The sequence below is a fragment of the Diplotaxodon limnothrissa genome, linkage group LG7 (assembly GCF_057381915.1).
Source record: "Diplotaxodon limnothrissa isolate DT_005_m linkage group LG7, D_limnothrissa_male_GT1.1, whole genome shotgun sequence".
Lineage (NCBI taxonomy): Eukaryota > Metazoa > Chordata > Actinopteri > Cichliformes > Cichlidae > Diplotaxodon > Diplotaxodon limnothrissa.
In genome coordinates this window covers 41,134,129-41,203,211 of record NC_140602.1, presented here as the reverse complement: position 1 = coordinate 41,203,211, position 69,083 = coordinate 41,134,129, and the positions used below count along the sequence as shown (strand labels likewise).

Here is a 69,083-nt window from a genome sequence, read left to right as displayed (position 1 = left end):
CAGAGGCATCAGCCAAGACTAAAATCTTAAGGATCATAACTTTGACTTTAAGGAGCTGTCTTCCTGCTTAACTTCCTGCTTAGTCACATTTGAAATCCTGAAAAAAAAAAGTCTCCACAAAGCAAAATGATGTATGAAGTAGTTTAATTATGTTTCCATACATAGATCATTTGGATTTGCCGTCTGAATTAAACTTGTCTGTGATCCTGTGCACTTCCCCAGTGTTTGTATGTACAGTATGCGAGTGTTTGTGAGTGTGTGTGTGTGTATGATGATGATGATAATGATCATGATGTTTGGTTCCAATTCTGGTTGGATCAGCGGGAAGAAGAGAGACCGCAATTTCCCAGGCATGTGATCTGAGAGGACGTGTAACCTACAGCAATGTATTTTAAAGAGTATTGTAAAATTTTAACTGTTGCAAAGAATAAAGATCACCTATACTCCTTTAGAATGGATACATGACAATGTAAACGCAATATCATATTACTCTATCCTAAGGAATGCAACTGCGCACATGCACAAAAAAAAGATGTTTTTATGAAAATATATGTATAAATATATGACAAAATATATTTAATTAGAATGCTATGCACCCTCATAGAGTTATTATGGATGTTCTTTAAGCATTATCTAGACTAGGCCGACGTCCACGTCATGGGGAATGTAGAGGCTTTGTAGCTATGACCACTTGTTTTCTTTTCTTTTGTATTGTCCCGGAGAGAGGATAAACCAACGTGAATATGTATACAAGCCTTTCAATCAGAGTCATTCTGACATGAAGATATGTATAGATCATCTTACCCTGTACACCAGCTCAAACCATTTACAAGAATTAATAAACAAAGATGTGACATAAATGTGGTGTGTTGTTTTCGCAGCAAGTGCATTTAAGTGCCGTCTTTTTACTCTGTGGATGTATCACTGAATTGGTACCGTCTCACACCTCAAGACACAGACGTGTGTCCTGGATGTCTGAGAAGTTACAAACATGCATCTTCTTAATGTTTTATTCGACAGATCCAATAATTTTATGCAATATTTATTCCCTTCTTATGCATCTGAAACCTTATTTTCGAGGAAAATGTCCCAAAGCTACGGAAGCGTAGAGCTGCCACCCAGGCAAAAGAAAAATACAAGTGTATCACGTTATAACGTGAAAGGTTTATTGTTCTAACAAGATACTTTTCCTGTTTGTACAATATACTATCATGTTTGTACAATATACTTTTCACGTTTGAACAACATAATATCACGTTATTACAATATACATAATTATCACGTTCGTACAATATAAATATTATATTGTACAAACAGGAAAAGTATCTTGTTAGAACAATAAACCTTTCACGTTATACCGTGCTACACTTGTATTTTTCTTTTGCCTGGGTGGCAGCTCTACGCTTCCGTACAAAGCAGTTGCACATACACAATACATACATACACGAGAACTTCAGATATCTCACGTCTAATTGTTCTTTTCCCCACAAAGTGGTGATTGAATAAACGGGATTGGCTTCAGCTTCTTTGAATCGTCAGTTTTTAGTGTTAAGCAGTTAAGAAAGAAGAAGGAAGAAGAAAGATCCTTTTGGTCTGCCAAATGTACAAATATGCACAGACTGCTAATTTATTGTACTGTCATGTATGGTTAAAAGGCTGAAGAAAGAAACTCAAAAAGAGCATGATTAATATTTTTAACTGTCACAGTGTTTTCTCTTCATAAATATGTTTTTACTGTAGTTGATCATATACTGATTTGTGGAATGTGCTTAAGAATGCCATTTACGCTATCATCCACTGTAAGTATACAAACTGAACTTCTTTGTCATTGAAATCACTACATTTCCATCCCGTTGTAGAAATTTGCATGATTGTAGCCTACCTCTGTGTTGGTTTTGAAAATCTTTTGTACATTTTGAACAGTTGTGCATTTTAATCGCACGACAAATGTCTTATAAAATGTGTTTGCTGTATATTTTTATTGTTGCTGTTGCTGTAAAGTGTTCTTGCAGAAATGTACCATTGCATGTATTTGATTGCTGCAGATTAGGAGGGAGGAAAAAACTACAACATCCACTGTCAACATCAAGTGACGCCCCCTAGTTTCAGCCAATCATAGCCCACCGCCCCACGTGTCGTTTTGTAGGAAGTTCCTGGGATGTTGTTTTGGGTTTTCTCAGAGCACGTGGAGGCATAGTGTAGCTTTCCATGCTCAGTCTGCGGGCGTACATGCAGCTCTCCTCATCTGTGGAGTGTCATTAGCGCATAGAGTTGAGAGATGTCAGCGGGAGGCCAGGCCACCAGGAACCGGGATATCCCCGCCGTGAGGCGGGTCGCTATCCACGACGCTGCGCATTTGCCAAACGACTACTCCACGACCCCGGGAGGAACTCTGTTCAGCACCACGCCTGGAGGTACTGATGTCCAGAATGAGGAAAGAGAGGGATTCAGAATAATCCGTATTTATTTTTACTCTTTATTTGCTTTTTTTTTTTTTTTAAATAGGCAGTACACGCCTATTACAGAAAGTCTTAAGAAACTATACAAACTGTACTTGCAAAACTCAGTAATGCATATGTGCATATGACCTGAATGACACAACAGTGGGTGACAGTCTGAGCGGCTGGTTGAGTAAACAGCTCTCTGTAGCACCTACCTGAAAGCAGCAGTTTGAACAGTTTGTACATGTCAGGGGTATGCAGAGGGTTAAGGAGTTTAGAAAGCAGCAGCACCAACTTTTGTTTTGGTCTCAAAAGCCAAAAGGTTTGCTCACATGTGAATTATTTTCCTCTTCAGATGCTAATCGGAAAAAAAATTATAAAGACAGTTTATTTGCTTTTATATATCTCAGAATTTTAAACAAAAGTTCCAACACTGCAGTTTACTTAGTATCCCAAAATCATGATTAGCTTATCCATATGACTTAGAGACAGAGAAATAGAATAGAAATATCCTTTATAGTCCCCCACTGCGGAAATCCACGTATTCCAGCAGTAACGTGGCAGGCAGACGGGGCATGGAGATTCACATAAAAGTAAAGAATATAAAATAAAAAACAAGAAATAAGATCTTTTACAACAAATTTACAACATTAAAAAAAATACTGTACAGCTATTAAAAATAGTATACTCAAATTTAATAAATGTGCAGCCGAGTGGGATAATTTTTTTTAAAAGATATCCAAAAAGTGCTGTATACTTGTGCCTGACAAAAACAAAAAGAGAGAGATATTTGGAGTTATGTTTGAAATCCAGCTCCAAAAACAGTTCGTGGTAATGGAGGTAACTGAGGTCCTGTCATGTTGTCTTGTTAATGTTTGACAGCGTTGGTGTGTCCCGAAGTATAACAACTAGCAGAAGCAGTACTTTATGGATCCACGTACTGCAGTTGTTTAACAAAACCAGAGATTATTTCAGTGTATTTTACATGGCTTTATTCCTCCGCCCTTAATTATTTTCCCATTTATGCTGATTGGAGACTTATAACTGCATGTGTCTGATGGCTCTGGTTACAAAATCTAGCATTTTGCCCCCTCTGCATGAGGTTTTTATGTGCATAAGCTTTAATCTAATGTGGAAGTCGTCACTTATGAATGGCAGCTTCAGTGTCATTATCCAAGAGTATGGGCAGTGTGCAGCCTATGTTTACTTGCATATACAGTTTACGACTGTAAGGTCAAATGTTGGCCTGTGCTCAGTCACATCCTATTTATAGTCCTGGTATTACAGCAGCCTGTTTTTGAGCTGCAATAGCAACATGTTTACTAAACATGGACACACTGGTTGTATTAATCATGAACAAGTGGGACTAATGATTGTGAGAGATCACAAAAAAAAAATCCAAAAGCTTACTCACCAACCAACATAAAATGCCAACTGCTAATGTGAACATTTCAGAAAACTTTAAAGCTGTAGCCAAAAGAAAATATTTTAATCTAAACTGAATTGGTCAAGCTACACACAACAGAGATCATCTGAGGCCGTACTCAGGACCTGGACCAGCAGTAAGCTCAGTTTTGACCTTTTTTTTTTTTTCTCATTTTGGGGGCTGCCATTGTTTTATTTTAAACATTGACAAGCTGGGGCCTTGGGAAGCTTCAACTGCAGAGATAAAAGTTAAAAAAGAAAATGTTTTCCCTCAGCGGTCGTGAGAAACCTGATTCAGAAGCACATGCCCACTACAACTGATACTGTGTCCTGTAACATTAGCAGGTGGGACACAGATAAAACACAAGTGAGTCACTGAATATGTACCAACATAGCTGATATGGGCTGCAAAATTGGGCTAAATGTCATGGGCGTGTATGGACCTGTGCATTGTTGGGTCACACTAGCAGAGAAAAGCAGGCAAGCTATTTGCGCACCAACATGTTTAAAGTTTAGATTAATAGTAGTAGTTTTAATCTTTATTTTATTTCATCATTGTTTACATTTGATTTATTCCATGTTATTTTTATTTTGAAATCTGTTTTAGTGTGTACAAGGATTATCTGCTGTACTGGAATTTTCCCAAATAGTCATCACTTTAAGAAAATGCTAACCCGCAGGTACCAGAATCATCTACGACAGGAAGTTCCTCCTGCAGTGTCGGACATCTCCCCTGACTCGCACGCCGCCCAACCTGCCTGACATCCCAGGCGTCACTCGGCCACTCAAGCCCGATGCCTCCAGCGACACAAACCAGACCGATCAGTCGCTCAGCAACAACACGGACCACAGCGTGCATGCAGAGAGCGCAGGTAAACGTGTGCATAATAAAGATGGGAAAATGCACATGAGCTTGTAAAGCTTTGCAGTGGAGACCAGTCTGTGACCATTTGGCAAAAATAAGGATTCCTTGACTGATTGAGTGGTTGTTGATGGCAGCAGGTGGGAAAACAATTTCTTAAGGGCCAATCATTTCAAAGTAAACTTTACACATTATGAAACTTTGCAGGCAAACATTCTTCATGTCCACTTTCTTTTGTTGACGACAAACATGGAAAACTGCAGGTAGCTGTGGTGATCTGCTAGCGACCAAATCAATCACTAGAAGGTTTTTGATGCAGCACCTTGCGTGCAACTAATTTTATTCAGCAACAGCCAACAGTGTCTAGGAACCACTGCCAACCAGTCGGGGATTACACGTTGTTTCATAGCAACCGATTGAATGTGATTGTATCACCTTCAATATGAGCAATGTGCACACGACGTTACATAGGAAACTTCATTAAACTCTTATTTCTATTAATTGTCCATTTTTTGTTGTTGTTGTTTTTTCTTTTATAGGTGAAGATGCCCAGTTTGAGATGGACATCTAAAGCGGGTCAGCTTTAAGGATTAAAGCAACATAGTTTATAGTTTTTGTTTACCGGTATTAAAAAAGCATATCTTTTAAAACGATGAGCCTTTTTTCTGTGTAATCTGTGTTCAGAATTGCTCTGAAAACGTTTTGTAATGCCTCTCCTGTTCAAGTGTGCATGAACAGTTTCTTTTCTTTGTATGATTTGTGAAATATTTGACAAATAAGTCAAGGTTTTGTTACAATTAAATAATTAAAATTTTATGTAATTTCATTCATTTCTCAACTTTGATGACTTGTCTTTAATTTGTTTTTACCAATAAAAAAAGAGAGAGACCGATCTGTTTATAGTGAAGTCTTATTTCACACCTTGCAGTAAGTGACTCTGACCATTTGGTGTCAGCAGACAAACTGTTAACTGAAGTTCAACTTTAGAAATCATTTGCGACCATATTTCTGGAAGTCTGATGAATGTATTTGTTATCTTTAAGTTTTGGTCTGATCATCAGCAACTACTGAGGGAAACTTTCTTTTTCGTGCTATTGTTGGCTAGAGAATAAGAAGGCTTTGTTTGTGGAAAAACCAAAGTGACCCAAAGCTCTAACGACAGAAGCTATAACACTAAAACTAAGCTAAAATATACCCACAGTGCATCCTGTAGTGTTGCGGGTAGCTGCAGCCTCAGCTTAGGTGGTTTGGTGAGTGACAATGACCCAAATAACTTTCTGGTGTAAAATCTAAAGAATATTTTGTGAAACTATTGTGAGGACAAGTTCATATTTATTTTAAATCTCCATTTTTTGGAAGGGTTACAATATAATGATAAACATATTTACATGCAGTAAGATGAGATGTTTTCTTCATTCACCTCTCCTGACCTTATCTGCATTTTTGGTCCCTTCATTTTATCTATCGGTAACTCCTCTCTTCAGATCTTAGTGCCTCCCATCAGAGGTGTGAGAAGAGGAAGCGATGAGGAGACGGAGGGGAAAGATGAAAACAGGCATTTAAACTTATTGGGCATCCTTACCTCGGGGTTGTTAATTTCAAGCAGTGTCAATGAAATATGATGTTTAACTGCATCATAAATAGTTGTCTAATAAAACTGGTAAATAGATGACTGCTGTATTTTATGACCTCAGATGTAAAGGTGCTTATGTTTTATATTTTAGGGCTACTTTTAATGAGACTCACAACATGCAGCAATGTGATAAAAGATATTGGATACGGTCAGATGTTTGCACACAGTTCTCATCAGCATGAATACCCTGGTAATTTGGGACTTTTAATTATTTTTTTGAACTGTTCTTTTTTCAAGGTGTAGTTTTTTTTATCTGCACAAGTTTGAAATTATTTGGGTGATTATTGATTAACTCCTGGTAGTTTCTCTTTTCGTTTGTTTAACAGTGCTCATTGGAAACAACGACACTCAGAACAACGGGGAAGTCCGAGGAACTCAATAAAGAGATCTACACAAGTTAGGAAGGTTTCTTGAAGCCATTTCTAGACAACTGCCAACTCCACAGCCATCTGACAATTATATGTAAATACAGGATGAGAGGAAATTGTTTAGGATGTTCAAGAAAAACTCAGGAACCACCAGAGTTCAAGCCTGCCACGAAGTGGAAACTGCTGAAATATTAGCGTCAGTGTCCAAAGTGACGTGAGCTTTATATCAACATTGACTGAGAGGGTGTCGACCAAGAAAGAAGCCCCTGCTCCAAAATCATCACCTTCGAGTTTGACTGCAATTTGCAGTTAGATAACACAAATATTGAGGTATTTGGTCACAATAACAAAAGCTATGTTAAGGAAGGGTAAAGGTGGCTTTCAAACCTATGAACACTGTCCCAACTGTTGGCATCATGCCCTTGGGCAGTTTTGCTGGTGGTACTGTTACATTGCACAAAGTGAATGGATTAATCTCATAATTATTCAACTTCACCTCAAATCAGCAGTTAGATGGTTGAAATTTGGACATAGTGTCAATAGTTGGCTGTTCCACAGGACATGATCTCTCATTTTGGAACAAAGCAGACATTAAGCTCCTGATGTGACCTTTTTGAAACCCCAACATCATCACAATTGAAAGTTTGCAGACTACGGTTAAAAGCCATGTACTTGCCAGGAAACCAAATGAACTCTACCAATTTTGCCAAGAGGAGTGGTCAGATATCCAGCCAGAATTATGCCAGGTGCTTGATATGGCTACCAAAAACAACTTGTTGGTTTTGAACTTACTAAGGAACATTCAACCAAATATTAGTGGGGGTGTATGTATAATTTTGGGTGTGAATTGGGTGTGAATTTATACTATTAGCCTTCTCTAATCCAAATGACACAGACCCAATAGACCTAAGTGCCTTCTAGTGTTTTGTTCAGCAGTATCTAGATCCTGGGTTGTTTGTTTGTTTGTTTGTTTGTTTGTTTGTTTGTTTGTTTGTTTGTTTGTTTGTTTGTTTGTTTGTTTGTTTGTTTGTTTGTTACCTTTGTACAGTCAGGGGCTGTTTGTGAGACATTTCCATCTACAGCCTTGGACACCAAAACCCAACAACTCCTGTGCTTTTAATTCTAGTGTGTGGTTTTTCTGTTAACAGGTAAGAATATTTCTTTACCACCAACATTTCAAAATGAAAACACAATTTGGTCAAGTTGCTTAAGAGAAAAAAAAACAATTTATTGCTCTATTATGGCCTATATAGCAAATATACAAATAGGTCAATGTGACCCAAACGTCTCAATAAAGAATATTAATAATAATGATAATGATAATAATTAAAGCGCTTACAGTAAACCATTCTGTAATTTCAATGGTATTAGAGGTTCAGTCTTGAAGCATAAAAACAACATAGTTTCTGTGACAATATAGTGCTTAAGTCTGTGATCATGTCGTGCCTTTTGAGACATGGCTATTAAAAGGCACAGCTTATAGTCCCACATAATTTCCTATAAACAGAAGCTGTTTCATAACTGTTTAGCTCTGTAATTTAGAGAGAATCGTCCAGGATATATACTAGAAGCTTCCTGCATCACATCAGCAGTCTCTGTCCTGGACAGCTCTGTGCCAGCAGACACGCACCCACTTTGCCGCTCTGAGATCCCAGTACTCTCGCTGTAGACCCCTTTGGTCCCGTGGTTCACAAGTTGAAGGGTTATATGATTTCCCTTCTGCAGGCGTTTCCCTCATTGGCAGCCACACTCCTCCACCACCATGTCGTCTTGATGCCTCATGACCATCTTTCCATCTTCGAAGTACAGCATGGAGATTGGTGCCAGGTGTGTGGGCACACAAGACAGACAGGGTGCCTTGTCTGGATGATGATAATTCAACAGGCTCTGGAGAGCGGAGAAGAAGAAAATAATTGATTAGAGAACATCTATTCATGCTGTTGGGGCATTATCAGTACTGTTGCATATGATGAGGTGTTTCCGTCTTACCTGTATGTATGCGTGGTTAGTAGGGGTGTAGGTCTCATCTACTGGTGTGGGACAGGTCCCTTTGCAGCGATAAGCGTTGTATCGTTTGGGATAGACAATCCACTCACTCCAGCCGAGTTTCTCAAAGTCCACCCACATGTCCACCTTCCTGCACAGATGATCCTTTTTCTCCTCTTGTGTTGCCTTGTCGCTGGGAGCATCTCTCCCACCCTCCTCTCTCTGCTGCTGGGTCTGCTGGTCCCTCTTTTCTCTGCTACTCCTCATCCTGGAGGGTACGTGCTCCCTGCCCAGACCAGCGTACTTGGAGTGCTTTGCTGTGCGGATGAGCATTGGTACTCGCTGGTCCTTTGCTTCATGCTTTAAGAAGACCACCATGATGACCCTGTCAGCTGTAAGGTGCTGAAATAATTCATGCTCCTGCTCTCTCTCCTCTGGCTTCTCTTCCCCCATCCTCTTTGCGAAATGCCCCCGATGCTGCAACCAGCGATGGACTATGTGCGTCATGTTGAACACTTTCCAGGAGGACGGCGACATCAGTGAACTGGGATGAACTCTAAGGTGGCCAAGAAGCAGCCTATTCTCGGGGCAGTGCATGCACCGCTCACTGTGGGAATGGTAGATGTCTATTGAAGCGCTGGAAGATTCTTTAAAAGCTGGCAGGCGGATGCGAAGCTCAGCCAGCTGGACAATGTCGCTTGCAGACATGGAGGACATGTCAAAAGTGAGGGACCATCTCCTGCCAATCTGCTGGCAGCCTGAAACAGATACGATAAAAGACATTTTTAGAATTATACCACAGGGTAAAGCTATGACTTGTTTAACAATAGACATGCAAACTATTAAAGGGGAATAGAGAAAAAAAAACACATTTTGTAGTAGTGTGTCAAACTAAAGTACATTTTGCTGCTAAATGTATTTATGAAGTTCTTCTGTTTGTAAATTATTCTTTTTCATCCATATTTTCTAAAAGAAAAGTTGGGCTACGTGGCTTTCAAATGGCTTTCAAAATACCTAAGCCCGTTTTCGTAATTTCCCTGATGTTAAATACTCACTCTTAGCGACCAGGCTGATCACAGAATCGGAGCTGTGAAGATTTTCTTCGTTCCAAGTGTGGGGCACGCTGTCAGCCTGAGTACTGATCTGGTCTTCGATCAGCATGACCCGGTAGAGATGGATCATGTAGTGCGGCAGACTGTTAAAGCGGTGCCTCTGTGCAGCGTGTCTGGCCCCACCGTCCCGAGCTTTCCTCCCACGGAGCAGTTTATCAGGGTGCATCTTAGGGATGGTGAGAGCCTGAACCAAATCCACTAGAAGAAGAAGCGCAAAAGCGAAATCCACAGCTCGTCTCTTCATGATTTGTCGTGTTGTCTCTTCGGTAGGCAGATCCAGAATGATCAGGTGTAGTCCCAGAACCGGATTTATAATCACGCGTGTCTCTCTGAAGTTCTTTGAAGACAGCTGTCAGGCCTCTAATGGCTGAAGGACGCCTGTGATCTAAGCGGTATAACAGGGACCTCCTATGGGCTATCGAAACAGAGTGCTCTTTGAAGTGGAGTCCCCCACTCTGATTGATGTTTTGTATACTGGCGATCCCTCAGATTAAAAGGCATGATAATATTTTTAGCTAAAGAGATTATGAGCTACACAATTGCGCCTTGATTAATTGGGAGAAACAAGAGAGTTAATCAAAAAAACTGCTTTTTTTTGTATGACATCATTAACAAACTGCGCAACCCCTTGTGTCCTATTTTTGTCCAGGACACAAGCGGAAAATATAACAGGTTATTTTAGACCAAAATAAATACGATTTTTGTTTGTTATTTTTTTAATTAATTAAATTAAATTTTAATGTATTGTTAATCTTAAAGGGATGTCAGTGCTCAGAAATGAATAAAACGAACTGAACATTTTCAATAAATATCAGGAAGCCTAATCAGCAAAATATTAATAAACAATATGAAAATATGCGGAAGCAAACCGGTGATCTCCTTAATTTACTGTTTTAAAAGAAACCTGCAATGCGTGTGTTCCGGCATATTATCAGAATAATATAATATAATATAATATAATATAATATAATATAATATCAATACATATAGAAAAACAATTAAAATCAAGGGAAAGTTCAAAGACAGTATAATTAATTTGGGCCACTGTTTTAGGAACTGTAAGTCATTCCTTGCGTAATATTGCGTTTCCAAAGGCACACGACTTTCATCGGACGCTAAAGCCATTAAAAGCTAACACACCCAGAGTGATAACTGCCCGCTAATCGTTTCCATTCATAAACTAAACAGCTTCGGGACCTCAGTTAAAAGAAGAAAGAGCCCATGTACAAAGCTGCCGTGCTTCTGATGAAAACATTTAACAAAAGGTGAAACTGTTCAAAGGTGTCGTTTTATTCCTTTAAGTCATTGTGACAACATCAAACAAATTTATTCAAACTAGCTAGTTTTATGTAAAACTTTAACTAATTCGTTTCAATTAGTTGGACGAATGAAAAGCAGTAGCCTACTGTCAAATTGTTTCATTAATTGACATAACGAAAGAATTTCATATTGGATATAATTAATGTTTTCATGTAACAGCGCGCACGTAACACAACCAGATGAAAACCTTAAAGTGCACTGCACACACAGTAACACGGTACCATGTTGAGCCTGAAATACTAACATCATTATCTAGAAAGACAGTGCAAAAATATCACTGCATGCACACACATCGTAACTGTTCTTCCGTGCGTAAAACCACAAAACCTTTCGCAATGGGCAATAATTCATCAGCCTGACTTGGTGGTAGAACTTCATCACCAGCTAATTAAAAAAAAGAAAGCTCTCCAAATGCAACTTTAAATTAACTTAATTCAAGGGTGCGGTTGCTATTATTAAAAATAATGTAAGTATGTTTTATTTGGCACTTTTTAAGAAAACGTCGAGTTTAAGTTTAAACACAGCGGAATAAATCAAATTTTATTTCTTGTTTTTAACTTGATCGGAAGTGACTCTATCCGCCGCAGCTACCGGATAAAAGCGTTTCCTCTCAGCTGCTGCTGTTTATCCAGATGAGCCGCGCAGGTCGACATGGATTGGCGCCTGTTGGTTTGTTTGATTTTTCTGGCGCATTTGAGAGTTTTGAGAGGTATTTTTTTTTCTTTGACTATCCAAGGGTAGACACTTTCAGTTTCACAAAAATAGGCAAACCTGTTTCTGCGGGGTGGATTTTAGGGTTCGCTATATGTCAGGGTTTTGCTTGTGTGCGGCAGAGGGATGTTCAGGGTTACGAGCTATATTTGAATTAATCTGTGCTTCATGGAGTTTGCCTAATCAGAATGATTGTAACAACGAGACAAGTTAGTATGAAACTAGCAACATTAGAGTTTCAGGACGTTTAAAATAAGCGAAAGTCGCCGTTCATTGGATCCTATTTAGCACTGAAGTACTTATTTAGATCAAATCATGCAAAGGTACGCCGAGAATCATGAGCTGATATGTACTTCATTTGATATTCATTTAACCGTATGAAAGTCGTCTTTCTAATTAGAAATTTTAAATAGAATATTAAACATCTATTTCTGACTGCTTTGCATCTTTTCCCACTCACATGTCATATGATTGTACAACTTTTTGTTAATACAATTACAACCAGTGAGGAAGTTATTGTTTTAATTTGTCTGACCACATTTATTTCTTGTTCATACTCTTCACATTTTGTAGGACAAATCTCGGAGTGCAGTCATGACCAGTGGCAGTGTGACGATGGCGGGTGTATTCCTGCTGTGTGGAGATGTGATGGAGATGGAGATTGTCTGGATGGATCAGATGAAGTGGACTGCACTGGTGGGCTCCCCCCCCCCCCCCCCCCCCCAAACCTGTGGGGGGGAAAAAAAACTCATAACTTTACACATTACAGTATTATCTATTTTTGTTTTCCTGTAGTTTGAGACTCTTTAAGTGATGTTGAACAAAACAACTTTTAAATGAAGCACAAAAGGCAAAGGACATTTTTTTTCTCCCCTGAGCTGCAAGTGTAGGTTGTTGGTTCAGGGGTAAATAAATGGAACCTTTTAATGTTTTTGTTTTCTTTCCTTCAGGACTCCGAGGCTCTGATTGTCCGCCAGGTCAGTTTGCTTGTGTGGACTCTGTTGGCTGTGTTAAAGCATCGGCCCGCTGCGATGGACAAAAGCAGTGTCCCACTGGCTCCGATGAGGAGAACTGTCCAGTCACAGAGGGCTGCCTGGACTCTGACTGGACATGTCAAAATCACATCTGCATCCCTAAAGAGCTGAGGTGCAATGGAATAGATGACTGCATGGACAACTCTGATGAAAAGGACTGTGGTGAGGAAAATGCCCTAACAAGAAACTAAATATCATTCTGTGTATTTGTGACACTTTCTAAACAAAACTACCAAAAGTCACATTTTTCCATTACAGATCCAGCTATGCTGTAACAATTCTTTAAATATTTTGGATTTTTATCATCCACTAAGACATATTTATAGACTCATTTGTTCTGAGATATATATATATATATATATATATATATATATATATATATATATATATATATATATATATATATATATATATATATATATATATATATATATATATATATATATATATATATATATATATATATATATATATATATATATATATATATATATATATATAAATAAATAAATCAAGGCTATCAGCAGAGGTAAATCCAGATGACCAGAGGTAAAATGGCATATTTTTGGATGGAATCAAAAACGTTTGAGTTAAAGTGTGAATACACCTTTTCATGCACTGATGCATCATGCAACTAAAAATGAACATTTAAATCTTTATCCTGATTCTTAAAAAGGTTAATGTATATATTTTTCTCCCAGATTTGTGCAGTGAGGGCAGCATACGGTGTCCTGAGGGGACATGTCTATCTGCTGACGAGCAGTGCGATGGCACGTTTCACTGTTCTGATGAAAGCGATGAGCCCATAACCTGCGGTACGCTTAAAGCAACTCATTATCACAAAAAACACTAATATACAATGGTTTTTGTCTATTAAGTCGTCTTCTGTGACGCTGATGCTTAAAATTCCGCCTCCTGCAGGGCGTGCCTGCGTTATGGACAATGGTGGATGTAGCCATGTGTGCACTGACGAACCCAGGGGAGTTCTGTGTTCTTGTCCTGCTGGATATAAGCTGTCTCCTAATGGAACAGACTGTGAAGGTGTGTGGGACAAGATGATGACAGTTTACCTTCAATACTAGGTTTTATAGCAGAAACCAAAATAATGCTAAATTAAAGAAAGAATAAAGGTTTTGAAGTACGAGGTGTCCGTGTCCTTCTAAAGGAGCAGATGATTCCTTAATCCCTGATCCTGTTTTCATGCAACTCCAGGAGTAATTGATATCTGCGACTTTGTAATTTTCCAGATACCTTTTTTAAAATGCATGCTGGCACATGTTTACTCTTAATTTCTTACAGATTTGGATGAATGTGCTCCACCTTTCGACCCCTGTGCTCATCACTGCAGTAACACCATCGGTTCTTACTATTGCTACTGCAGAGCGGGATTCAAACTAAATGAAAACTCAACATGTGTGGCTTCAGGTGAAGTGAAAGTGTTTTTCCTGTTTATAAAATTGACGCTACATTCTGTCAATATAATGTTCCACCAATTTGTTTGGTACCAACTTGAGTCAAGGACTTTGCTAGGGCAAAGCTAATGGGTGTAAGGCCTTTGTTATGCTGTCAGAATCCATTCTGGATTTGGTTTTGTCCTCTTAAACGATCAACACCAACATCAAAGTGCACTTATGATGTCTGATTAATGATATGCTAATAGGTGACTTTGATGTCGGTAAGGTGGTGACAAAAGCTATAAACTCTGTTTGATCAAGGACAAAGAGCAGTTAGGTAATCAAAGACTTTTCCTGTAAATGCAAATTTATCAAGTGAGGCCTTGATGATTAAATGAATCACATGAATTATTGGATAAGCGTCACTAACGGTGTCCTGTATGAATCTGCATTTACAGCTAATCCTGTCCGATTGCTGCTGGTTGGGGGGACAGCTTTAGGATTATTGAATGTGAAATCTCAACAGTTTGAAATTATTCAGAGTTCAACATTTGACTCTGTGGCCTTGGCGTTTGATGTTGCGCGGGGGTGGTACTACTGGGCTGACAGCCGTGGCAACATTTACAAAAGTGATGGACAGCAAAGCTGGACAGCCTATACTGGTTGGTTTACTCTTTAATTCAAGAACGTATCCTCACATTAAATTGTTTCTTGCATATTTTTATTTTTTTCGTAGTTATATTCTACTTGCCAACCATTAATTTATTTGTTTATTGTTCTTAAACAGGAGAGCCTGGTATCAAAGGCTTAGCTTGTGACTGGCTCAGTGGGAATCTGTTCTGGACCAACAAGAAGACTGAGTCAATCTACCTGCAGAGTTCTGATGGAAAAAGTTACACTGCTCTGCTCAGCAAAAACATCAGGCCCTCAGAGCTGGTCGTTATGCCTGTAGAAAGGTCTGTATGGCTACATGTGACTGAATTTTAAAGTGATCAAATTTGATATTTCATTCGGGCATAATGGTGGATAAAGGTCAACATTTTAGGGTATGTCAAATACAGGATATGCAGTTACTATTTTACACGTTGATGAAAATCGATGATGCACTGCTTAGTGCTGCTTATTCATATTCGCTGCTTTCTGCCTCCCAGCTTGATGTTCTGGATCAATACGGGTCCAGGTGACAGAGCAACAATAGAAAAGTCTTGGATGGATGCCTCAGAAAGAAGCTCTCTGGCAGTCATCACTGCTCAGTCTGCCCACAGCCTCACTGCTGATGTAGCTGCCAGACGGCTGTACTGGATCAGTGATTTTAAGAGGGTGAGATTTGGATCAAAAGCCCAAATGTTCTCCATCACAGTTCATCACACACGGGGCCTGTTGCATAGAAACCATTTTTATTTGCTGCTTTGTTCCTGATCAGAAGTGCTCAGATTTTTTTTTCTCATTATTAGAAATAATTAAAATAATTTAAAAAAGAAAAAGTTTACATATCTGGGACTAGTTCGGTCACTCCTGGGCATGTATTGATTTTATTTATTATAAATAAATGCAAATGCCACCCCTGTGGGATACACTTGAAATCAAAAAGCATTTACTTTACGCTCTTTAAAGTTAATAATCTAAAAAAGTTTGTCTGTGTGCCCTACTTTTTTTTTTTTTTTTCTCACCACATGCCACTGTTATTTTTACCCCAACAAAGTCTTTTTATCCTGAAGCTCTCAGATACGTTTTTCTCTGTATTACACATGTGAGATGGTAGGAGAATTTGAAAAGTGTTAACTTGGATTTCGTGAAGTAGTTCATAGTTTTTACAGGATTCAAAAGCAAGTGCAGCCCATGATTCAGTAGCTTTTAAACCTTGTCAGCAACACATTTGTTTGATTTTTAGTCTCTGGCTCACTCTTCTTTACAGCATTGCTTTAATTCATTAAGGTTGTTGATGCGCAGCTCTCTTAAGGCCCCAGCCCAGAATTTCAATCTAGTTGAGGTCTAGACTTTGACTGGACTGTTGCAGCCCTTTCAGCCGCCCTGTTGTAGATTTGCTGCTGTGTTTGGGATCATAGTCCTGTTACTTGTCCCATGCCTTAGCCATCCGACAGGTGGCCTCGCGTTTGACTCTAGAATATTTTGATATCCAAAGGTTTTATAGTTGACTCAACCACTGCAAGTCCCGTGGCTGCAAAACAAACCCAAACCACCTCTCCACTGCTGTGTTTGACAGTTGCTATGTGGTGTTTGTGGTGGTCCTAACCATAATGTTTAGCCATTGGAACAATGTCCTTCAGACAGATGAGACCACAGTGGAGAAATTTGGCTACAGAGGTCTTGTGGCTTGATTTGCATCTTTGCAAATCTGTCATGCTGAAATGACACCATGTTCTTTTTAGAAAGAAATGGCTTTCTGCTTAAAACTTTGCAAGCCATAAGAATATATTTAATGTTCCATAAGTCACTACAGAGTTGTGAGGAACAAATGCTCACGTGATTGTATTTCACTCAGCAGATATTTTACGTCTCCATCACAGATGTGTCATATTCTCACATTTTTCCTTTCTATACATCACAACAATCTCTTCTATGTAACCTGACGAGGGTGAGGGAGTCCTCATAGTTTGAGCTCTTTGCTGTTCTTAATAAAATAACGTTGGCTAAAATACTCACACTCGGTCATGATGACTTTTTTTTTTTGTCTCCCCGTTCAGTCCATAGAGACTGTGAAGGTGGATGGGAGTGGCCGTTACTCCTACACAGGACTGTTCAGCAGGAGAGCACCGCAGAGCCTTGCTGTGTTTGAAAGTTCGTTTTATTGGGTTGATAACAAAGGACTCTGGCAGGCTCCACAGACTCAACTGAGCCAGAGAAAATTTATATGGGAACCCACACTGCCAGTATTAGCGGTTTACCATGAGCTACAACAGCCTCAAGGTAAATCTTATGTTATTCTCAAACATGGTCGTTGATCAGTTTTCCTATCTGAAGATCTGTTTTTAAATTTATATGCAATTTAAGCTGTTTTAAATTGGATACAAAACAAGGTTGAAGTTGTTAAATGTATTTAAAAGTTGTTAATAGAGCTTTCTTGGTCTTCATAGTGGATTGTGTTGCACCTAATAGTCCTCTCATTGTCTTCATCAGGTTATTCTGCATGTGTAAAAACACCCTGTCACCTCTGCCAGCTAACTAAAAGCAACCCTCTTGGATTCACCTGCTCTTGTCCAAACCTCAAATTGCTGTTGCTGGATGAGACATGTGAAAGTAGGTTTCCTAAAACTTTCTTTTCACCTTTGTTAGTGTAAAAAAAGACATAACTTTTAATTCTGGTCCAAACTTATTAAATCAGTTGTGGTTAAATAAAAATGCATTTACACTTTACAAGAAAACACAAAAGATGATCTGTAATATTATTCACTGTCACAGATCCACGGTTTCTCTATGCTACAAATACGGAAATCATCTTGTTGGAGTTGGAAGATAAAGGGTTCATTGAAAGCCAGCTTTTCACCACCAATGAGGGGATCCTCTCTTTTGAGATTGACTGGGACAGAGACTGGCTTTACTGGGCAAACCAAACTGGCCACATTCAACGCATCAGTTTAACAGCGGCCACCGCTGAGCTGGTCCCAACACCTTTGCCAGGTTAGCACGGATTTGTTCACATATGTTGCTTATTACTGATGTGCAGTGACAAAAATCATATTAAGAGTGGTGGTTCAACAGTTTAAAAAAAAATGTTAAGACTTAATTAGTTTCTACCTTAAATGGCTGTCAACATACCTTCTTTCAACTTATTTCTATTTCTTTTTAGTTTGTCTGATAAATGTGGACCAGAGGAGCGGAAGCCTTTATTGGGTGTCATGTCATCGAAACACCATCGGAACAATCACAGCTGACAGCTACCACCCAAAGCAGCTTTACTACACGACAAAGGAGATTAAAAACTTGTATCTGGACTGGCTGCGGGGTACCATCATCTGGCTAGAAGAAGATCGAATTCTCAGCATGAGCATGTTGGGAGGTGACGCTAAAGAGCTGCTGCACATAGCTGGAGGAGTGAGTGGGGGCATCGCTTTTGACCTCAGGGCTAATAGCCTGCTGTGGAACTCAAAAATGGCAGGTTAGTTTTATCGTTGGATTGGTGTGTGGAAGCTTGTTATGATCCCTGGGGATAATAAATACATTTTTGGGGGGTTAGTTATATCAAAATTTCAGCTTATGAACTCAAACTTTGGAGAAAATGACTTAAAATTTCCAAACCACACTCATTCAGATTTGTTTTGCATACTTGCAAATCTCAGGATTTGCAAACCACATAAAAATGATGAACTTGTCACCTCACAGACTTTAATGTTGCCTTTAATTAAGACTTTTTTTTTTATGACAGGCTTAACAACATTAAGTTTGCTGCGAGAGAGAAGCCACCAAGCTGGAAGAAGATGGAAGATTTCGGGCTCAGTTGTAGCTGCCCTCGAGCCTTTTCTCTTGTCAGTTTCAGACAACGTAATGACTCTGTGGGATCAGCGTGATGGGAGCCCCATTCAAGATGCAGCTGTGACGGGTCATGTGATCAGAGTAATCACTGCTCCCATAGATATTCAGACAGTTCAGAGTAAGATCATCTGTCACAGCAGAAACAGATTTATATAGCACTTTGACATTTTTCTGGTATGCATGATCATCTCATTAATTCCATTGCATTGTCTTTACATTCTCAAGCCTGCAGGAAACCATCGTTTTTGTGCAGACACTCATCAGTCTGCCTCTCAGAAGCTCAGCTGTGTGACGGGAAAAAGGACTGCCTGGAAGGAGATGACGAGTTTTGTCCTGGGGCTTGTCTGTCTATAGGTAAATGCCCAAGCTGACATTCTTGTTATAACTGGCGATGCAGCTCAAAAACATATTGAGACTTACTGATAGGTTTTTCGATTTCAGAGGAGTTCGAATGCCAGGACCGGAGCAGTTGCCTTTCCAGACGTCTTGTGTGTGATGGTCGGTCTGATTGTACCGATGGCTCGGATGAGGCTGATTGTCCAACTGCAGCTCCTCGTACAAGTCGGTCAAATGTGATGAAATGTCGCATAGGCTCAAAGCCATGTGAAGATGGCAAAGACTGTGTTTTATATAGTCACGTGTGTGATGGAGAGGACGACTGTGCGGATGGATCAGATGAACTGGGCTGCGGTGAGTTTCCTAAAACAAAATCAACCGTTTTTTGATTAGCGATGTGATGTTTTGGTGTACGTTTAGTTTTTGGCTTTGTAATGCATTTTATTATTTCGTTAGTATTCTTGTCACTGTGTTTAACGTATGACACCTTATTTGTCTTTTAAAGATGCCCTGCAACAGAACATGACTACCACAAGAACTAATATGGACCAATCAAACAAAACTCCAGGTCCTACCACTCTTTCTCCTCGAGCTCTCCTGGCCTGCACCAGTCCCTCTGTCCTCTGTCCTTCTTCTGCTTACCTCTGCATATCTCCAGACCAGTTCTGCAATGGACATAGTGACTGCCCTGACGGCTTTGATGAAAAGAACTGCGTAAAAAGTTGCCCCTCAAAAAGTAAGCACCAAATCAGTATTTCATTTTCTCAGTTTAAAAATATTTAGCATTTTATGTCTTCAAAAGTTTGACACTGTATGTCCTGTTTAATAATTTTATTCCAGATGACTTTCTTTGCAAAGATCATCGCGGCTGCGTATCTAAAAGCCTGGTTTGTGACGGTGAATTTCATTGCTACGACGGCTCTGATGAGGTCGACTGTTCGAGTGCAGCCACGGCTGCTCCTGGGAGAAACATTCTGAAATGCCGTTTGGGGTTCACAGTCTGCAAAGATGGGAATCAGTGTGTCCTCAATATCAGCGTCTGTGATGGAGAGAAAGACTGTCAAGATGGATCAGATGAAGAACGATGCAGTTAGTATCTATGCCAAGTTTCTTTTCAAGTTTTATATATTGCCGTTAAAATAATTTTAAATTTCTGCTTCTTGGTGTCATTTTTCTAGATGTTGCAGAGAGAGATTCTACAATGCAAATAGAGAGACAGCCCTCAAATGATTCTCCTGTACTCCTCACACCGTCCATTAAACCTCACTACAGGCTACCTTGCAGCAGTCCTTCAATTCTGTGTCCAGATTCCTCTTTGTGCATTAAACCAGCACAGATATGTGATGGAAGAAAAGACTGCCATGATGGATCTGATGAGAACTGTGTGAAAGGGTGTCCTTTTGAGGACTTTCTCTGCAAGGACCGAAGGAGCTGTGTCTCCAAGAGTCTGGTCTGTGATGGACTGTTTCAGTGCCAGGATGGATCAGATGAACTGAACTGTCCGACTGTGACCGCTCCTGCAGCTCAAAATGTGCTGCAGTGCCACAGGAACGCAAAGATGTGTAGTGATGGCACAGAGTGTGTTTTACTCAGCCACGTATGTGATGGAGAGAAAGACTGCATGGATGGATCTGATGAAGAAGGATGTCCAGGAATTTGCAAAAAAGGTTGTTTCACTTTAAACTTTATATTTAATCTTTCCGTGATGTAATGAACTTAATATTATTGAAACTGATCAGAACTTTTATTCTTTAAACCTGTACATGTGAGGTTGCAGATGCAAATGGCTTCGTCCATGATTGTCTTCTTTCTACCCCAGGTGAGTTTCAGTGTGCCCATGGGAAAATGTGCATCCCTGAGGTTCAGGTGTGTGATGGGAGGTGGCAGTGTCAGGACCATTCAGATGAAGCTGACTGCCAGAAACCAATCAAGAGCTGTGAGCATCGTTGTGCTGACGGGAAGCGCTGCATCCCAAAGAAGTTCCTGTGTGATGGAGAAAAAGACTGTGTGGATGGCTCAGATGAAGTGGGCTGCAGTAAGTACTGAGAAGCTGCACGAAGGAAACCAGAAGATTCAAATGAACCAAACCTAGTTTTTATAAGTTTCACATTGCTGCTGCATGCTGAACCTAACACAGGTTTTTCTTTCCAGATCAGGCTGCTGCTCCATCATCAGAGTCTCCTGTCTTCACTGCATCACCTTGCGTTGCTCCTTCAGTTCTCTGCCCTGGATCATCACTGTGCATCTCTCAAAATCAGCTGTGTGATGGACAAAGAGACTGCCCTGATGGATCTGATGAAAATGACTGTGCGGTCCATTGTGTAAACCCAAGTAAGTGCTTGAATGTGCCATGGAAAAAAAGGCTTAGTCTACACATTTAGCCAAGAAATAAAGACATGAGTTTTGAAAAAGTTATATTTTTTTCTGATCTGTAAGGTAGATTGTTTTTTCCCTCCATAGCTGACTTTCTCTGCAAAGATCATATGGGCTGTGTCTCCAAGAGTCTGGTCTGTGATGGACGCCGTCATTGCCAGGATGGATCGGATGAACTGAACTGTCCGACTGAGACCGCTCCTGCAGCTAAAGATGTGCTGCAGTGCCGCAGGAACGCAAAGATGTGTAGTGATGGCACAGAGTGTGTTTTACTCAGCCACGTATGTGACGGAGAGAAAGACTGCATGGATGGATCTGATGAAGAAGGATGTCCAGGAATTTGCAAAAAAGGTTTGGGTTTTTTTCCCCCACTTTAAATGTCATTTATTTAACTGTTTATTGTTTAAACTTTTATTTTATTGCTTAAAAGAAATTGTATTTAAAGTCACATCAACACGTGTACTTTCAAGTGGAGTTGTGAGATCAGCTGATTGTCATTACTTTCTTTCCATCCCAGGTGAGTTTCAGTGTGCCCATGGGAAAATGTGCATCCCTGAGGTTCAGGTGTGTGATGGGAGGTTCCAGTGTCAGGACCATTCAGATGAATCTGACTGCCAGAAACCAATCAAGAGCTGTGAGCATCGTTGTGCTGACGGGAAGCGCTGCATCCCAAAGAAGTTCCTGTGTGATGGAGAAAAAGACTGTGTGGATGGCTCAGATGAAGTGGGCTGCAGTAAGTACTGAAAACTAAAACTGGAATAGCAAAGCAGAGTAACTGAATGTTTCAATAAGGTTTATTTGATGTTGTCCCAGGTTACAAAATGAAACACCAGTTTAATAGTTTCCTTTCTTTGCAGACTACAACACTGCAACAACCAAGGCTCCTGCTTTTCCTTTTGCTTCACCGTGCACTCCTCCTTCAGTTCTCTGCCCTCGATCGTCACTGTGCATTGCTAAACATCAGCTGTGTGATGGACAAAGAGACTGCCCTGATGGATCTGATGAAAATGACTGTGCGGTCCATTGTGTAAACCCAAGTAAGTGCTTGAATGTGCCATGAAGAAAAGGCTTAGTCTACACATTTAGCCAAGAAATAAAGACATGAGTTTTGAAAAAGTTATATTTTTTTCTGATCTGTAAGGTAGATTGTTATGCTTGTTTTTTTTCTCCATAGCTGACTTTCTCTGTAAGGACCATATGGGCTGTGTCTCCAAGAGTCTGGTCTGTGATGGACGCCGTCATTGCCAGGATGGATCAGATGAGCTGAACTGTCCTAGTGTGACCGCTCCTGCAGCTCAAGATGTGCTGCAGTGCCGCAGGAACGCAAAGATGTGTAGTGATGGCACAGAGTGTGTTTTACTCAGCCACATATGTGATGGAGAGAAAGACTGCATGGATGGATCTGATGAGAATGACTGTGCGGTCCAGTGTGTAAACCCAAGTAAGTGCTTGAATTGCTATGAAAAAAGGCTTGGTCTACAGAATCTAGCTAATTATTTAAGATGTGATTTTAATTGTCAGACAGTTTTAAAAATAATAATCATTTTGAATATTTATTCAGTCTCATAGCTGTTCTGTATAAGCATAAGTAGTTTGGAGGCAGTTTTTTATTTTTTTTATTTTTTATTTTTTATATATATCTTCAGCTTGGTATCTTTGTTTTGTTTTTTGATTTTTGTTTTTTCCCCTCTCCATAGCTGACTTCCTCTGCAAGGACCATATGGGCTGTGTCTCCAAGAGTCTGGTCTGTGATGGACTCTCTCATTGTCAAGATAGATCGGATGAACTGAACTGTCAGAGTGTGGCCGCTCCTGCAGCTAAAGATGATGTGCTGCAGTGCCATAGAAATGCAAAGATGTGTAGTGATGGCACAGAGTGTGTTTTACTCAGCCACGTATGTGACGGAGAGAAAGACTGCATGGATGGATCTGATGAAGAAGGATGTCCAGGAATTTGCAAAAAAGGTTGTTTCACTTTACATGTAATCTTTCTGTGTCTGAAAATAGCTTTTTGACCCTGACAGAGTGAACTTAATGTTATTGAAAATGATAACATCTGTTTTACTTTAAAACTTGTACATGTGAGGGTGCAAATGCAAGCGACTTCATCCTTGATTGTCTTCTTTCTACCCCAGGTGAGTTTCAGTGTGCCCATGGGAAAATGTGCATCCCCGAGGTTCAGGTGTGTGATGGGAGGTTCCAGTGTCAGGACCATTCAGATGAAGCTGACTGCCAGAAACCAATCAAGAGCTGTGAGCATCGTTGTGCTGACGGGAAGCGCTGCATCCCAAAGAAGTTCCTGTGTGATGGAGAAAAAGACTGTGTGGATGGCTCAGATGAAGTGGGCTGCAGTAAGTACTGAGAAGCTGCAATAGCAAATGAATCTAACAAAGCAAATTTACTATAAAATTTTTTTTGATTTTTCTATTGTCTTAACTCTTGCTAATAGATTAATAGACATTACATGCTAAAGCTAACAGTTTGTTCTTTCCAGATCAGGCTGCTGCTCCATCAAAGTCTCCTGTCTTTACTGCATCACCTTGCGTTGCTCCTTCAGTTCTCTGCCCTGGATCATCACTGTGTATCTCTCAAAATCAGCTCTGTGATGGACAAAGAGACTGCCCTGATGGTTTTGACGAAAACGGCTGTGCTGTCCAGTGTGAAAACCCAAGTAAGTGGTTAAATTACCATAAAGAAAGGTAGCATCATTCATGCAGCCACATCCAAACTTGGATGTGCACTTGCTGTTTGAAAGATTCAAAGAGAAGGTGAAGTTCTTTATTTTGAATCATGTTTGTATTTTCATCAAGCATCATAGGCGCTCTGATATCTTGTAGAAGCAGCTTACATTAAATCCTTCAAGTGTTGTCTCCAGTGTTATATAGCCACCTCTGTGCTTCTCAAACTTGCACCTTTTTGTTCCTGCACATCAGATGACTTCTTGTGCAGCAACCAGAAAAAATGTGTCCCTGGAATGCAAGTGTGCGACGGCCGAGCCCAGTGTCCCGATGGCTCTGACGAGAAGCTCTGTCAATCACCAAATCCTACTGCCACCTGTAAGATGCAGTTAATCAAAGAAAATGTGTGACTTGATCGTTTGCTTGCCCAAACAGTCTGCCCTTTAACGCATAATGTTCTCTCTGTCAAGCCTCCATGAGTGGCTTCGGCACCAGACAAACTCCTCTCAGATGCCGCATTGGTTTCAAACGATGTAAAAATGGCCATGAGTGCGTTATGTACAGCCATGTGTGTGATGGGGAGAAGGATTGCAGTGACGGCTCAGATGAAGAGGGATGTGTGGCTGGTAATTTCTAAGTGTATAATTTTCATATTATTTGTATCATTTCTTGTATTCATCTGTTGAATTATTTTAAAGACTGATTGTAGTGAGCTAGTAATAGATGGAACACTATAAAGTACTTCCATGTGCCCTTTAGTTAAAGCAACTATATTAATTTATAATGCAGAAATGGTATCTTGAAGTCTACAGCACTGCTGATTCATTTCATTTAATATTTTTGTAGACGGTGCCAGTATGGCTACTGACACAGGAACACTCGGCTCAACTGTATCTCCTTCCGTCAACTTTCGCACAGAGCAGCCTTGCATCAGTCCTTCAATTCTGTGTCCAGATTCCACTTTGTGCATAGAACCAGCACAGATATGTGATGGAAAACAAGACTGCCCCGATGGCTCCGATGAGAAGTGCGTGAAGAAGTGTCCTGATGACAGAGACTTTCTCTGCAAGGACCGAAGGGGCTGTGTCTCCAAGAGTCTGGTCTGTGATGGACTCTCTCATTGTCAAGATAGATCGGATGAACTGAACTGTCCTAGTGCAGCCGCTCCTGCAGCTCAAGATGATGTGCTGCAGTGCCATAGGAACGCAAAGATGTGTAGTGATGGCACAGAGTGTGTTTTACTCAGCCACGTATGTGATGGAGAGAAAGACTGCATGGATGGATCTGATGAAGAAGGATGTCAAAATACTTGCAAAAGAGGTTTGGTTTTTTGGTTTATTTCTTTATTTTTCCAATTTAAACTTCATTTAGTTCATCTTTTAAATGTCTGAGCTTTGTTTTTTGATGATGATGATATGAGCTTAATGTTGCCTTGTTTAAACCTGTACATGTGAGGTTGCAGATGCAAATGGCTTCGTCCATGATTGTCTTCTTTCTACCCCAGGTGAGTTTCAGTGTGCCCATGGGAAAATGTGCATTCCCGAGGCTCAGGTGTGTGATGGGAGGTGGCAGTGTCAGGACCATTCAGATGAATCTGACTGCCAGAAACCAATCAAGAGCTGTGAGCATCGTTGTGCTGACGGGAAGCGCTGCATCCCAAAGAAGTTCCTGTGTGATGGAGAAAAAGACTGTGTGGATGGCTCAGATGAAGTGGGCTGCAGTAAGTACTGAAAACTAAAACTGGAATAGCAAAGCAGAGTAACTGAATGTTTCAATAAGGTTTATTTGATGTTGTCCCAGGTTACAAAATGAAACACCAGTTTAATAGTTTCCTTTCTTTGCAGACTACAACACTGCAACAACCAAGGCTCCTGCTTTTCCTTTTGCTTCACCGTGCACTCCTCCTTCAGTTCTCTGCCCTCGATCGTCACTGTGCATTGCTAAACATCAGCTGTGTGATGGACAAAGAGACTGCCCTGATGGATCTGATGAAAACGGCTGTATGGTTCATTGCGAAAACTCAAGTAAGAGTAGAAGTTACTATGGAGAAAGCTACCAGAATTCACTCTAGGGGAGTTTTTTTAAAAATGAAGTGCTTGGTTGTGAGCTTTGAAATCCTAAATAACCTTTTTTGTTCCTGCATATCAGATGACTTCTTGTGCAGTGACCACAAACAGTGTATCCCTGAAATGCAAGTGTGCGACGGCCAAGCCCAGTGTCCCGACGGCTCTGACGAGAAGCACTGTCAGTCACCAAATCCCACTGCCACCTGTAAGTCGAGACAGAAAGCAGACCAGCACATGCAACTGGGAAATTACAGGAATAGTATATTGATCCTTCTCCCTCCACTTGTAGTTCTAGCTAAACAAAAACCCCAACTCACAGCTGATGCACTTTCTACACCCAATAGCAACCATAGTTTGAAACATCATACTAACTAAAACATACACTGCTAAACCAACAACTGAAAACAAAACTAGAAAATCTCCTAATTTGCTGTTACTTTGCTCACCTTTCAATCTAAGCTAGTTTCTTTTGATTTGTTATTTTTCTCTTTGCCAAGCCTCTGACGAGCTCAGCACCAGATCGACTCCTCTGAAGTGCCGCAATGGTTTTAAGCTGTGCGACGACGGCCTGGAGTGCGTCATGTACAGCCACTTATGTGATGGAGAAAAGGACTGCAAGGACGGGTCAGATGAAGAGGGATGTGCTATTCAGTGTAAAGCAGGTGCCTTATATATATATATTTTTTTCTTTTTTTTTTTTCCCTTTTGAGTTGGAAAAATACTGATCTAAGGTTTTAATGGCAGGAAACATGTCTGATTATCTTGAAGGAAAATGGTCTTTCTCTTTCCCAGGTGAGTTCCAGTGTTCCCATGGGAAAAAATGCCTCCCACAAGAGCGAGTGTGTGACGGGCAAAATGACTGTCTGGACCGATCTGATGAAACTGACTGCTCAGTTATGATTGAGGGCTGCCATCAGCGCTGTGATAATAATACTCGCTGCATACCAAAGAGCTTCCTGTGTGATGGAGAGAGAGATTGTGCTGATGGGTCAGATGAGGAAAACTGTGGTGGGTGCCTTTCAGAAATTTCAGAAAAGCAAAGCATGCAAACGTGAAATTACATCCACGTTTATTTTCCTCTTTCCAGGTTTGGTGTCCTGTGCGGATCATCAGTATCGATGCGTTAGCGGTCAGTGCGTGTCTGAGGCACTGAGATGTGACGGATATGCCGACTGCAGTGACGGCTCTGATGAGCTGCACTGCTCGAGGCCCCCACGCTGCCTCACACAACTCCGATGCCCACACACTCATGAGTGTTTGCAGAAAGAGTGGCTCTGCGATGGCGAGGACGACTGCCAGGATGGTTCAGACGAGAAGGTGGGGAATGAAAGTCAAGTACATCTTGATTTGTCGAGCTAAGAAGAAAGGGAATGCTTAGAAAAACAGAGCAAAGCGTGTAATCATTATCATTTCTGTCCAGAACTGCAATGCTCCTCCAGCAAAGTGCTTAAAGTTCCAGTGGCAGTGTGGAGACAGCATTCAGTGCGTTCCTCTGTCATGGAGGTGTGATGGGAGGAAGGACTGTTACAATGGCATCGACGAGGAAAAATGTAAGCATGTTCACTGTTGATGTCATAGTTCATTGGACGGATTCACACACATTTGATTAGTTAGAAGGGGAACTCATCATTTTCAAAGTGACTGTAATTTGAATCCCTAATTTGTGCATTTTTATTTTTAATGAGTAAGAGTATGCCTGTGGTGCTTCAAATGACCCACATTTTTGCCCATTAAAATGAGAGAATTTCTATCCTAAAAACCTCCTTTCTGTTTCTGGATGTTTTTAAACTAGAGGAAATCCTCGGTTTTATTCACTGTTGGGAAGCTGTGTAGTTAGAAAACAAATTACACACATTCACCATTAATTTTAATTGTATTTTTCATCTATTAATCTTCACAGGTAGCCAGAAAATATGCCCTTCTCATCTTTACCAGTGTGGCAGTGGAGAGTGTGTGGACACTAACCTGGTGTGTAATGGCGTCACTAACTGTGCTGATGGGTCAGATGAGGGTGTGAATTGTGTGCAGCACAGCTGCTCCAGTCCATCGGCTCCCTTATGCGACCACAGCTGTGTCAGCACACCGTATGGTCCGGTCAGTGCAGAACAATGTGTATTTGGTTATCTGGCAATTTCTCATAAATGGTAACTATATGTATCATCACATCTCTGCTGAACTTATCCTGGAAATGTCATCTTCCCGTATTTTTCCAGAAGTGCTACTGTGCTGCGGGTTTCAGACTGATGTCCAGAGCCACACACTGTGTGGACATCGATGAGTGTACAACAACACCTCATGCCGTATGCAACCACATTTGTCGGAACACCCGTGGATCCTACAGCTGTCATTGCCACCCTGGCTTCTACCTGGAACCTGATAACAAAAGCTGCAAGACGAAAGGTGCAGTTGGTCTGGATGCATTCTGTCTCTAAATGACTCTTTCTCCATCATTTTGTCACTATTACCACATCAGGAACATCACTGTCACTTTTTCCCCCACTAAAATCAGTTATATTTTTCATAACATAGGCTCATCTGAGCAAAAGGCACTAACAGTCAAAACCTATTGTGTCAAAACATACAAAGTCAGTCACTTCAAGTATTGTTCATACACAAAAGGAGATGTACATGATTTATTTGAAATGTGACAGTATGATTGCTGAATGTCAGAAAAGCAAAATTAAACTATATTTATCAGAGAACACGGGGGAAAAACAGACTGAGGCCATGGAACAAACTACTGTATATTACATCAAAGTCCCACTGCACTGAGCTACTCCTAACTTGCAAACGGCAGCAACTCTATGTATTTATGCATTGTAGACAGGATCAAGACAAGCTACGTTCAAACTGGGCATCAGATTGTGGAAGAAAAGTGATTTTAATAACCAGGCAGGCTAGTCTGTGTATTAAGAAAATGCCATGACAATTTCTAGGGTATACAGAGAAGGGTCACAAAAGAGAAACTATCCAGTGACAAGCAGCTCTCTGGGTGAAAATGCCTTGTTGATGTCAGAGAACAATGGCCAGACTACTTTAAACTAATAACTCAAATAACCGCTTGGTGCAACCAAGCTATGCAGAAGAGCATCTCTGAGCACACATGTCGAACCTTGAAGCAGATGGACTACAGTAGCAGAAGACCACACTAGGTGCCACTCCTGTCAGCTAAATATAGGAAACTACAATTTAAGCTACAGTTCACACAGGCTCACCAAAACTGGACAACAGAAGATTGGAAAAAACACTGTTCACAAAAACCCTCCATGGTCACCAGATTTCAATCCTATAGAGCAGTGGTTCTCAAACTTTAGTAGTATAGGCCTATTTAACACCACATACAGTTTACACAGACAATTTTATTTCTTATATGAGTGTTATTTATTGTAACTGTCATAAACAGGATGTGACATAATGATAAAAATAACACCTGTACTGCATTAAAACATTCACAGCAGGTGGGATATCCAATCTTTAAGTGATGACCTGATGAACCCTGCTCCCGGGTCCAAACTACTCTGAGTCTATTAAGGATGTTGTGTTTTTTTACATGTTTTAATGCTTTGAATCTTCTATTTAATCTGAACAAGCTCCTGAAAAAAGTCAGGGATCACTGTCGGCCTCTCTCTGTTTTTATTACCACTATTCATTTTAAAGCTCCGTTTTTAAAACCTTACGATGTAACTACAGCCCAGCCCATGCAGCAGTATGTTAATGACTAACCTTATATCTCAGTTGTTCTCCTGACTGAAGTTTGGTCCGTTTAGAGCATCCTGCCATGCGATTGAATTTGTCCCTAACCACCACGAACCCTCACGTTAACCTTTATGGAGTGGAAAACGTTAGTATTCATCCTCCAGCGTCACTGTGTTTATATTATGCTAACTATAGCTGTGTAGCTAGCCACCACACAGCACATCATTATATACCAGCTAGCCCAACTTCAGTAACCCTACAAACGCCACTGCTGTTTCGTTTTCGGTCTTCATTCAGAAGCGATAGCAGAGCTGTATGTTTTAATTTTTGCTGTGGTGGTTAAGACGCTGGATTTTTGGCTTCGTGGTTCGTGCACGTTGAAGCCCAGTTTGCTCTGCATGGCATTTCAGCCAACAACACAAAATGCCATCGTGTGGTAGCCTCACTGGATCCGCTGTCCACTTGCCATTTGATGACCCTCGTCCGGGACCTCCCCACCCACCCAAGGGAAATACACCACTCTCAAGGTGCTGCTGCTGCCACATAATAGAAGTGGATCGCATTCTCACAAGCATCAGGTGCTTCGGCATCCACGCAATAGTTCCCGACTCACCGACGGCATCTCCCGCGCCCCCACCAATTCTCCCAGGGGTCTTCAACTCATCGATGGTGGCTGGGATTGCGGCACTGCGGAAAAAGGCCTGTGTTTTTTACCATCAGAGTGACAGAGCCGTGCTGCCTTTGCAGTTTTAAGGCCCAGGGAAACAAGCCCTTCAGCGCTCTGTAGCGGCTGTGATGATAAGGAAAGGTTGCTCTTCATAGAGGACTCGCGCTCTGAGACATTTTCTGATTGACTTCAGCTCCCAGAAGAGCTTCTGGTACTCTCGTGTCATCTTTGCATACCTCTACAATTGTATATAATTTAATCTTAAACAAAAATTGCAGATTTCCTGCGTACCACCAGAGAGAGCCCAAGTACCACTGGTGGTACACGTACCACAGTTTGAGAAAGACTGCTATAGAGCACCTTTGGGATGTGGTGTAGCAGAAGGTTTGCATCATGGATGTGCAGCCAGCAAATCTGCAGTAACTACGTGATGCCAGCATCTCAACACGGACCAGGAATGTTTCAGCACCTTGTTGAGTCTATGCCATGAAGAATTGAGCTTCAAACTATAAGCTTCCATAGTTTTTAGATGAGAAAGTAATCAACACATTAATAAAATGTATTTAGTAGTGACTTATGTTTAGAAAGTACAGACTTGGACAGTCTTTGGCCTTTAGTTTTTGTGTGCGTGGTTGTATCACTTCTTCTACAGAAGACACACAAAAGTAACTTTGTCATGTTTCCTCCTAGATGAGCCCTTGCTTCTGGCATCAGTGCAGTCAGACTTGTTCCTGCTGGGAGTCCATAGTGGCACGCTGCGTCTCCTCACCTCTACCAGTCGACCCGCCTTCTCACTGGATTATCACTGGGTTCAACAAAGGATTTACTGGCTGAGCACTGACTACCAGAGCATCCGCTGGGTCGACATGAGAAACCCAGACAAAAGAGGAAACTTGGTCAAAGGTAAAATTTCGTAATCTGGGCCTGTGTGTGTGAATTTAAAAATTGGAAATGTAGTGAATCTACTTAATTTAGGACCTCACTGGACCTCACTTAAAAATATAGATAGATTCAGATGGTGAACCATCAGAATCTGAGATGCTGTTATTAAATCTCACAGGTGTGAAGTCTGATTTTATCGCAGTGGACTGGGTGGGTAAGAATTTATACTGGGTGGATGGCCTGGTTGGTCAAATTCTGGCAGTGAAACTCAGCAACGCCACAGTGAGGTCTCAGGACTGCACTGTGGTCCTGGGAGAAGATTTGGAGCAGCCAAGCTCCTTGGTTCTGCTGCCACATAAAGGGTGAGTTTCTCTGCTTTGTGCATTTATTTTGTAATACGAAAGCACTCCAGCTTCGACATCACAGACATGTATTGTATAATTAATGTTCTTAGGCTGATGCTGTGGTCTGAGATCGGCAGCACGCCTCAGATTAAGCAGTCTGGGATGGATGGTTCAGAGAGGAAGGTGGTTGTGAGCCACAGTTTGAGTTGGCCAGTCAGTTTGGCCTATGACCTCCTAGATAACAGAGTGTACTGGGCAGATGAGAAACTGCGCTGCATTGGCTCAGCCTCTCTGGATGGAGGCAACATCAAGGTATTTGAATGTCAAACCGCAAAACAAGTAGAACCCAGAGACATAAGAAAGGCAAAACATATGATGTGGTGTCTGAGATGCCTTTAATAGGCCATGTTACTAATAATCTGTCTTAAAGTTTATGATTATGGATAGTATCCCAGCAGTTATGCAATATCACAACACATGTGTTGTGATATAATGTAGTAATGGCTTTCTTTTACTAGATCATTCAGTTGGCTGAAACGCCAAACCCTTTCTCAGTGGTGGTCTTCAATGATCGTGTTTTCTGGTCTGACACAAAGAGAAGAGTCATACGCTCAGCTGACAAGAACACTGGGAAAGACCAAAAGGTTGTTCTGAAGAGACCGGGACAGCCATTTGGGCTAAAGGTGAACTCCGACAGTAAAATGAAGTCACGTTTGATCAAAGACTGTCACCGCTTATGAGTCTTAATGTTAAATCTTCTTCTCTCCCTAGCTGATGCATGCCCTTTCGCAGCCAGCTGTGCCCAGTCCTTGTGACCATCTGCGCTGCTCCCATATTTGCCTTCTGGCCCCCCCGGTGACGGGCAGATCAGCAGTATGTCGATGCCCGAAGGGTCTGCTGCTTTCCAAGGACAACATCACCTGCTCTCAGCCCAGGGATTCATCTTTCATCCTGCTCCTGTCTCAAAACACAATTTACCAGGTGACATGTTTTGTAGTGATGTTAAGGCCTTCCATCCTGCAAAACCCTTCTAGACAACACATTTAAGAAATTAGGTCTTCTGCTTTGTTCCACTTTAAATCGCACCTCCCTGCTACTGGCAGATTTACTTGCGCTCCTTGCAAAGGGATGGTATCGCCCTGAAAAAAATGCCAAACAGCAGAGTCTTGGCCCTCCCGGATATAAACGAAGCCATGGGGCTAGATATCTCCACCCAGGAGTTGTATGTGGCTTATGCGGGATCTGTGGATGTTCTGAAAATGGGAAGCTACAGGTCAAGACAAGGACTCACACCTGCTGGACAAGTCTTAAAGCTGAAGGTATGCTTAGGGCGAAAGTCTTGTATTTAATGGGAAAACGGTAGGATGTTAAACCCTGAAGATGTAACCATCTGACATTTAATTTAAAGTTAATAATCTAACTCTACATAATGGCTTTAGTTGGTGATTACATCAGCCTCAGCTCTCCAATAAGTGTCACTTTCTGGCGAAACTTTAAGTCTGGAAGCTATCCCTCTCTGTCTTATAAGGATGATTCGGTCACGGCTCTGGCAATTGACTGGGTGACCTCTAACCTCTACTGGAGCAGCAGCTCAAGGCCCAACATCCATGTGACATCCCGCAATGGTGGCTACACCACGTCTCTCCTGCAAGGATCACTGACGGTGAAGGCAGCACTTATCATATTTCTGCTCAGACGTGAGCGCTTACATCTGATGTTTTCATGGGTCTTCTCAGTCTGCTGTGATATTTGCCATTTGTTTTTATAAATGTTCTCGATCAAAGTTTATTTACTCGCTTTTTCTTTGGTGTAAACAGACTTCTAAATTGTTGTCAGTGAAGTTTTCACATTTGCAAGTATTGGTTCATATATAATAAAAATGTACTTTTAGCTACATCTTTATTGTATTACCAGTCCTAAAAATAATCCACATAGGAAAAGAGACTGCTAACACACACCTTGCTTTATGCTCCCTTCCTTGCCAACCCAATGACCTTCTCATGTTAAACGTTTAATGTTTAACAATTGTCTTTTCAGCTTGCCACATCCATCGCGTTACATCCCTCCTCAGGTCGACTTTGCTACACAGCAGTGGTCATGGCAGGTGGGAAGAGCCTGACGGAGGTGGTCTGTGCCTGGATGGATGGCCGGAACAAAGCAGTGCTGTGGGGAAAGTCGAGAGTCCCCAACTCCCTGGTGTTCGTTAATAATGGGACCAGAATCTACTGGGCTGACACTGGTGAACAGTTAAACGCACAATAAAACAAAAAACCTCCCACACACTCATAAAGACCGGGACAAATTTGCATTCAATTCCTCTGAGCAGTAACTCAACACAGGATCCTAATAAAGAAGTGGAAAAAACTGTATAGTAATGACATATATGAGATGAGAGTATTTTTCTTTGATAATCCTGTTTCTGTGTTTGCCTCATTTCTTTCTTCAGATGGAGTGATCAGCTCCATTGGAGTGGATGGTTTGGGATATAAACAGTTTAAGGCAGGACCTGATCTGATTATGTCCTTGACAATTACTGAGAACATCCTGTTCTGGGTCACACAGGGAAAGGGTAAGATACTTTTTGCTTTGATGTGTTTTCAAACACCTTGTTTAGTTGACATGACATCATATTCAGTGATACTAGCAAATGGCTGAAGTGCTAAGATATTTATTTGTACAAAGGCTAGTGTAGAGATTAATTTTTTATTTTATTTTTTGGAGGGGGGGTGTTTTTGTTTGTTTGGGGTCTTTTTCTTATTTGAATTTGTATATTAATGTTTTGTTGAAATGTATCTTTAGTATTTTATTTCAATTTGAAATGTTAAGATATTTGCATTTATATAAAGGTTTGAAAAATTTTTGGATGTTGTTTTACTGGCAATTGATGTGAAAAATTTCGTTACTTTGGGATTAAGTCAATGGGGTTTTCCTACCATTTCACTCTAATCACTTCATAGCCTTCTATCACCTTTGCTTCATCTTTCTTTTTCCCATTAAGGCAACAGTTGGCATAACAAACTAATTTAAATGTGAATAGTTTGATCTTTTTCTCTGCAGTCTCCACCATTCAAACACATCAAGAAATGAGTCCCCCTCCCCCCAGAACAGACTTGCTGATTTCTGTAGTATATTTTTTTGGTTTTTTTAAATTGTACTTTTCAACTTGTGTAGATGTGACCAAGCTGTGGTTCAGTGATGGCCTCCAGCCTAAACAGTTGTGGTTTGAGACAAAGACCAGCGTGGTGGAAATCAGAGCTCACAGCAATGACACCCAGTCAGGTAGGTGGAAAAATAAGTTGACAGAAAGCAGTTGACAAAATATGGGACATGAATATTTTTACACTTCTGTCAACAGAAATTATCTCCCAGCTGTATGATGGTATGCATGAAAGCCTAGATTAAGCTTCTGCCAAAAAAGTATCAGTATGCCCAATTAGAGGTTTAGTACATCCTTCTCTTTACAAACCATATACTATGGTGCACTGTGGGGAAAAGTGGGTAGATTGCAGAATAAGTAGGTAGAACAGTTAGGACTACTGAGCGGACGCTATGTAATGCCACTATGAGAGAAGGTGAGGTATGACGGGCATGAGAAGAATCTGAATAAAGCACTGTTACAGGAAACCGAGAAGAGATGTTACAATAGCTGACGCCATTTCCAAAGTCAAAACTGGTTGCGGTATGACACCAAAAAATTACATTTTTGGTTTCAGTCAGTCTCATAGAAGGCGAGAGGTATTGATCACATAATTTCAATGAAAGCAATCAATGCGTGTGTGTGTGTGTGTGTGTGTGTGTGTGTGTGTGTGTGTGTGTAATGTGTTGAAAACTAAAGCCATGTGCATTTAGCTTCTTTATGATAAGTATTCAAATGGAACAGATTGGCAAAGAGTGCGATAGTCAGGGAGATGAAGAAAGTGGGCAGGAGTGCTCGGAGGCTAGGTGTACGGCAAAGGAAAAGGCTCATCTTCAGTTTTATTTGAGGCTCGATAATCTTGCCTGACAAACAAAGAAGTGAACTGGTACGATTTCCAAGGAGGGAGATGCACAGAGCTGTCATAACTACAGAGGGATAAAATTGAGCTTTACAATGAAGATATGGGAAAGAGTTGTTGAGGCGAAGTTAAAGAGACTAGACAATTGGTGAGAAACAGTGTGGCTTCATAATCTTAAAGAGCTCTATAGATGCTTTGAGACTGATGGAGAATTACAGAAGGACCTGCACACTCTTCATGGATCTAGAGAAAACACGTGATGGAGTGCTGAGGAAAAAAACTGCAGTACTGCATGAGAAAAGTGGGTCTAGCAGAAGTATAAGAGTGGTGCAGGGCATTTGAGAGAGCAGTGAGACTGAGGTGAGGTTTGTGGTGGAATGACAGATGGGTTCAAAGTGGGGGTGGGATTGCATCAGGGCTCTGAGCCTCTTCTTATTTTGAATGGCGATGGGCAGGGCAATGATGAAGAGCTCCTCCGAAGACTGAACTCCTAGAGGAGAGCAGTTTGAGAACAGGTTTGTGATACATGTTTAGCCGCATTAAATGAAGGTGGTTGTTTGGGTTAGTGCGAACAGACTGCATCTGATTTTACAGTCGTTTTTGATGTCCATCACTGGTCGCCAGATCTATCAATTTCCTGTTGAAGAGCCGTGAGCTTCTCTTCCAAGATCTTATCCATATTATGTTCAATGAGTATAGCCTAAGTACTCACAGCCATCCCCATCGCTTCAGTCATAGCAGCTAGCCTTGTGGGGTTTTGAACAGCTGCAACTGCTTTCTTTAATCTTCGATAAGCCAGGGTCAAACCAGCTCTGATCAGCAAGAAGCTTGTTATCATGGTTCAGAATAGGTAAATGTCTTCAATCGATAGTTCTGCCAGGCATGCAATGCGCCAATTCCACCACCCATCCATCGTGTATCCGGCAGAGAATATCCCTCCAGGACAGTCGGGCTTTTCCGAACCCCGGCTTCTAATCAAGAAGAGTGTCAATTGCATTTAGGGATCAGTTGATCAAATGCATAATTCTTCTTTAGGTTTTAGTGAACAGGACTGAGAGATTCTTCTGGGAGTTAGAGTTTTAAATGAGACTAGACAGAAGACATGAAGCCAAGCAAGGAAAGATAAGGGAGGGAGAAAGATGTGGCCTTCTCTGTCAAGAGCCAAGAGAGAAGAAATGAGCAAGACTACTAAGGAGGTTCACAGATGTAGTGAAGAACGACATGTAGATGGTTGATGTGTCGTACTTCACTTCACCTATACAAATTAGTATTACCAGAGACTTGTTTTTTGTTTTGTTGTTGTTGTTGTTTTCGTGTGCTCCCAATCCCAGTCCCAAGCCTGGATAAAGAGGACGCTTGCATCAGGATTACTATTTTGGATAATTTGATAATGATATGTAATCAAAATTAATTTCAGACTAATAAACAAGCAACCAGTAGATTTTAGGGTGTGTATTATCTGAAGCCTAGTTAGTGAAACAGCTTTGTGCCAAATCCAAGTAGACAAATCATAAAAACTATGTTAATCACACTACATGTTTTCAAACCATCATTAAGGCATTTACTCAACTGCTGGGACGCCGCCATCAGGAAGCATTTATATCTATTCTTTGGCAGTTAGACAATTCTAACTCACTGTTGCCTTTTTTTTTCTTCTTTTTTTAAAGAACAAGGCAAAACCAGCTACTTGCAAAACAGGAATTGTAATAACTGCAAACTTTTTTTTTTGCCTTCATTATTTTTCTTGTTCCTCTCCATTTCAAAATGGAGGAATCTGGCAAAGTGTGTCACAGTACAGTGTAGGCAGAATGAATAGTCTCACTTAGGCAGAGTTGGAGCCGAATTGATGGCAGGGTGATGTGATACCTGCAGGGGGGGGGGGGGGGTGTCTGGCTGTGTGCTGCAGCGGGAAAGGGTAATGATACTGGGGCTGTGGTATGCATTGTACACTTATTCTCTTCACCCATAACCCTTTTTCATAATATGCACATGTAATACATATATCATACATAAACTGGAGGTTTTGAGTATTCTTTAGCCCATACATACAATGAAACTCTAATTACTAACAGAAATAATGTACTTTATGAAAGTCTGTATAAATGGTAAATAGCACTTTTCTGTGCAGAATCCATCAATGTCAGAAACGTGGCTACAAGATGAGTAACATGTAGTGATGTCTAATGAATAATCATGGTTATATAAAGTTATTTGTGTTGGGTACTTTACAGGATTTTTTTTGTATTAGGCAAATTCCCGAAAAGCCAGTAGTTCTGGAAGCTAAGGAAGATGCTATTTTATACGTAAATGTGGTGTTACCATGACTCCTGAGATATTTTTAAAGAAAAGTGCTTCAGATAAATTTGAGCCTGCATGCTGTAAATACTGCTTACTCGTTTCCTCCAGGAAGCAATAGCTGCTCCAAAAACAATGGAGGGTGTGTCCATCTGTGCCTGGCCTATCCCAGAGGTAGGATGTGTAAATGTGGGCGTGGCTTTTACACCTTAAATGTCACTTCTTGTGCCCCAATTACCTCCTGTGCCCCTGGAGAAGAATCCTGCTTTGACCGCAGCCAGTGTATCAGCAAGAGCAAGTTCTGTGATGGACAGGTTGACTGCCTGGACCAGTCGGACGAACAGGACTGTGAGTTTTCGACCAGAATAAAGAAGCAGTATTAAGTGAACTTAGTTTGTCATGCCCTGAATACAAATATTAATTCCACGTTAAACTGCCTTGTTTCGGAAAGTAATGGGGGGCTATGGTAAGATGGTATGACAGTCTTATTTGAATTAACCTGAGTAAAAAGTGTAACACTATCCTCCAGATATTTAACAGAACTCCAGAATAAATTAGGTCTACACAATTTGCCAAGTTACCTTTTACAAATGGGCACATGCTTTTCTCGCGCCTGCCAATTAATTTGGTTGAGACGAGGTATTGCCTGAGTACATCTTGAAGGAGGCAACATGCATGAGTCAGTTGCTCAAAATGTTCCAGTCTATCTACGGTGTTCCTGCAGGAGAACATTTACAAAGGCTTTGTACTATTTAGTAGACAGCTTAAAGGCTCACTAATGTCCAACCTGAGCCACATTGACACGAGTCACATTTAGCTCCAACAGGTTAAAATCAAAAGCTAATATAATGTGTCTTAAAGGATCAGCACAGCACTGGGAAAACTCATCTTAAGTTTTGAAGGAAAGATTGAAGCCACTATCACATGTCTATAGTCAATGGGAATAAATCGCCAGCAGCCTGTTGGCTCCGGTTAGTGTAAATGTTTGAAATGAGGAAACTGCTAGTCTAGATCTGTCCAAATGCCAAAAAAAACAATGAAGCTACACATGCACCTATGTTTACCAAGCAGCTCATTTCAGTCACTGACGGTGACTTTCTCTTTAGGTCCAACTTCAAACACTGCCTCATTTGGAACTGAAGACACTGATGGCCACCCTCTGGATTCGTCATCATCTACATCCAACACAGACAAGAACTCTGTCTCATTTCAAGACTCTGCCTCCTGTGATCTGCAACGCTGCAGTAGTCATGGGAACTGCATTGTGGAGGGTAAATTCACTCGCTGCCAGTGTCTGTCTGGTTACAAAGGAGAGTTCTGTCAAGAGGAAGAAAGGCAAAGCCATGTCGGGGTGATCCTGGGTGTCTTCTGCCTCATTGCAGTGCTGATAGTCGCCGGATTCATTTTCACTAAAAGGTACTAATTGCATTAGAGGGAGAGACCAACTACTTGCTTACCCAGATTGTCTTTGTCTTGAAAGAAACTGAACTGAAAAGTCGGCTCCTGCAGTGATTAGTGTTTGAAAAACATTTTTGGATTCGTAACTTGGTGAGTAACGTCCAGTAGAAAATTAAAATGTGGCTTCCAATTTCAACAGGAGAGGATGGGAGCTCATCAGAAGCAGATCCGCAGACAAGGAAAATCTCATGGCCAACATGGGTCTATCGAGTGATGTAGAGTCTGACTCTGAGGTAAACTGTTATTCCTGTGAGAACTGTTGCATTTGAATTAAAAGCCAAAATACATGATTTATTAATTGTTTGTCTCCTCCTTCAGGAGGTGGACTCCCCAGCTGACGTAAACCCTCTGGCACAGCTCGATTAGACTACTCTACTCTGCACTAGCTGTTGTGCTAGCTTTATAGCAACCTGGAAATTCTCAGGCCTCATGTGTAATTTGTGAGGATGCATTTCAGTGGCTATGAAAATGCTGAAAAAAAGTGCAATTTTATAGAATGAAAGTTCTCACTATTAGCGGCTGCTCTCAAATTTATAAAAATTTTCCACAGGCTGATTTGATTGCTGGGAGTGGTTTGGTAAATTTGCTGTGTCATATAAGTGAGTCAGGAGAGACGAGCTGAGCTGAATCGATAAGAGTTGAAATACAATAATAAAAATAAAGACGTTAAATCACTTGAACCAGATTTTCTTTATTTGTAATGTGCTCAGTGTCTCGATCTCTGACATTTCTCTCTTTAACCATTTGTGTACACAGTATGTTTTACATCTTACACTCCTGGGAGAGTTCTCACAATGGGGCGTATCTACTTAAGATTACATTCTGTTCCTGCCAACACTGAATGTCTGCCACACTTTTTTTTTTTTTTTTTTTTTCCTTTTCAAGGTGAGTTCTTATCCATTCATCAGTTATTCTGATACCAGTTTTAAACAAAAGCTTACTTGTTTCACTTTTGTTCCTGGTTTCCACTCGGTTTCTCCCTGGAACATTTGTTGCTGTTTGTTTTCTGTCATTCAATCTGATTAAAAGCTGTTTTATCCTGAAACTATGAGCATGCATGGTTTTTAATTTGACAGTATTGCTTGTTGCCTTAATACTGTAAGTTGGGGGAAGAGAATTTTCAATAAAATAACTTGTTGGTAATTACTATCTCAATATCCTTGGTATTGAAACATGGACACAGCTGGGAGTATGAAAAACTGAAATGTGAGAAACTGTTCAGAGGCTTTGTAATCAAATGACCTAATTCAAATGAGGTGTGGTGTTTGGCAAGTGTCATGCATTACCTTCACTCTGCCTCATACTGGGGCCTGGGAAAGCAAACATGACATATCAAATGGTGTCAGTGGTTGACACTTCTTCCTTTTTTTTAAAATAAATTCTATTCATAAACTGATGCGCTTTTCTGCAGACATTATTTTTCTTTTTTTTCTTAAACTTTTTTTTTTTTTTAATTCAACATGGTTCTCTCCATTACATTTGTTACACAGTGCTTTGTGACTTGTGTGAGAAAAGCGCTCTACAAATAAACTTTACTCACTCAAATTCCTAGTAGGGCAAGTATCTGAATTTCAACCCAATACACTCCCAGTTCTAGTAAAGAGGAAAAACTGGTTTCAAATTGCCAGGTTCAAAATGATATGCCTTGACATTTCAATTCCTTTTATTGCTACTACTCAAATGTTGATTTTCAGGGCAGTTAAGCTGGCAATTAATTTATGTTTAGCTTCAGACCACAGAAATACTTGGTTATTTTTAGGAAATGGTGATGGCTTGGGTTCAAATACGCCAGAACATTCCTTAAAAATGTGTGTCAGTTCAGGGATTAGTTTAGGTCCTTGCACTTCATTGGGTTTAGGTTATGGAGGTGTGTCACTTTGGGTGTGTCTCCAGGGTTAAAGGTAGACGCATTCATCTGTTTACCTCACCTGGTTTTGACGAGCAATAAAGGTAGGGTGAGCATGGGTGGTGGGTGCCAAAAAAGGGATTAAACATGTTTTGGTTTTTGTAAGTAATCTCTTTGCTTAACTTGGTAGATGGCCTGCTACATGATTTATGAATCTACTAATATATCAATTTAGAAACTGGCTATTTTGAAAGTATCTTTATGACTCTGCAATTTTATGCCTACTCTGTGTTCTACTCTTCAAGTAGATGTCTTAGATGTAGCGCCAACAAGTGTTTTTCACTTCCTCGGTCCATGCATTTAATTGCCAATCTGCAGTGTCTGGCTACATGTTGAGCCGATCTGCCACACCTGAAAGAAATATGAATTTCCTTCGGAAATAACTTGTGTTCCTCAATAGGCTTTGCTCTAAAACCTCTACTTTAGAGGATGATACTTTTTATGTATCAAGCATTGCTTTCCAGGGCTTTCCACTGTCTTGGCAGGTAAGAAGCAGTGAGTAGTCAAGATTTCAAGCTCAGATTATCGTGAGTAAAACCAAAGCTGGGGTCGTTTGTTACTTGTCAATTACATAGATGCATACATATTCTTTGAGTCCCACTGGAATCCATTTGTCCTGCAAACTGTGAGCTTCTCCACAGTGGGCTTTCCTCTAGCTTATTCCAAATATGACAACTCTGGGAGACAGCAAGAATTGGTGGGTATCTTTCAAAGACTGTTTCCAAACTCTTAGCTTTAAGGGTTTCTTTGTTGCTGAGTTTTGGGATGTTCTCCTGGAGTGGCATAACATTCTTTGACACTAGGAATGAACACATTTGCAAAATGAATTCACCCTCCATGCTCTGTGGACTCCTAGCCATTTTATCTTCAAATCCATCTCTTCTTGAGCTGAAAGATTAAACACTTGAGTTGAATTTTGAAACGGAGCTTTCTATGACCAATAATTGTCTGGTCAGCCATCAAATTGCAGCATACCGACACTCAACATTTCCCTCCACTTGAAGTATTTTGTGATGCCTTGGATACCTTGAGGGTTGGAGGAAAGCTTTAAATAAAACTGTGGCTGCTGTACTACAGAAACACTCGTTTTAGACAGGAGTAGCATCTAGCTGTTTTCTCCCTTTTTCATCCTGATGTTGAGAGATTAGCTGGTATTGTTAACCTGACAGTAGATATCCCTTGTTTGGCTTGAATTTCATTTGTTCTCAAACTTAACCTCTCACTTAACTGTTCAAAATGCTTGCAGACGGTTTGTGTGCGTGTTCTTCATTGGGTTTTAGTCGTGTAACTTTGGGTGTGTCTTTAACGATAAAGGTAGTTGCATTCACCTGTTTACCTCACTTGGTGATGACAAGCAATGAAGGTAATGTAAATATTGGGGTGACACCTTCTGTTGACTGCAGGTTGTTTGTATTAATTTACCCTGCACCGACTTATGGTTTGGAAAGTACCAGTGGTTGAACAAACAGCTTGGAAGTCCATGCAGTTTGTTTTGAGCAGTCATCTTATGAGTGTTCATATTAAAATATTCAAACTATTCAGAGTCTAACTGCAATTCATCATGTACATGATAATGAGTCAAGTTTGACAGTCTGAGAGCAGAGATGGCACAAAGCCCTTAACCTTTTTCATATCAGACGAGACAGCAAAATAGTAGTCCACTGAGGTGCTGTGCTGCAATAGCCATGAGATAATGACTGTGATTTGTGCCGACTAATTTATGTTTGTTAAGAGCCAGTTGATGAACGGTTACAATAACACGGCTCCACATGTGAACATGGAATTTAAGAGGCTTCTGCTGAAAATAACATGACAAAAAACATGTCTTGAATATAAATGAACTTTCTTAGAATATTGCAAGAAAGTTCATTTATATTCAAGTGAACCTGAAATGCCTGCAAGCAGTTTTAGTTGCGTGGCCCCCAGCCTCTCTTACACGTGTCAACAGTATTTATATAACATGTGCATGAATGTCTGCATGTTACGCAGACATGTCAGTCATGTCAGGTCTTGCTACCCGAGTCCTGTTCTTACTTGCTTTCTAATCCTTCCATCCACCCACTAGGCTAACAAGCACACCAACTGCATTTCAGTACAGAAAAGGGTGCGCAGACCTCTTGCCTGGCTTTTTCTATGTCACATAATTTTTCAGCCTTCCTGTGTAATGGTTTATTGTCTGAAATACATCACACAAATAAAAATTGGTAGTTCCCACGGATGCCAGAAAAATGAATTTTTGTGAAACGCTGTGACTCAAACTTTGAGATGTCAAGTTTCCATACAATCCCCATGAAATTTAAAGGTTCTACATCCGTGTCAGAGAGGTGTGTGTGTTCCTGTCTAGCTATCTTTGTGAGGTTTAGGCATTCATTTTTAATGGTTAGGGTAAGGGGCAAGGGAAACCATTATGTCAATGAAGGTCCTCACTAAGATAGCTAAACGGACGTGTGTGTGTGTGTGTGTGTGTGTGTGTGTGTGTGTGTGTGTCGATTTTAAAGATAAGACTGAGGGAGGAGTGTGTGCATAAAAACACAAGCAGGTATTCACAGCTTTCTTCCTCTTCCCGCCTTCTCTTTCAGTGAGGGAGCGTGTAACAAAAAGGGAACTTGAAAAAAATTGACCAACGTCATCATTCAAACAGACACCTGGACAATCCTGCGACTAAAATTCCACTGGCAGCGTTTTAGGACTTCGTGGCTGACTCCTTTTTGCTTCTGTGAGTATATGGCAAGTTCATTTTCTTGTACAGTGTGTTCCTCTGTCGTGTTACTCCTGCGCCTGCCTTGGAGCTAGAGAGGAGCACAATGCTGCTGGGAAACCAGAATAACAAGATTCTTGTTTGTAAGTACAATAACGTCCACATCGGCACTTATTGATCACAAAAAAGCTGGTTTGTAGATGTTGGTCTCTTAAGCGCATTTATTGTAGCTTACTTGAGCAGTTAGGTCACCGTCCTCGGACAGCTTAGCTTAAAATGATGTGTTCAGAATCTAAAAACAGTTGAACATACTTGGAACGCATGGCTGAGAAAGAGTTACTTATTCTGTTGATTTGATGTGTAGGCTACCTGAGAAGAAACTGTATTTGCCGTAAGAATAGATGTGCAGCCTTCACAACGTTTCATGCAGTGGTACGTACTGCATGAAACGTTTTTTCCCCCTTTGGTCATTTGTTTGTGATTTGAAAGTAAAATATTCTGTATACAACAGGTCTTCCTTCCTACACTCTTACACACACAGTTTGGGGGGGTTTTCCCACGTGTATAAAAACAGAAAAGTATAAAAATGAATATTTGTCATTTCCGATAATACTAGTACTACTTTTTTAAATGTTGCATTTAAAAAAACAAACAAAGAAAATCATCACATTTCAAGATTATTCTCCTTTTGTTTGGTCAGCAAATGTTATGGTAGCAGAGGTTAGATTAATTTTTGGGCGGGTTTCTAACCATTCATCCCATTTTCCCCATTTTCTCTCCATCTCTTATTAGTGTGCCTCCAGCTAGTCCTTCGTTTAAGATGACCACCACTTCCCTTCCTCCCGAAGGGAGAGGCATCAGCCCCAACCTGTCCGCCTGTCGAGAGTCTCAGTGTAACAACCATGGTAACTGTGTGACTCCTCCTGGTGGTGGTACAGATCTACTATGCAACTGTGATCTGGGCTACAAGGGTGACTCCTGCGGGGAAACGGTCAATGGAGCGTTAGGTTTACCTTTGACCCTCAGCGTGTTAGCCGTCCTCATTGGCCTCGCAATCCTGGCATTCGTCCTTGCCAAGTACCAGCAGAGAAAACGGAAGCAGCGAAGGTACTGACATATTGCACATGATTCTGTAAAAACGCATGTATCTAGAAAAGCTTATTTTCAGCATTTTCCCCGATTTATGAACATGTGTACTTGATTTCTTGTCAATCTGAAGAGTGGGGTTATAGAAGTGACCTTACATTGGGGTGTGTTAAATAGAACTATACACAACATCGTCTTTTGATTACTTGCCTTGGATAGTACAAAAACTGAACTTTTCCCAAATTCATATCAAACTAACTTTTGATAATTTTAATGTATGCCTTTCTAGTACTACAGCACACAGCTATACAAATTTGTTTCCAACTGACAACTTCTCAAATTTTTATTTAACCAGGAGAGAATATAATCTGTAGATTGAAGGTGGATGTATCCAGTATGACACCAGTTGACTGGTTTGAAGCCTAAAGCTGAGCATTTTGGTCTATGCTATGCTTTAGCCTTTGCTGGAGAGTGTGGGGGGCGATTGGACCCGAACCCGGGCCGCTATCCTCCAGCCATGCGACACATGGTCTCCTGCTCACCCACCAAGCCAAACCGGCCCCCTCTAATAAGCACTTTCTTGATGGATTTTATATGTTCAATTACTACTTTCAGGTCATATTGGATGCAATATTTGGTCATTCTAATAGTCAAAGGGATTATGTAATGTTTGTTCAATGGCAAATGATGTAAATTGCTAGCCAATAGTCTAGTTTTAGTCATCTGGTTTCAAAACGCAAAGACGGTGACTGCAAAAAAGATAAAGACATTATAGCAGGGCTTCACTAACCAAGTGGTGAACTCATGGTGGCTAGCCCATCTTTTATACTGTTATATTATATCTGTAGGATATATCCTCTTATGTACAGTCTACATGGGATATGAGTGTGTGTGCACAGTAAAAATGGACTGTAATATTACCTCAGAGTGACTATACAACCAAGAAGGTTGTTGTTTTTAGCCATTGTTGAGTTAAATAAAAGATTAAGGTCCTCCTGCTGAAACATGAGCAGGAGGAGGAGTTAAAATAACAGAAATGAAAAGCAGTATTTTGCTTAATTTAGATTTTCAAACAATTGAAACAATTTTTTTTTCATCACATTAGTGCCTTTCCATCACAGCAGAGCTGTGTATGTAATGTTTTGTTTTTTGTTTTCTTGGGTTTTTTTTTTTAAATTTTATTTAATTTTTTACTTGGTTATGGTTATTCTCACTTTTTCCCCTAGTGTCTTTGCTAAACGAATTAAGTCACTAACTTCGTATCCATGATGAGGAAAATTCACAACAAAATGAACTTTTTTTTTTTTCTTCAACAGGAAACTACTGGAACAAAAAGCCTAAAACAGTGCTGCTTAACGTGGATAACTGTCGAACAGAACGTTTGACCTACTTTGATGATCAAATTGTGGCTACTATAAGAATTATTCTGCAGCATCCTGGAGACTCTAGCACCAACTTCACAAACTGAGTGCCAAGGCATATGGGAGAGTCGCTTCCTATATAGTATTTTTCCATTTATATAAATGTATCCATCTCCAGCTGCGTCGTATCGCAAGCCTCATGCTTATTAAACTTGTGCCTCATCTCGGAAAACAACAAGACTGGATAATTCTGTTGACCTAATTTTAAACTTGGAGTGAAAATGTCTGTATTCTAATCAGCAGCAGCTTCCTTGATCACATTTCTTGGATGCTAAGGCATGCTTCTGCAATTAGTTTAAACTCTGACACTTGTTAGTAAATTAATGTAAATGTTCATCCTCTGTGAGGGAGCTGCAGTTTAGTTTAAGTAAAGCAAGTGGTTGTTATTTTTCTAGTGAAGGCTTCTAACAGAGATAACACTTAAGATAACTCTAGATTGTTTAACGGGCTAAGTCAGAAGCTGATTTGATGCCATACAGTTTTTATAAAAATTTATGTGGAAAATATGCACTTTTTTTCCACTCGCGTGGGTTTATTTCATTTCATTCAGTACATACTTTTGTACCGTGTGCAGTTGCTGCCTGTTTTGTATTGTTCCTCTGGAATTTCTTTCTTCTAAGCGTGTGTGCGCGCCTTTTAACACTTCAGGTTTTTCGGGAAGTATTTCTACCTATTTCTAAGTGCCCTGTCTTTGATGCTGTTGTAACAAAAATGCACCAGTACATCACTGGCCTGCTTTTACTCTCATATACGGCTATGCTTATGAAAATAATGCATGTAAATCTGTGCAGACACAATCCTGCAGAGCTGTCAACAACATGCGCATATTGTACAGATGATAGGAAAGTGGTCAGAGCAGATTTCAATCTTGGCATGTTTAAAACTTGACAGTACATGTGCTTTTAAATGAGTTCGTGTGCTCTTTGAATTTCAGCCTACAAACTGATTACCACTCAGTACACTTCCGGTCCTGTAAACATGAAAACTACATAGCATCTTGGTGCTGAATAATTAGTCAAGTTCCTCAAGCTTGTAGCCAGTGTTAAGTGCCTACTGTATTAATTCTTTCACATGTTCACAGTTGTCATGTTTCACCTGGTGAATACTGATAATCACAAATGTAAACTAATCATCAACAACTCAGTAATGTTTTGCAAATGTCTGCTTCTCTGACAACAGGGTAAAACTGCAAAATGTTAATGTTACTGTAGATTTTCAGAGCTCCCATATACAACACTCAATATTGTTAAGATTATCATGTTTTTGTGTGTACATGTGTTGAATTTTTATATGAATATGACTATTGTTGATGAGCAGGGTTTCTCAATGTATGCATTCTCAAGTGTCTTCCACTAGCTTGTAAACCCTTTGAATTATATAGACAGAAGAGAACATCTCACTCTGTGGGTTTTGTTTTGGGGGGGCGGGATTAACTGGACAGTCTGCTTATATTGCAGGGCGTCACAGTGTTTTATCACTCAGGGTAGGCTGTCTTTGAGCCCCTGTTACAGTAAACCTCTTTTTCTGGCATCCAGTGACATGATAATATCAGGTTCGGTGTTTACTAAACTCAGACATGATGGCTGTGAACATTCAATCCTCACAGGCTGAGAACCTAACCAGTTTTGCCATATAATAAGATGTGTAACAACAAAAAAGTGGAAGCATCTGCCTTCAGGGTATAACTAGGTCAACACTTGCTGTCCTAATAAGGGACAGACTTTGCATGCTTGTTTGCAGAAGGAGGAGCTACTTGTATCATGGCAATTAGAAGTACATCCCACAAGTATAACTACTCAAGATTACACAAATTCCTCATGAGTCGGCTTTTGGCTGTATGGTCAGCCACTGTATGCAGGAAATGAGGATATTGTTTATTAGACTCATCAGACTGATTTGAACCTAAATGCTGGGAGCAGTAACACAAGACGGTACTATTACTGTATCCATCACTTGGTGGTGTTAATAAGCTGTCAGGGTAGTTCAACATCTAGCTCATAGAAGAGGAGCAAGCGTAACACTTTTAAATGTTGCAAATGCAACGTTTCACCAAACATGAGCAAACACAGCCTGTTTCTGTGCAGTTTGTCACACTATGCCTGCAAGCCAAACATACAGCTGCTGTACTTCAGTGAAAGATAGAAATGAGAGATGGCTTCACTGAGAGAGAGAGGATATAAGAAAGCCAGGACAAACAAGGAAGGAGTAAGGACAGTTCAGCTTATAACATCCCAATTCTTTTTAGAGTTATTTGATCAGATATTGGATCTATGAACAGGAACTTTTATTCAACTGTTATTTAAAGGTTGTATAAAAATACTGGGACATTTAGTGCAGGCCACACTGAGTTTAAAGGGCTTTGGTAAAGTTTAAATCGCTATATGGGTCTAGTGCAGTGAGGTTTTCATGAGTTAATGTTAGGCTACATGAAGGGTGCTTCACATCAAATGAAATTTAAGCTGATTGATCAAATTCTACCTTTTAACCAGCTTTATACTGTCTATCGGTGGGAAATCAGGCATGTAACATGTGCTTGCATCCTTTGTTTTTTTGTTTTTTGTATTCATGCAAGCACAGCATATGTGCTTGCATGAATTTTCCTGTTTAATTGTGGAGGGGCAAGCTCACCCATCTGTACCTGACAGAGCAATTTTTAAAAAAATTTCCTTTGTTGTTCTCTGCGTGTGCTCTATATCACGGATGCTCAAGCTGTGGGAATTATTTAAAAGTAGCATTTCAGTTAGAATAAACTTCAGTCCCTCCTGTTAACGTTATTTTGTCATTATATTAGTTCAAAAGGTTAAGTTAACATGGGGGGGGGGGGGCTCGTTTTTACTTCTGTGCTTTGAGTACATTTCAGAGACTGTGCTTTTTCAACTTTTAAGTAAAGCAGTTAAATCGCCACTTCCACTTTTGCCAGAGTACTTTTCAACACAAGTATTTCAACTCAAGTAATGTGAGTGTGTACTTTTGCCATCTCTGCTGCACTTTGAAAATTTGTCTCCAAAAGTTCTGTTTATCGGGATGTAGCGTTTTGTGGGAGAAAATTTGTCTTTTTACAGGGAAGTTCCTGAATTTTACATTTAATTCAAATGGATTTAATAAAAAAAATAAAAAGTGGAGGAAAGACATTGAAGTTTGACTTATGATTGTTTGACTGTCACACCTGAAAATTCTGAAGTACTTTGTATTTTGTGTTGTACTGGTACCTTTGTCTAATAAAAAGACTTTTGACAGAAAGACTGTCACACCCATCTTCCAAGCGCATCTGCGAGTCCTTACTGGCCCATAGTCTCCACCCACAGATGTCTCAGGACACTTTTTAGTCCAAAAAAGAATACTACACTGACCCTCTAGACTCTCTTAAAATATATATTCTTATTATAACATTAAAAAAAAATAAGCCTGGTTGTCAGAATATAAGCAAAATTGGAAATCTATAAAGAAACATTTTGCTCTGTGTATGCTGAGATCTAAAGGTTTGAAACTGGGATTTTAAAATGTTTCAGGGGATTGAAAAATATAACAATTTCTATACGATGGGTCAGATTTCTCTGTATTCAAGAGGATAAAAAAGATTTAAGTTACCACAGTGTCAGTGGATTGTTTTTTAAATAGAGAAATACAAAAGCAGCTTTCTTAGTTATTAACTAACAAGGCTTCAAACAGTAAATTTAATCTCAAATATGTCTTAATATTAATATTAAACACTTAATATTAAAAAAAATAAAGTGCTTGCCCACCATACTTTGGCTTGTGGCCTTCCTTTTGTTTTTTTTTATACTGTATGTTACTGGAGCTTTCATTTCTGCAGATCTTATTCTCTTCTCTGTGCACCTCTGTACAAGTATAGGAACAAGTTGAAGTTTGCCTCAAACCTCTACTCTCGTTTTCAGAAAGGAACATCATCTGGTAATGGTCAAGGAGATCCGCATCTTTAAATATTTTTATGAAGACGGTGCGTGCGTCTTTGTCACGAAATATACTCGATGAGAATGAGAAGCCACAATAGTGCCCTCCAGGAGCCAGAGGCAGAGAGAGAAAGGCCATAGGAGACCCACGTCATCTGCAGCCCCCCAACCAGTGAAGACCCAATGCCACACTTCTTAGTGGCAACTGTGTTCCGAACCAAGCCAAAACAGGTGGTGGTGGTAGGCCCCAAATTTAGCCCTCATGGGCCACAGCCAAAGAACCAGAGGAAACAAGGTGCCTACCTTTCCAGAGGACAGCCATGCTGCCACAAGCCAATAGCAAAGCTCCAGGTGGCCAAGAACCACCTGACACCCAGCAGAGCACTGGGCCTGGGGCTTGCTGACCCTCTGAAGTGTGTGTGGATGTCCCCACAGAGTGTAGGGAATAGGGTTGTACACGATAATAACATTTCAGATTAAACATTATCTAACAAATCCGGAACATTTTTACTTTTGAACTCTGACCTTTGGTCCCGCTGCATGTAAAAATAATTGTTGTAAGCGTCACTGCAACACAATTATCTGACCATTAAGTCCATTAGATGCTGTTACATTACGAAGAGGGGGTTTTCTTAGATAAAAGTCACGTGACATCAATAGCAAAAGTGGAGAGGTCAAGGATGAATGGATCAAGATAAGAGGGGAGAAACTTCATTGACAATTACTGCTGTCCAGGCAGCATAACGCAAAACTGCTTTCGTGTAAAGTGGAAGGTTCCTTTATAACCTAGTGTTGGACAAATACATTGTCCAACACTGGGTTTTGTACTAACCCTGACACACAAAGCATATGTTTTTCAATTTTGGAGTATTTATTTCAATTAAATTGGATGTTATTTATAATGCTCCAAAACACAGGAGCAGTTGTCTCAAGTTTCTTTATACTGTAATATAAAGACTGTACAGTACTAGAAACAAGCTCACCAGATTACTTGAGTAAATTTTTTTAATTTTTTTAAAACTTTTTACTTTTACTTGAGTAATAAGTAAGAGTAATAAATGTTACTCTTACTTATTTACGATGGATACTTGACCAAACCAAACACATGATTTCCTGTGATCAAGCACTAGTTAAAAAAAAGTTAACTGAGAAAATTGCTTTTTTCCCCTTTTTTCCCTCATTTCAAATGCTAATACAGTTGAAATTAAAGAGATAATGTTGTTGGATGATATGCAAAAACTCAACCTCTCAGACTGACCAGACTATGTCACATGATATAGCTTGTATGATAGTTAAATGCATCATATTATAATCACAACATGTGATGTGGCTTGTCTTGACCATCCTCAACATTTAACCTAAAAATAATTTTTAAAAAAAATAATTAAAATGGGGAAATGATGTAAGGACAAATGTAGAAATAATAGCACTTACACCAATCTTGTTTAGTAAGTTGTTCAAGGCATTCTAATCCATAGCAGTGTGAAGAAACACAGTCCCTCCTCAAATCTGTGCTATATTTTTGCCATTTTTCAGGTGGAACTGAAGAACTGTGACATTACTAAGTTTTCATCCATGCATCCATTCATTTTCTTAACCATTTGTCCACTTCAGAGTTGCAGGAACTGTATCCCAGCTGGCAGCCATGACAGAGACACAGCCAACTATTCACATCTATAAACAATTTAGAACCATTCAATTTATTTTCTGTCTTTATTCTTCAGTTTAACCGCTGAGAGTTGATCTGTTCTTCGGGGCAGTGTCAGCACACAAAGAACTGTAATAAAAACATTCTTATTCATCATCTATGTCCGTTCCATTGTTGTAACATGCAACAGGTCCTGCAGGAAAAACCATGCCATTTTGCAAGCCTGTTTATTCACAAAAGACTTAATGGAGACTATAGAAAGACAAACGTTCATTACATTTTCACCTCGTTTCAAATGCTAAGGCATCTGAAACAAAAGAGATAATGTAGTTGGACAAGATAAACAAAGAAACCAACCTCTCAGACCGGTCAGACTGCATTGTCTGAATACTGGTGAGGTTAAGACAGCAAACAGGGTGAGAGAAAAAATATATATCATTGTGCAATGTACCACATTTTATACATTTGACTAAGTATGGCAAAGCAATGGATCACATAACGTGCCTGCTGATCAAAGAACATATTGCCAAAGTTATGACTCTTCTATAGTCCTGTTATAAATCAGCATCAATGTTCATTCTGTTATGGAGTTTTCTTTGTTGAAATTGTTGCTTTACTACTTTCGTTACATTCCATCATAATGTCAGAAAAGTTTGTAAAGAATTGACAGTCACATCTTGTTAGGAAATGGAGAGCAAATTTAATTACCAGCATATGTATCACAGATCAATGAGTACAGCAGTAATCATTTCAGGGTTCAAGATGAAGGGACTTAAAGTTCATCACTATAGAGCATTTACATGAAAGAGAAAAAAGGCTGGAATGTTTAATGTAGCCACACAGCTACACAGAAAATAAAATGCCCAAGCGCCCTTCAGGATGAGGGATATTTACAGCGTAGAATCATATTTAGAATTTACACAGATTATCATCAAGAAATTTTTTTTTTTTTCTCCATGAATCAATTTTAATGTTATTTACTTTTCTTTTTTAATACTCTAGAGCCCTCCATTCCAGGCTGGCTCCTTCCATTTTTACATTATCCATTATACACTGGACTATATACACTGGACACCACTTGACTATAATCTATTACAATGATAATTTAACTACAATCAGGGGGTCTGGTCCACCCACAGTCACATTAATAAGCAGCCATGACCATGTCACACATACATTAACCAAACTTTTATGTTCCATTTCCTTCAACTTTTAACGATAAAACACTGCAACAGAGAATCTAAAGTAGGTTATTGGATCTCTTACCACTGAAAAATTCCTTTATGGCCCTAAAATATCTCTAGTAGTGTGTTCTGACGTTCTTGTGCTATTGCAGTAATCTGCTAAAAGATTTTTCATCTTAGTCCAGTTTTCAAAGTTTTCTTTTGCTGTGTTGATGGTCAGTTGTGGAGGGTACTGTTGGCTTCTCAGAGGTCCGCATCAAAGGGTCTGCTGCTGACGGTGTTCACTGAGCGGGCAGGGGGGCTCTTGGCCCGTGGGAAGGACACATCGTCCTCCATTGAGTCCCTGGAGTACGGGACGCTACTGTTGCTGGCAGCGCTCCTGGCCCGACTGAGATTCGGCACTTCAACGCGCCTGGTCGGGGTCTTCGGTTCTCTGCGACGCATGACCTCTTCAACCCGGACCTCTCCTCGGTTCTTCCCTCCGCAGCAGCGGCAGATCCCGATGAACATAACGAAACCGCCCAAGACTTCAAATATCCCGCCGATGTAGCCCAGAATGATGCAGTAGCCGACTCGCGGAGTTATCAATGCTGTATTGACATTGGGCGTTGTGATGTTTGGGGGGCTGTGCGTGTACCAAGAGATCGGTATGATGGTCAAGACGCCTGAGCAAAAGATCAGCAGTCCACCCAGACCGGCAACTACCCAGTTAGGCCTGTCTTTCCAACAGCGGACCCCCGGGATGGCAACAGCCAACCCGATTAGAGTCACGATGAGAGAGGCCACCATCATACCCTGTGCGAGCTGTATGATCTTGTTACTGAAGTACTGGGTGTCCGCTTGGCCGCACCGAGCACCGGAGCTTATTGTGGATGCAATACAAATATCCCAGATTCCTTGTTCAATGAAGTTATCGGAAGGAAGATTGCTAATACCGTTCAGAGTCCTCCAGTTTGGGGCCACGGTCGCGACCAAGTCCAGCACCCAGCCGCAGGGAGCCATGACCATCCCGAAGATCAGGATGCCCGGAGTGCGCAAAGAGAGCCGCATCCACTCCTGCGTTGATTCCCTCGGCATGATCGCGGTTGTTGTGGTGGTTGCTGCTGCTGCTGCTGATGTGCCTCTTCTTACTCCTAAACACGTTGCAGTGACTAATTTCTACTGGGGCGATCAGCTTTGACGGCGTCGTCCTAAAAAACAAGTCCGACTGAAACTCAGCAGTGGGCGGGCCTTCATCTTCCCTTGCCCGTCTTGCCTGCCTCTGTCCCCAAATAGGACAGGTGTGGCGCTGTGTGCGTATGGGCGGGGTGCGCCTACATCTTCACCTGTAACTGCAAAAAGCAGAGTGCGCGAGCGGTGGGGGACGGGGGTAGTTTCGATTAGGCTTTTTGTCGTGCCAAAGTGTGATAAGTGATAAAGGATAAGAAAGATAGAGGTTTTTCTTTTCAGAGTAGCTGTTTGAAGCGTGGTGCAAACGTGTCTTCCGCTTTTAGGAGGTATTTAAAGCTTCTAATAGTGAAAGCTACCCAGACTTAAAAACTTAGGCAAGATATGATTTTTCGGATCTCCGGTTGCATTAACCTCCTAGGACCTGGCGTCGACATATGTGAACATCATATTTTGGGTTATTTAGACTATAATACTCAATTTTGCTCTACAAGGGCCTGATATCCACTTACGAGGACATTATACAGCTTCTGTTCTATCAAAATTTTAAATGAATATGTGGCTCTCATTTTTCTTAGAAACAGAAATCAGGTAAAAAAAAAAAATTAAAAAAGGATCTGGTAATTCTTTGTTTTTACATTCATCGGGTCCCAATATGCTCAAATATCAAAGAGAAATTAAAAATGCATGCTGTGGAAGAGTTTTAGGAGGTTAAATAACTAAAACGTTTTATTTATTTATTTTAACTCTTGTTTCATCAGAAAAAAGGGTTCTTGGGATTTTTTTTAAAGTGTTCTGATTAAGAAAGCGAGTAGTGTATTTAGTAGAGTTGCGTACCAGGACCCAGGGCTGGACTTGGACGAAAAATCGGTCCGGGCATTTTGACTAGAGGTATTATACAAAAAACCATAAAGCCTTTGAATAAAAACTAACTCTGTTGTGACAGTGATGTATACTGTCATGTTGTTATATATGTCTCATTCTAATAAACTTAAACCTACACCACCCTCCCTATTCTGGTATTCTAAACAGTGCTTAGCCAAAACCCAAAGTCGAGTTAACCTCCTGAACTATCTACAACATATGGTGGAAACCTGAAATTAAGACAGAGAAGACTAGAGGTGAGACATGATCATTACTGAATATTAAAAATAATAAATGACAGATTTAGTGATATTTTCATAAACTATTTATTTACCACATCAATGAACAGCATGGCAGGGCAAAATATTTTTTGTAACATGGCAACCTTTAAAAAGTGAAAGGAGACAGAAACACAGGTGAGAAAGAATAAAACTTAATTGACTTTTTGATGGCATTTTACACACAGTACTGGTACAGAATCTAGAAAATGTGGGAAAATACTGACATCATATACAGTACTTAGCTACTTCTGAAGAAATTATGATGGAACCCTGAAAAAAAATTACTATGTACAATAATGGATTTCTATGCATTTTACATCAGATGAAAACGTTGGTTGTAAGATTCAGATAATTATTTGTTAAAAGTGAGACATTTTAAATGAGATTAACAAAAGAAAAGCATTTCTTCGTGTCCCCTTTTCCCTGTTAATGCCCTACCTGGCAGTGGCGGTCCTAGCCTGTTTGGCGCCTACATAAAACATATTAAGGATTGTACATCAACATAAAACTGTTAATTTCACCAGAGAAACACACACACACACATGAAGAGAGAGAGAGAGTATGCATTACATGCAAACGGCTACCAAACAGCCATCATAATACGTCATACAATGAGAACAGAACAAATCAACAATTGACGATGACTAATTAATATTAAAATCTGTAACATAATGTATTGTTTGGAGTTTAGTCTGTCACTGTTACTATTTTTACCATTTCTTTTTGGAGCAACTGTAATCCACATTATTTCCTTAGGAATTAATATTAAAGTCTTCTGATTCTGATTGTTTCAGGATGACCTGCCATTATCCAATCACACATCTGCTTACCTGTATCTTTTGCTCGTTTCTCCTCCTCTTCTTTTCTCTTTTTTCTAAACTGAGGACCTGATGGCTTTGAACTTTTCTTGTCCATCTTCCATTGGTTTTCATTTTGCACTCCAGTATGAACACAAGGATCGCCACAACATGACCTAATAGACCTACACCTTAGTTCACAGATTCACTTTGTCTAGGGTTTATTTCTGGGATTTCGCACAACCCAGGATTCAAATCATGAATACATAATGGGCTTGGATTTACATCATTATGAATGAAATGTGCTCTATTAGGAAGCAGCAGGGCCCCCCTCCGCTTTCGACGGGTTGTATGTGAGACTCTAAATCATCAAACTGTAAATTATAAATTTTAAATTGTTATTCATCCCTTTACCCCTGGTCCTAAAGTGTATATTTATTTTCTTACTCTTCTTATATTTATAGTTTGTTTACTTGCACTGCTGTAACTGGAGCCTCGTCGTCTCGTCTCTCTATATACTGGACTGTATGTAGCGGAGATGACAATAAAGTTTACTTTGACTTCAGCAGCGAGCAGGCGCACCCAGGGCTCTCGCGCTCACTTTTCGCGTATAGAATTTCAAAAAAGCATCGGTGCAAATTATAAGTCTGTATTATAATGTCTGGTGTTTTCATGTTTGTTGGGTTTTTTTTTAAATTTTATTTTATTTTGCGAGCTCCAGCCAGCCAGAGAATCCCCTGCCGCCCCGCCCTCTCCTCCCTGTGCCACAAGCAGCAGGCGCACCTCGCAAACGGAGGGCGCCCTTACTCCCAGCAAATGGCCGACAGAAAGCCGATCGGTGCCTATGCCATTCCCAATATGCACTGGCTGAAATCGGGGCAGCATGAGTACGAGGGGGCAACCGCCCATGTCGCCCATATCAAAAACCACTACTGCTACCTGGCCCCCTGGCAAAACTTTGCTAGACCCGCCCCTGCACAGTTACCAGCTGTCAGCTACGTAAAAAGTGATCCTGGGGTTATTTGTCTCTCAGAAACAGCTCATAACTTCCCTTCAACTCATTCATGTCACCTAAAAGGTAAACCTGTTTCTCCATCACCTGTTCAGCTCTGATGATTCAGTAAGGACATCTCCTGGTTTCATCTTCATGTTTCCCTCTCACCAGATAGCCAAACCAATATCATGACCAGCAGTTTTACAGCTGTGGCTCCAGCAAACATCAGCTGATACTAGAAATTAACATTAAATAAATTCAACAGCTGATCAGCTTAAACGTGCTGCTGTTGTTTAGCGCGACATTCACTGGTTTCCTCTTTCTGGCGCAAAGTGGGCGATAAACAAGAGAGACGGGACTTGCGTCAGAAACACCGATCAGCTGATCATTGATCAGTTTCATGATTGAAGTAGCAACAGGAGAGGGAGGGGAAGAGAATGAGAGAAGAAGATGCCGCTGACAGCGTAAAGACACAGAATAACTCCAGCTTTGGGTCTTTTTTTTAATTCTAGCTGAAGTAGGGGACAAACTGTGTTCCTTTTCAGCTCAATACAAAACACGTAATATTTTCTCTGAATACGAGACAATTCCATTTTTACAGGACGGTTGGCAACTCTACTAACTAACCTTTTGAATAAAATAAAGTTCACTATTAGTAACATCATAGCACCCACCCAGCTGTATAGACACTAGCTAGTATGCAGTTATTGTAACTGACTGTAAAAAGTCAGTCAATTTATTTGACCTTTGACCCAGATAGACTGCAGGGGATAACTTCTCACCTGAAGTTCAGTTCACCGAATACCAGCGGCCGCCTAGGATCTCTCCTCCTCCGGCTCACCTTTCCCTCATCCACCTGCTGGCCTCCACAACTTGCTGATTGTGCAGCAGATTCCAGGAGGAAGAAGTTGCTAATTTCATTGCTATTTTATCCCAATTTACTGCAAAGCTTTAGGGCAGACAGAAACAAAATAAAAGGAAGAATAAAAGGAGTGCATTTTCAACAGTATGTTTCAGTTTTTCTGCAGGACAAAGAAATTCTGCTGTGGGATTACATTTTAAGAAATGGAAGTGCAAAACTACAGATAAAGTTCTTGTTGCCCTAACAGTCCTGTAATAATAAAACTAAGTTTTTGCTTATTTTACATTTTATTTATTTAGTATTTTTCTGTGAACTATCACAAATTATTTTAATTATTTCAATGTTTTATTTTGGTGTAGTATGAATGGCAATGTCAGGAGGAAAAACTGTAAAATTTCTGAAGAAGATTTTCAGAAATTTTCTGACTTTTGAGATTTTGGACTTGTCTACAGTGAAAAATCCAAATAATGCTTTAGCTGCTACTGCTGGAGACTGAGCCAGTATTTTACTTCATTACAAAATTCACACTGAACTGACTGGCCAGGTTTATAGAAATATATATGTGAGACCTGGAGTCATCATGACTTTGATTTGCATGGCATGTGGGTTCCGTGTGTTGGGAATCATAATTGGCAAGAATGTAGTTCTGCAGGAATCTATTGAGAGCAGCTTGAATACCTTTCTGCCTCACTCTCTTTGTTTTTCTCTCTCCCGTGCCTCTCTTTCAATATTCTGTCCACACATGTGTTTGTTTCTATTTTTTTTATATCCTGGTTTTTCTAGCTTCTTCCGTCTTTCTGGTTGTGCTTGATGTGAGATTCTGCCAGAGCATCAAAAGAAACCCGATTATTAACGAATGCTAATAAGGTCTCTCCATAGGTAGGGGGGATCATTCATGATTCTCAGTGCTGTAAACACCTTGTCAAAGAGCTGAGATGAGGGTGACTATTTCACAGAGCTAGCAGCTTTACTGATCTCTTTAAGGAAAGTGAATCAGTTTCTGAGAAAGTCAATGACCTATGAGAGGCAGATGTCACAGCCAGACCCTACATTGTTTAGGCCGACCCCGTTTCAGCTACGATGGTATTTGTCCATCAACATCTCCTTTGAGCGATTAACTGTGATTGCTCAAGTCACCAAAGGAAGCTCAACATTTAAGTATTTTATTTTATTTCAGTGCACTGATAAGAGCAGCTGTATTTTCCTACTGCCTTCAATAGCAGCTGTTTACCAAATTAATACAAAATGCGACATTTTTAAAGTAAGATTACTTTGCAAGAAATATCTGAAATATACACAATAAAATACAAAGTCATGTGTTCTTGAAGCCATCTGTATCTTTATTTTTCCTCAGAATTGTTTGTGTTCTTTGACACACAGAGGACAAATAAACCAGGTACGACAGGTATGTGAACAAACCAGGCAGACTTTGTGAACCAATCCTTTTGCCACATCATTTGTACACAATGCCTCTTTCCCTTATCATCATAGTATGACTCATCAACTTTATCCCTCTGTAGTTATGTCAACTTTTCTTTCTTTCTTTCTTTCTTTCTTTCTTTCTTTCTTTCTTTCTTTCTTTCTTTCTTTCTTTCTTTCTTTCTTTCTAGGTAAGTCATAAAAAATAAACCACAATCTGAAAAAAAACCCAACCTTTAGCTGTTTTCATTCAAAGTTTCATATATTAATGTCAGTCTTCCACCACCGGTTGTATGTAAGCTACATAACTTCACAGCATTTGTATCATGCCACACATCACAGATCTTTATAAGGTGAAACTGGAGCAAATGATTTGGATGACAGCAAGTTTTGGTTGCCAAATACATACCACTCTTGCAATGTAACAGTTTGTTCATGTGAAGTAGTTTTCATTTTCCAGGTTGTGAGCCCTCAGGAACAATGATGTGTGCAAACATACGCTGAAATTTTGACGTCACATTTCTAACCTTTCTTCACTGTGCATTTTATGTTAATGACTAGCATCACAAATACAAATGGCAAAAAGCTATTTGTTGACAATCAGAGATAATTAATAATTTACACATGCATTTAATTCCAGAAAATGCAACATTTTTGGCTAAGGAGTTTTCAGCAACCCTTTATCGCTTTAACTAGAAAACAAAGGAAAAGGTTCACCAGGTACAAGTCTGATGCAAACAAGGAATGACAGGAACTCTAGAGACCTTAAAAAATAACAACTCACACAAAGTCAGACATAACCTGCACTTCCTGATCCTGTTGAAGAAATATTGCACATACCAATGTTATATGTGTCATAAATTTCAAACGGATACAGAGAGTGCATACGTTTTGAAAATATGCCTATTTTTTCATGAATTTAATTGCATTTACTAGATTTTTGTGAGAGAAATAGTTTTGTTTGGGTTTCTTGTTTATGCAAAAAAAGTAGGTAAGTGTTTTGACTAATACTTATCAAAAAGATAACTGTGTTAGAAAATAGAATAAATTAATTTATTTGACATCAGTAAGGACAAATATTAGTCAAAATTTGTCAGAATCCTCATTCATTTAAGAAACACTAGGACCTTTATGCTTTTGAAACTTTATATTGCTAAAGTGTTTAAAACCTGAACTTGTGAGCTTGACTAAAACAAAAGAATCTTAAGTATAAACTATAGGCAACTGACAATATGTGAAAAAATAGGTTACATATAGTACTAAATTTAGGAGCAAGATTATAAAGAACTACAGCAAAAGCTTCCAGTTTTCTCAGAGACTATCTGCCACTCTCTAGTGGCCAATTAATGAAACCACTAGAATATTCTTAAGTAAACTGTTCACGTTTTATAAAACTCTGCACCCAGACTCTGCCTTTGATGTGCGGTTCACTTGCCAATCATTTCTCACAGCATTGCTTTACAGCAAAAAGGGCCTTAGCTCAAATCTGCCAGAGTTTTCATGGTGTTAGAGGAGACTGTCATTTGGCTTGTCAAACTTCAAACACATGCAGTGAAAAAGTGAAAAAAGTAAAGAATAAAAAAATAGCTATTAACTTTCGATGATGTTAAAAGTAAGACAACCCTTTAACATCTGAAGGGAAATGTGTAGATTCTTTATTGACACAAATTTTGTGGACTGATGGCTGACTTGATCTTTATTTAAATCTCATCAACAGTTTGAAATAATACAATATGAGAAGCTAAATGTTCTTTTCAGCATCTCCAACTATTACCAAATGTCTCCATCAGGTGGCAGTGTTGAGCCAGAACAGAACACCTGACGTTTTTAAGCGCAAAGCAGTGGACTGAGAAGACTGCATACAGAACAGTCTTGTTATTTGGAGACTATGTAGATGCACGGAGCTCCCACAGCCACTAGGGGGGCCCCACGCTGCAATCTCAGCCACAACATACAGCACTCTTTATATTTTTCTTGCAAGGAGCCAGACCTTTCAGAAAGTCTTGAGTAATAGCTCTCCAGGCTTTCTGAAGGTCTTTCAAAGTTTTTCTTTGGATAATGTCTGATTTTTCACTCATTTTCAGTCCAACCAATTTACCTGACCATCAAATTGTTGTCCGTATATTCGTGGAGATCAGGACAGAGGTACAACAATGAGTGTCTGCATCATGCAAACTCTGCTTTCATCTAAAAAAAACAAAACAAACCTGCATCTTCCATGTATGCGTGCACATTATTTGCTACACGTCTTTCTTTCTTACCTATCAAATTATAATGAAATTAGGGGTTAAACTTAAAAAAAGAAAAGAAAACTAGTAACACCCAGACTCATTAATATTAATTTTATTTTGCAGTCTTTTAACGACATTAAACATTTTCATGTATTCAGCTGAGAATCGTGGAAATATTAACGTGAACATGGAGGCAAAATAGAATAGAAAACATATGCATAAATATATGTCTTTTTTAATTTTATTTCTATTTCCACTTGAATAAAAAAAATATATTTTCTCTCCAAAACAAATGCAACTTCATAAAAAAACATTTCCAGATTTTGTGTGTACTCGTGTCTTAATTTGAAATCTTACCAGTGAAGACATGCTGATATTCCTGTATTTGAATTAAAGATATTTTTGACCCTAAATCCATAAATCCACGCAAAACCGAGCGGAAGTTTGGCTTTCCTGACAGGAAGTTGTCAGCAGTGTTATTGTTGCTAGTGGGGACTGTTGTGTTGTGAAAATGGCGACATCTCGTCGCTCCTCTCAGCAGCAGCAGCCGCCAAACTCCCTCCTGTCCTCCCCGCCCCGTTGCTCCTCTCACCCTGTCACCCCGTCCAGCTCTCTGCTAGCATCCATTGATGATGCCAGCTCCCTTCCCCACGGAGCCGCGATGGAGAACACCGGTGACGGTGAGGTAACACCAGCCTCTCCCACCACAACCTCCCCTGCTTTGGCCCTCGCTACCAGTAGCAGCAGCAGCACCACCAGCAGCAGCAGCAGCAGCACCACCACTAGCAGCAGTGCTAGCTCCCCGACCACCACCGAAGGTAGCGGCACCAGTCCCGGTTCTACGCCCGACTCGAGCAGCGGGAACCCGGGAAGCAGCGGTGCAAACGGTTCTTTCAGGGAGTTGTTTGAAGCCTGCAGAAATGGTGATGTTTCCAGGGTGAAGAAACTCGTGGATGCGGTGAATGTGAGCGCCAAAGACATGGCTGGACGCAAATCGACACCCCTGCATTTTGCTGCAGGTAAAGACAACGAAAACCACTTTTTTTTCCTTTTAATTGAATCAGGCTTCTTTACAGGCTGTCTAGCTGTAAGGTGCGTTTAAGGTGTGGGAGTGACCAGGAAGAAACTAATATTAAAATCCACGAGTGAGAAGCAAGCACATGCTTTAGCAGTAGATTACTCATCAAGTTTTTAAGGAGCAAAGATCTGACATACACTTCTAAAGAAGAAACAAAACACTCAGCTAATGTCCGAAACATTAAAATTAAATATCTAATATTTAATTTTTAGTCAAAACCACTTTTCAGCCTCATTAAACCATAAAACCAGCTCATGATCCATTAATTTGCTGCGCTCCTTAAATTAACGATCAATTTAGTCTGTAAAATTGGATTGCATTCCAGTATAATGTAACCGTGTTCACCATAACTTACCGCGGAGTACGTTTTGCTTAATGTAGAGCTGCCTCCGACTCCTTGTACTTTCCTACAGAGAAAACAGAGAAACATCTTCCTGTGTTACTGCGTTGTTACACTACACCCAGTCACACCCAAAATGCCATTAATAATTGATTTCCAAAGGAGAAGCAAATTTTACGTGCCAAATGTGTGGAGAGAGGACACAAATTAAATAATGAGCGCATTAAATAACATCGTGGTTGAGTAATGGTGCGGTGTGTGTGTGTGTGTGGCATTTGTAGATAGAGGCATATGGTAATTTGCATTTTTAATATGTTAAATGTTTGCAAGCTGGCTTAAAAAGGGCATGTGACATTTAAATGGAAAACAGAAACAAATAATTGAAGAAACTAGAGTGATTTTATATCTAAAGACTCAGAAAGGTGCATGTACATTATTTACATGTTCCAGTAAAACAGAAAATATAAGGTTTAAGTGGTTGAGCAGATGTAATATAATCCACTGGTTGTCCAGCTGTGTTGGACGTTTGAATCTTCAAACTTACCTTTTGTGCAGTGCATGTGTGGAAATCATTTATATATGCATTGACATTAAAGTCTGCAGCAGGTAAACAGTCATCACTGTGACAGAACATCGACCTTAGTTTAGCTTCATTTAATGAACGCCTCTGTCACAATGGACTGTTCGTTTTTCCTTGAGGAAGAAGAGCATGAATGCTTTTTCTAAAAATGCTTTTGGCAGGCCAGAAACAAAAAAGAAAAACATGCACAGCTGTTTTACATCACAAGCCTTTCTAATCCTCAGTAGCCTGAGCCAAATTAACAGATTCTCTTGAGTTACAAAGTGAGTTTGAGACAAAACTGGAATGTAAATAGGAAAAAAAAAACATAATTAAATGACTTATTTATTGTAGATGAACATGAAAAATTTACGTGATTAAACAGTAAAACTAAGTCCAGACCTGCCAGACAAGGCTGTTGCAGTAACTTGTTTTTAGTGCTCTGGCTTCATAGTTGATCTTCTGCTTTTATTTTCAGCACTCGTCTCCCTTTCTGCCTCTCTTTTAGGTTTTGGGCGGAAAGATGTGGTGGACCATCTGCTTCAGACGGGTGCTAATGTGCATGCACGAGATGACGGAGGTCTCATCCCGCTGCACAACGCCTGCTCATTTGGTCACTCTGAGGTGAGGCTTCATACCATGTTAATGTACTCATCAGAAGACTTCTGTCATGTTTGCATTCAGGAGGGTTTACCTTGTAGTGACGTAAGTAGATGCTTCCTAGATGAGTTTTAAACACCACACTCTCTTCTTCACCTCACAAGAGAAGTGTAGAAGAGAGGACTGCCAGGGTGGAGTGGGTGGAGATGAGTGTCAGGGGTGATTTGTGACAGAACGATGGCAGCAAGAGTGAAAGGGAGGGTTTACAAGATGGTGGTGAGTGCTGCTATGATGTGTGGTTTGTAGATTGCAGCACTGAGGGAAAGACAGAAGCATTTCTTGAGGCAGAGATGAAGATGCTAAGATTTTACTGACCGAAATTGATCATACAGGATGTCAAGGCACTCTTTTGTACAACAAATTATGAAATGGATTTTAATTGAAAAATTATTGTACAAGTAGAACATCCATCTATCTTCTTCCGCTGGAGGCTATCCCAGCTGTCTTAGGTTAAGCGGCAGTGTACACCCTGGACGGGTCAGAGAGTCAAGTTCTGCTTGGTTCAGCAGTGCTCTCCCCTCGATGCTCTCCACAACCAGAAATCCACCTGGTTCTTCATCCATCTAAACTTCATAGATAGGTCAGCTGACATATAATAGGTAGGTATTGGTTAATTGGCTGAGTCACGCCCAAGTAAATACCGGACTAGATCATTACTGATGAGGAGGAGGGGGGGTGACACAACCCCCATATGTCTGAAAATAACACATGCATGAAATGCATAAGGAGGATGCTATAAATATACACACAGGTTTAAAAAAAAGGGGGGGGGGGGGTCTTTAATGGTAAAAGCACATTTGTTAACAGATCCTTATTTATGTCTCTAAAATGTAAAATATCTAAAATTTAGACTTAAATTGTAGACTTAAGATGAGATGTCTAAATCGTTACTTCTTTGGCTAAAATAATAAGATTAATTAAATAAACATTACTCATGTGAGAGTAATTTAACTGGTAAAAAAAGAAAAAAGGTGTAGTTCATAAAAACTCACTGATAGAAGAATCCTCATTCATACCTCTGGGGTGCAGACTCTTAAAACGGAATATCCAAGATGCTTCTCTTTTTTTCCGGATAAAATTTATATTGCCACCTCTTTTTTTCTGTTTCCTGTCTTGTATTTAAGCAATTTTTACAATGTTTTACTATGACCCTGATGAAGGCCACAAGCCGAAACGCGTAGGTCAATTATTAAAGTTGTTCAACTTCCCTCAAGTGTTGCTGGAGTTCCTGCTTTGTGAATTCTTTTATCCTCTCCATGCACCTTGGAAGCAAGTGAAGTTGTGCCAGAAAATTTTTTTTTGCTGCGATTTATCTTCATCCATCTAGCCATGCCTGACATTCATTCAAGTTTTTAATCCAACTTTAACTGGATTTATATCGAGTCACACACAAAGTTTTTTATATGTCGCCAAAGAAGAAGTTAAAATGAGCTCCTAATGAAGGTTCCAGCTATACAGATTACACTGAGCATATCTGGAAAATGACTCTCATTCCCCCATTCTTATTCTGCTCATGAGTGAGCATGCAGATGTTTTGGATTATCTCTGACAGATGTGCTAATCCTTTTTGTCTTCCTGGCTTTTTACTACAGTAATCAATCCAGCATTCACGGTTTCAAATGTTAGAGAGCTTTTTGGAGCTTTGTTGGAGAGCACAGAAAATTGGAGCAGTAATGCAAATGTATTATCACAGCAGCGGTTAACATTTTGATGACAGATACTTGGAAACTAAAATTGATCACTCACACACAGCTAAAACATTGAAAGTGGACAACTGCCTTGTTTTTTTAAAATCAATTTATCTGTGTCTGGATTATGGCGGGGCGATATGGCCAAAAATATTTATCATGATATATATTTGAAAATTTGCGATAATGATATAACTGACGGTATAACTGACGCAAGACAAAACTCCACAACTTTATTAGTGCAAAAAAACCAAACAAAAAACAAACCCCATCAATGTATTTTCACTTAAACAAGCAGCTGTTTTTTTTTATGTGCATTAAAGCTAATTCCTTGCTGACAGTTTAACCAAAAGGCATTTCCAGTGGAAATTGGCCGACATGTCCTCAGCATAACCATGTATAATATTCACAAAACTTAAAAAGAGGTTATACACACACAATGCGGTAATATTATGTTGAAGCACAGCACGTATCACTCCGCGAGGCTCCTGCCTACAATAGCCATAATTCTCCGACAATCCATCAAGCGGTGCAGCTTTGTACTAAAACATTTTTTGACAGATTTTCGAGCGCCGTGTACGACATAAACTCGGATCGAGGTCAGCACAACCAGAATTCATACATAAGGCACACGGGATTATAAGGGGCACTGTCGATTGTTCAGAAAATCAAAGGAATGATTTTAAGTGTGCCGTATTTTCCGAAAAACAGTAATAACGACGGCCCGCTAGCATGCGCTACCAGAAATTGTGCTTTGTTGTGTATCTGACAGATAAAAGCCAAAACCAGTTCCACAGCACTGAAGTTGGAGCATTTTTACAAATCAATTCTGGTTCATTTGTTTCATTCAACAATCCGCTTTCGCCCTCCTCATTCTCTGTCGCCGCCATGCTTTTTCCGCCATGTGCGTATGAAAACAAAGGCACTGCGCATGCGCGTTTTGCCCATATTCTACTGGTATTACCGTGAACGGTATGATTATGGCTCAGCCCTAGTCTGGATCATGATGGCAGTCCAGACTTTCCTCTCTCAGCTGGGAAAGGGAGAGAGTGGACGCTGAGGTGTTCCCAAGTTGCCTCACGGGAATTGTCTCTTCACTGTGTCCTGCTTCTGTCCTGGGGTCTCCTCCCAGTTGGACATGGCCAAAACACCCCACCTAGGAGGTATCCCAGGTAGTATGCCTGAACAACCTTGACTAGTTGTTTTCAGTGTGAAAGAGTCATAGCTCCAGAATGACTAAGCTCCGACTAAGCAACTTTCTGTAAGGGAGAGCCTAGACACCCTTGGGAAGCTGATTTCCATGGCTTGTATCTGCAGTCTTATTCTTTCGGTCATATCCACTGCTTGTAACCATAGGTGAGGATAGGGACGTGAATTAACTAGTAAATCAGCAGTTCCACTTCCACGCTCACCTCTCTCATTACCACAGCTGACCGTTACAGCATCTGAATGACCTCAGAGTTCACTCTGTCAGTCTCCCACTCCCTTCTTGCTTTGCTTGCCTTTGGATTGAGTGGTGGTCAGAGGTGGAGGCCTTGGCATTCCTATCTTTTATTGTTTTTTTAAAGTGTAGCAATTATAAAAAAAGATTGATGTAGCCTCTGTGACATCACCTACTGATTTATGAAATCTTTCGAAACGTAATTATCTGGCTGTTTAAAAAATCAGAGAGAGAGAGGGTTAATGATAGCTGCGGCTAGATTGCAGATTAGCAACATGCAAACATGCTTACTTCTGCTAAAAAATGTGGATATGTAGAACTAGAATCTGAGCGATTACTTTAGGCCATTAGAGGAGCTGCAGTCTTGGACCATCTATTTGTCTTCATTGTTCAGCATTCTGGGTGAGGTTTTCCAGGCATGTCCCACCGGGAGGAGGCCCCGGGGCAGACCCAGGACAGGCTGGAGAGATTATATCTCTCGGCTGGCCTGGGAACGCCTTGGTATTCCCCCGGATAAGCTGGAGGAGGTGGCTGGGGAGAGGGAGGTCTGGGCCTCTTTGCTTAGGCTGCTGCCCCCGCGACCCGGCCTCGGATAAAACGGATGAAGATGGATGGATGGATGTTCAGCATTCTGCTTTGCACTGCTTGTCAGCAGTGCAAAGGTAAAGTGTTCTGTGGCCATTATGCTCGTACGACAAAAGTGTGAACACATTCTCTCAATCTCTTTCAGTCCCACCTCTGTTGACACATCACATCCACTGCTGCAAGCCGCGCTTTGGTGACGTTTCGGTCAGTCGTGCGCTCCTCGATTTTTGTAACCTTGCGTGTTTTGCTGTTGCTGCAAAAGTGCTGTACAGCCAGATTAGGTGTGGTTGTGCGATGTTGTCACCAATACAACATTAATTTTAAGAGTATGTTGTTAGATTTTCACATTTGTTTTGCAGGAAAAAAACAACTCAAACTTCAAAGCAAAGCAGTTTGTAGTTTGACTTTTTATTTTCAAACTGTTGCTCTGTCTGTGTCACACATGCAATTATTACATGTTATAAAGTTAAAAAAAAAAAAAAGAACGATCTGAACACCCATATGCCACAACCTTTTTATCGTAGGTGGTGTCCTTGCTGCTGTGTCAGGGGGCTGACCCAAACGCTCGAGACAACTGGAACTACACTCCGCTGCACGAAGCCGCCATCAAGGGCAAGATAGACGTCTGCATAGGTGAGCACACAAAACACACATGGTAAAAATGCCAGGCCATGACCTGTACAAAGGGGTTTGCATT

At 40.3% G+C, this 69,083-nt stretch overlaps 6 protein-coding genes across 7 annotated transcripts in view; 4 read left to right on the top strand and 2 right to left on the bottom strand.

Moving 5' to 3' along the window:
• The first annotated feature begins 2,156 nt into the window (after positions 1 to 2,156).
• LOC146628792 (eukaryotic translation initiation factor 4E-binding protein 1-like) lies at positions 2,157 to 5,466 on the top strand. Its single transcript, XM_085358086.1, has 3 exons — positions 2,157 to 2,414; positions 4,547 to 4,738; positions 5,268 to 5,466. The coding sequence occupies exons 1-3, from the start codon at positions 2,279 to 2,281 to the stop codon at positions 5,297 to 5,299; spliced, it is 360 nt and encodes a 119-aa protein (XP_085214212.1). The 5' UTR covers positions 2,157 to 2,278; the 3' UTR covers positions 5,300 to 5,466.
• A 2,997-nt stretch (positions 5,467 to 8,463) lies between these two features.
• On the bottom strand, positions 8,464 to 10,071 carry LOC146628791 (nodal homolog 2-A-like). The gene is made up of 3 exons (XM_085358084.1): positions 9,771 to 10,071; positions 8,719 to 9,473; positions 8,464 to 8,616 (listed from the first exon to the last, which is right to left on the bottom strand). The coding sequence occupies exons 1-3, from the start codon at positions 10,069 to 10,071 to the stop codon at positions 8,464 to 8,466; spliced, it is 1,209 nt and encodes a 402-aa protein (XP_085214210.1).
• A 1,727-nt stretch (positions 10,072 to 11,798) lies between these two features.
• lrp13b (low-density lipoprotein receptor related-protein 13 b) lies at positions 11,799 to 39,964 on the top strand. Its single transcript, XM_085358083.1, has 45 exons — positions 11,799 to 11,856; positions 12,432 to 12,554; positions 12,809 to 13,054; positions 13,594 to 13,707; positions 13,814 to 13,933; positions 14,192 to 14,317; positions 14,745 to 14,948; positions 15,074 to 15,242; positions 15,438 to 15,606; positions 16,992 to 17,214; positions 17,425 to 17,544; positions 17,707 to 17,925; positions 18,095 to 18,403; positions 18,671 to 18,895; positions 19,003 to 19,131; positions 19,219 to 19,467; positions 19,619 to 19,849; positions 19,954 to 20,202; positions 20,292 to 20,780; positions 20,933 to 21,148; positions 21,265 to 21,444; positions 21,574 to 21,837; positions 23,621 to 23,836; positions 26,008 to 26,187; positions 26,312 to 26,434; positions 26,727 to 26,891; positions 27,022 to 27,237; positions 27,317 to 27,546; positions 27,650 to 27,779; positions 28,130 to 28,323; positions 28,443 to 28,629; positions 31,283 to 31,495; positions 31,653 to 31,836; positions 31,929 to 32,130; positions 32,337 to 32,501; positions 32,590 to 32,799; positions 32,922 to 33,137; positions 33,347 to 33,481; positions 33,856 to 34,057; positions 34,265 to 34,387; positions 34,990 to 35,097; positions 38,220 to 38,456; positions 39,215 to 39,524; positions 39,706 to 39,799; positions 39,885 to 39,964. The coding sequence occupies exons 1-45, from the start codon at positions 11,799 to 11,801 to the stop codon at positions 39,930 to 39,932; spliced, it is 8,520 nt and encodes a 2,839-aa protein (XP_085214209.1). The 3' UTR covers positions 39,933 to 39,964.
• Positions 39,965 to 44,052: 4,088 nt separating this feature from the next.
• LOC146628789 (uncharacterized) lies at positions 44,053 to 46,885 on the top strand. 2 transcript variants are annotated; one of them, XM_085358081.1, is made up of 3 exons: positions 44,053 to 44,188; positions 44,963 to 45,277; positions 46,573 to 46,885. In XM_085358081.1, exons 2-3 carry the CDS (start codon positions 44,991 to 44,993, stop codon positions 46,595 to 46,597), a joined length of 312 nt encoding a protein of 103 aa, XP_085214207.1. In that variant the 5' UTR covers positions 44,053 to 44,188; positions 44,963 to 44,990; the 3' UTR covers positions 46,598 to 46,885. The 2 variants fall into 2 exon arrangements, with proteins under 2 accessions (XP_085214207.1, XP_085214208.1); XM_085358082.1 differs by lacking the exon at positions 44,053 to 44,188 and adding an exon at positions 44,258 to 44,313.
• A 6,778-nt stretch (positions 46,886 to 53,663) lies between these two features.
• LOC146628788 (claudin-23-like) lies at positions 53,664 to 54,497 on the bottom strand. The gene has a single exon (XM_085358080.1). The coding sequence runs from the start codon at positions 54,495 to 54,497 to the stop codon at positions 53,664 to 53,666; it is 834 nt and encodes a 277-aa protein (XP_085214206.1).
• Positions 54,498 to 62,542: 8,045 nt separating this feature from the next.
• tnksa (tankyrase, TRF1-interacting ankyrin-related ADP-ribose polymerase a) overlaps positions 62,543 to 69,083 on the top strand; it is a 107,073-nt gene continuing 100,532 nt past the window's right edge. Inside the window, exons 1-3 of the mRNA XM_085359702.1 lie at positions 62,543 to 63,054; positions 64,521 to 64,636; positions 68,911 to 69,019. Coding sequence (XP_085215828.1) covers positions 62,547 to 63,054; positions 64,521 to 64,636; positions 68,911 to 69,019 — 733 coding nt within the window. The 5' untranslated portion in view covers positions 62,543 to 62,546. The remainder of the gene's footprint in view (positions 63,055 to 64,520; positions 64,637 to 68,910; positions 69,020 to 69,083) is intronic.

Coding starts and splice junctions, on each gene's coding strand:
- LOC146628792 (XM_085358086.1), top strand. CDS start 2,279: ATGTCAGCGGGAGGCCAGGCCACCAGGAACCGGGATATCCCCGCCGTG. Junction 2,415..4,546: donor GTTCAGCACCACGCCTGGAG/GTACTGATGTCC, acceptor GCTAACCCGCAG/GTACCAGAATCATCTACGAC. Junction 4,739..5,267: donor CGTGCATGCAGAGAGCGCAG/GTAAACGTGTGC, acceptor TTTCTTTTATAG/GTGAAGATGCCCAGTTTGAG.
- LOC146628791 (XM_085358084.1), bottom strand. CDS start 10,071: ATGAAGAGACGAGCTGTGGATTTCGCTTTTGCGCTTCTTCTTCTAGTG. Junction 9,474..9,770: donor GATCAGCCTGGTCGCTAAGA/GTGAGTATTTAA, acceptor TATCTGTTTCAG/GCTGCCAGCAGATTGGCAGG. Junction 8,617..8,718: donor CTAACCACGCATACATACAG/GTAAGACGGAAA, acceptor TCCGCTCTCCAG/AGCCTGTTGAATTATCATCA.
- lrp13b (XM_085358083.1), top strand. CDS start 11,799: ATGGATTGGCGCCTGTTGGTTTGTTTGATTTTTCTGGCGCATTTGAGA. Junction 18,896..19,002: donor AGATATTCAGACAGTTCAGA/GTAAGATCATCT, acceptor TACATTCTCAAG/CCTGCAGGAAACCATCGTTT. Junction 27,547..27,649: donor AGGATGGTTCAGACGAGAAG/GTGGGGAATGAA, acceptor ATTTCTGTCCAG/AACTGCAATGCTCCTCCAGC.
- LOC146628789 (XM_085358081.1), top strand. CDS start 44,991: ATGACCACCACTTCCCTTCCTCCCGAAGGGAGAGGCATCAGCCCCAAC. Junction 45,278..46,572: donor AGAAAACGGAAGCAGCGAAG/GTACTGACATAT, acceptor TTTCTTCAACAG/GAAACTACTGGAACAAAAAG.
- LOC146628788 (XM_085358080.1), bottom strand. CDS start 54,497: ATGCCGAGGGAATCAACGCAGGAGTGGATGCGGCTCTCTTTGCGCACT.